Genomic DNA, 72,089 nt, shown 5'->3' on the forward strand with positions numbered 1-72,089 from the left:
CTTTAAGACTGCGAAGGACATTGAAAACAAGGAAAGTCTGAGAAACCAAGACATTGGTCTTTTCAGGCCTTCAGACTAGGAACAAACCATTGGCTCTTCTTGGGTATTGAGCCTGCCAGCTTTTGGCCGGGAACTACGCTTCCATCTCCTGAGTCTCCAGTTTGCCAACTGCAGATCTTGGCCTGCATAATCACATGAGCCAGTTTTTATAATTAATTAATTGCTTGTTTTGGCTGAAACTAAATTGCTAATCACAAAACAAAGCAGAGTGAATTTATACTATGAAGAGTTGCTCATTATCTTATTCTTTCTCCTTTTTGAAAAAAATATTTTTGTTTTTCATTTAAAGTACAATGAAATTTTAATTCACATTTTACTATGACATGATTCAACCTTCACTTTTTGTATCAAGCATCACTTCTATACCATGTCCTCCTTTTTTCTTAACCTTGCTGTTTAAGAAAATCAATATAGTACAATTTATGCTGATGAAATCATCAATACAAACAAGTATAAATAAGGAGGCTGATAATGACTGGCTGTACTTGGTCATAAACTTGTATTTTATTTTATTTTAATTTACTTTATTTTTTATTTAAATTAAAAAATTCTTATTTATTTATTTTTATTTTGAAAGGAAATAAACCTGTACTTCAAATGGTCAGTGTACTTCTGTTACTTTTTTAACATAGTGAAAATGTGAAAGCATTAAATTTTAAGTTTTATGGAGATATCTGAAATTCAGGAATGAATGTGCACACCTCTCACTGTAGAAATATTGTTCTAGAACATACCATGATGATTTCCAGATAAGCACTGAGGATTATGTAAAGATTTTTAAAAGTGCTTCTGAAAATTTAAGAGAGAAATATTGCATATTATGTATTTGTGTTGGGGGGAAAACTAGAGATAGACCAGGCGAAAGGACAACCTAAGTTCAGGTGTGGGAGGGTGAGAGCTCATACCAGGTCAGCAGTGCAGCAAGGTAAATGCAAGCAACACACTTCCAACGACTTGGAAATAAATGTTAATATTAATATTAAGGTTTCACGTCAGGATGACTGAGAGAATGATTGAATATTGTATTGGCTTTCTATTGCTGTTTCAAAACTACCATAAACCTAGAGGCTTAAAACAATCACAGTTTATTACCTCACTGAGTCTGTAGCTGGGAAGTCTGAGCATGGCATGGCTGAGTTCTCTGCTTAGGGCCTCACTGGGCTGAAATCCAGGTACTGACCGTGACTCTGGTTCTCATCTGGGCTCAGGATGATCTTCCAAATTCACCGGTTTGGCAGAATTCCTTTCCTGATGGTTGTAGGATTAAGGTCCCAGGTTTCCTTCTAGCTATTGTCCCAGGATCACTGTCAGCTTCTAACTGCCTCACTTCCTATGTGGGATGGGAAGGCAGTTCACAGCGGGGATCTTTGCTTGGCCACGTTGGTGGCAGCAGTCCCTGACTTTCCCTTTTGTAATCTGCTGGAGAAAATTCTCTGCTTTTGAGGAGGTGCGAAGATTAGATCAGGCCCACCTCAATAATCTTCCGATTTTAAAGTTAACTGATTTGAGACTTCAATTACTTCTGCAAAATGCCTTCACAGCAGCACTTAGACTAGTGTTTGATTGAATAAATAGGAGAAGGTGTCTGTGCACCAGGGGCTGAGAATCCCTTAAGGAAATATGGAATTCAGACAGATGAATATTCGTACTCCAATAGTAGTCAAGCGGGATGCCCAGACTCAAATAATGACAAGAGATTGCACAGGCAAGGTAGATGAATAAAGTCTATGACTGAGTGTTGCAGCAATGTAATGAAGTTTGAGCAATAAAGGACAGAACCACAGCGAGTGAGTGCTGGGAGGCTATCCTGATACAGGTCCGAGCTGCTGTGAGGGAAGGGATGCCCAGCTTGCCAGACCTTCAGGCTTTTTAAAAGAAGCCAGAAACTCAGGTTTTCATGTGTCTCCCAATTTTTAAATGTTGGCAACTGTTTCAAAAGATTTATAACTGTGGACAGGCCAAAATTATATGGGCCAAACAAAACATATATCTGAGGGCAAAATCTGGCCTATAGCCTGCCAGTTTTTGACCTCCACTCTACAGTAATAGGATTGATTTTGTAAAAATTGCTTATTAAATCACTCATTAATGTGCAGTCATACCTCAGGCTGGTATTCAGAGTAACTCAGACTTTTCAGACTAACCGAGCGACCTGAAAATTACACTTTCTGCTTCCCTAAGTTAATTTACAATGTCCTAATTACAGGTATTTTGTAAGACTATTGCTGTAGAAAGCTGAAATTTGAAATCTTGCTATTTTTAGAAATGAAGAGATTTCTAGAAATTTAATTTGATTGGTATTGCTAATAACTGCTAATGAAAGTAGAATGGTAGAATTTGTCATGCAGTTTAATTCAGATTTACGAATAGGTGGGCCCAGAGGAAGAGAAAGAACAAACTCAACCTGAAGCTGGACATTGTGCTTTGTTTCAAAGCTGCCTAACAGGGCTTTGGCACTTGCTGCCTAACATCTGCATTGAGGGACCTTGTGTATTGTCAGCAGCATTCGTGTGGTCAAGGATACATACGTGTGCACACGTGTGAACTTACACACATATGCATGTGATAGAATACACACTGCCATGTTGTAGTGACCAGGAATCCCTTGAGTCAGATTCACTAAATTCACGACCTTTCCATCCTAATTCTGAACTGCATCATTAAACCCTCTAAACTTCACTTTGCTCCTCCATCAAATGGGTCTAATAATATTACTCACCTTGTATGGTTTAAAATGATACGATACATACAAAGCCCTTAAAACAGTGTTAAGCCCATTGCAACACCTTATAAATTAGATAATAGAATTGTGTATAAATCTGTTTATTCATGTAGCTACCTATACATTATTTTTTAGAGAGATATTTATACTAATAGACTATTGTTTTTTTTTAACATTTTTTATTGATTCATAATCATTTTACAGTGTTGTGTCAAATTCCAGTGTTCAGCACAATTTTTCAGTCATTCATGGACATATACACACTCATTGTCACATTTTTTTCTCTGTGATTTATCATAACATTTTGTGTATATTTCCCTGTGCTATACAGTGTAATCTTGTTTATCTGTTCTACAATTTTGAAATCCCAGTCTATCCCTTCCCACCCTCTACCCCGCCCCCCACCCCAGTAACCACAAGTCTGTATTCTCTGTCCATGAGTCTATTTCTGTCCTGTATTTATGCTTTGTTTTTGTTTGTTTGTTTGTTTTTGTTTTTTAGATTCCACATATGAGCGATCTCATATGGTATTTTTTTTTCTCTTTCTGGCTTACTTCACTTAGAATGACATTCTCTAGGAGCATCCATGTTGCTGCAAATGGCATTATGTTGTCGGTTTTTATGGCTGAGTAGTATTCCATTGTATAAATATACCACCTCTTCTTTATCCAGTCACCTGTTGATGGACATTTAGGTTGTTTCCATGTTTTGGCTATTGTAAATAGTGCTGCTATGAACATTGGGGTGCAGGTGTCGTCCTGAAGTAGATTTCCTTCTGGGTACAAGCCCAGGAGTGGGATTCCTGGGTCATATGGTAAGTCTATTCCTAGTCTTTTGAGGAATCTCCACACTGTTTTCCATAGTGGCTGCACCAAACTGCATTCCCACCAGCAGTGTAGGAGGGTTCCCCTTTCTCCACAGCCTCTCCAGCATTTGTCATTTGTGGATTTTTGAATGACGGCCATTCTGACTGGTGTGAGGTGATACCTCATTGTAGTTTTGATTTGCATTTCTCTGATAATTAGTGATACTGAACATTTTTTCATGTGTTTTTTGATCATTTGTATGTCTTCCTTGGAGAATTGCTTGTTTAGGTCTTCTGCCCATTTTTGGATTGGGTTGTTTATTTTTTTCTTATTGAGTCGTATGAGCTGCTTATATATTTTGGAGATCAAGCCTTTGTCAGTTTCACTTGCAAAAATTTTCTCCCATTCCGTAGGTTTTCTTCTTGTTTTATTTCTGGTTTCCTTTGCTCTGCAGAAGCTTGTAAGTTTCATTAGGTCCCATTTGTTTATTCTTGCTTTTATTTCTTCTAGGAGAAAATTTTTGAAATGTATGTCAGATAATGTTTTGCCTATTTTTCCTCTAGGAGGTTTATTGTATCTTGTCTTATGTTTAAGTCTTTAATCCATTTTGAGTTGATTTTTGTATATGGTGTAAGGGTGTGTTCTAGCTTCATTGTTTTACATGCTGCTGTCCAGTTTTCCCAACACCATTTGCTGAAGAGACTGTCTTTATTCCATTGTATATTCTTGCCTCCTTTGTCAAAGATGAGTTGACCAAAAGTTTGTGGGTTCATTTCTGGGCTCTCTATTCTGTTCCATTGGTCTATATGTCTGTTTTGGTACCAATACTAATAGACTATTGTTTAATATAATTAGCAGTGCCAAAGAAAACAATTTTGACTTGAAAATCTTATTTACATGATTTTGGCAGTTTTTTAGGTTAGCATATAAATTATTATGTTAGTTCATTTGATTAATGACTGGACCTAGATGAAGAATATTTGAAGGAAAAAGGGTATTTTCAAGGTCGTTCTGAGTGATATTTATTGGAAAACCAGTGTTGGGGGCATTATTCAATTATGTAGAGTACATAGCAGGAAATTGCATGCAGCCTACGTGGGCAGGATCTCTGCAGACAATGACATCAGTGGACAAAATTCAGCTGCGAGAAAGGTCTTGGTATATCGAAATCACAAATTAAGAACTCCCATTACTGAGTATCACACCCACTGAGTCATTATAGAAGATGTAATTCTTAAGTGTCAATGACTAGGCATTCAGGGTATTTGCTTTCCCAGCCAGAGTCAATAAGGCATCATATTTGCCCTTGAGAGGGAGAAAGTTGTTTGGCACAAAAGTGAAATTAAAGAATATCTAAGACAGATGTCCTGGGTCGTTAGCACAGGTCTCAGACTCTCTCAGGTCAGGGTTTTGTGGTGGTGAAATTGTCAAGTTCAGAAACCTTCTCCTGTTGTGTTTTCCATGACTGCTGTGTGTGATTCCTCTCCATGAATCTGTTCCCCTGCATTGTCTGAGATCTCATTTTCCTGTTGCTGGTACCCATCATCATTTATTCTCATTTCCTGTTTTTAGCTCAGGCCTTTGTCATCTGCTACCTGGATTATTGGAACAATGTTACGATTGATTTTCCTGATTCCAGCCTCTGAACTTTTACATATGACATTCTCTCCGCTGTCAGAAGTACCTTTGAGAAATGCAGTGATTATCACGCCCAGTCTTTTCTCCAGCCACCCTTAATCGCTCCTTATTGTCGATAATATGATCTGAAGTCAAATTGCAGCGTGCTCCTTTTGTCATTTATATTGCATTCCAGCCCTATCAGAATACTGAACATATCCTGGAGCTTTCTAACTCCTTGACTTTCAATGTTCTGCTTTATCCACTTAGGATACACTTGTAATTCCTGATGTACTTGCTTCTGGAAAACCTGCACTCCACGAAACCTGTGTCATGTGAGTGCCACTCCTGATGAATAACCTTGTGATTAATAACTATAATAATAATCCCTCATTTTGTAGAAAGCTACGTGTCACACTCTTGGCTGAATGCTTCACATGAATTGCCTTTATTTGAGCTTCAGAACCCTTCCATAAGGATACATTATTGCTATCCCTATGTTGTCAAAGACGAAACTGAATTTTGGAGAGATTAACAATCTAGCCAATGACATAAGTGTCAGTGCCAGGGCTTTTATCCAGGTGTTTACAGCAAGGTCCTTACTGCTCCTATAGAAATTCATTTGTGAATTTATAAACATGTTTTGCTTCCTCATGTTCTCCTTTATAGAATGTGTTCAGGTCTGTCTCTCCAATTAACTACCTGAAAGATAAAAACTGACCTCTTTATTCCTCCATGCCTAGAAAAATTACGCTCAAAATATTTTAAGTAAATTAAGTGATGGACATCTCCATATAGTCCAATACTTTAAAAAAAATGCAAACTGAAAAACTTCTGCTTTATATGCTATCCTCTTTGATTCTTACTGTGAGATACAACAGATATTATCATCCCACTTAACAGATGGAGAAACTAAGGTTCAGAGATACAGGGTCCTTTATTAGAGATACTTACTGATCATTATGAACTGGTTGAACAAGTATTTGAATACAGATATTCTTGTTTCCTAATGTAATACTCTGTCATCAACCCTGAACTTTATTTTATCGAAATATCAAGGTTATATACATTTGAAATAATCTAGATATCAGAATAGAAATTTCAGCTCTCAGGAGGATATTTGGCAACATTTAAGACTGAAAGGGAGAACAACTTTGCTGTTTGGATCCATAACTCACAAAATAATCCAATCAAGGGACACAAGTTTTTAAAAAAATGACAACTTCCTAAGTTATTTTTTCACTTATTATTTGTTTAGGGAGATAGTTCTTCTCCTTGAGTACCTGAGATGTTGTGTCACTTCCTTCTGGCTTCCAAGGTTCCTGATGAGAAATCCACTGTCTTTTGAATTGTTTATCTTATGTACGTAAGATGACATTTCTTTCCCTCTGCTTTCAAGATCTCTTCTTTGTTTTCGATTTTCAGAAGTTTGATTATGATGTATCTTGGCATGGATTTATTTGGGCTTATCCTTTTTTGGGTTTGCTGAGCTTCTTAAATATGTAGGTTTATGTCTTTTTCCAAATTTGAGAAGTTTTCAGCCTCTAGCTGTTGGAGTACATTTTCAGCCCTGCTCTCTTTCTCCAGTCCTCCAGAGACTCAGAGGCCATGAAATGTAGATCTTTCGTTATAGTGCGACCGGTTTCTGAGGCTTTATTCGTATTTCATCCTTCCTTTCTCTATGTTGTTCAGATTAGGTAATTTTTCTCTTCTGTCTTCAAGTTAACTGATTGTTCCCTATGTCATCTCCCTTCCCCTGTTGGACCCATTCAGATAATTTTTTAATTTCAATTTTTGCATTTTTCATTCCTAAAATTTCCATTTGATTTTTCTTTGGTGACCTTTTCTGTTCCTTTGTTGAGACTTCCTGCTTTTCCATTGCCCTCAGGCGTGTTCATAATTTCTCACTGAAGTGTTTGTATGAGGGCTTCTGTAAAATCCTGGTCGAATGATTCCAGCATCCTGTCATCCCGATGTTGATGTCTGTTGATTATCTTCTAATTTAAATTGAGATATTTTCTGGGCTTTGGCCTAAGTGATTTTTGATGTATCCTGGATATGCTGGACATTATGTCATGAAAATCTGGATCTTATTTAAGCCCTCTATTTTAGTAGTCCTTCTCTGACACCAGACCAACAAGGGTTGAGTGGGATGATCATTCAGGCTCCACAATAGGCCTCTGCAGTGACCATTTTAGCTGGAACCAGGATGGGGACCTCATTACTATTCTTCATGTGGCCTCCACTGACACTCGAGTTGTGTGTATGTGGTGGGGAGCCTCCTTACTTCTAGGTGAGGGTGAAACTGCCAGCTCTCCAGAGGACCGCCTTTTGAAACCATGTTGGTGAGGGATAAATGAACGTCGTCATAGCTCAGCAGAGTTGAAAATCTATGCTTTCAATTTTGCCTCTGCTGACAGTGGTGATCTTGGGGCCATGGTTTTATTCAAGGTAGTCTGAGGGTTCTCTGTATTGGCAGCATGCTTCCTTCCTGGTCCTTTGCCTAGAGAGAGCAGCTTCCTTTAGCTTTTTTCAGACTGCACCCATTGATTTTTCCAGGTTGATGTCTCCTTCAGCACCCAGTCTGGACTATGTGAAGCAAAAGATAGCCCAGAGAAGCCACCACCGTGTCATTCCTAGTGTTTCTGGGTCCTTAGAAGGCCTGCCTTTTTTTTTGTTTTTCCCCCTTCATCTTGATCAGTGATCCCAGCAGGAGTAGCTGTGGAGTAGTTGATAGAAACATTTAAATGGGCTATAAAGTATATGTTGAATGCAAAACTTTGGAGACAGTAAAAAGCTCAGTGGTTTCCAAGGATAATTGGGGAGGGAGGGGTGACTAGGACAAGCACAGAGAAATTTAAGGGCAGTGAAGCTGTGATGCATGATACGATAATGGTGGGTACACATCATTACACATTTGTCGAGACCTACAGTATATACAACACCAAGTGTGAGCTGTCATGTAAATTACAGGCTTTGGGTATGAATGATGCATCTATATAGAGTCATTAGTTGTAACAAACGTACCACTCTGATGCTGGGTGTTGATAGTGGGGGAGGCTGTGTATCTGGGGAAAAGAGGATTTTAGGGGGAATCTCTATGCTTTCTGCTCAGTTTTTCTGTGAACTTAAAACTGCTCTAAAAGTAAAGTTTTTTTTAAAAGCAGAAAATAATCAATACAGCATTTTCAAGAAAAAAAGTGTACATTGTTGAGGAATTTAAGAAAGAGACCAACAGACATTTTTCAAGAAACTTTGCTCTGACATGAGCAGAAAATGAAATGGTAGCCAGAGGAAGAAGTGGGGTCAAAGGAAGCTTTTTTTTTTTTTTTTTTTTTTTTTTAATGATCACGTCTATTGAGAGGGGTGGGTATAGTATAGCTCAGTGTTAGAGCGCATGCTTAGCATGCATGAGGTCCTGGGTTCAATCCCCAGTACATCCATTAAAAAAAAAAAAGATGGCATCTGTTAAAGCAGGATGTAGCAGAGAGGGGAAAATGGAAAGTGTATAAGACGGAACACAACTTCCAAACAGAAATCCTTGAATAACTGAAAGAGGATAAGATCCAGCTGCATGAGAGAGGAGGTTAAGTTTGGAGAAGACTCGAAGAGATACAGATGGTTAGGCAGAGAGTCGTAAGTAGGGTGACATAAGAAAAGAGCCTTGTTGGAGAGGTATCTCTGTCATTTGTCCTGTAAGTTATTGATACTCAATATCATTTTGGTGTCATATTTTCATAACCAGAGGTGCTATTAACTTGCCCTGGGGGTCAGACAAAGTACAAAAACTTTTGACTTTTGACTTTTCCAAAGTCAAAATCTAAATCAGGTTCAGATTTGCTGTGAAAATAGAACAATGTCAAAATAACACAGCTTAATATCCAGGAAATAAGATTTTCTCAGACAATATAAATAGATATTGACTTACTTATAATGCACTGTAAATGACAGAAATCCAATAAACCATGTTTACTTCCTTTGAATTGTCCCTAAGAAAAGAACAGACTTTTCTCTATTTTGCTCATTTAGAGCCATTCACCATATTTAGCGTTTGGTAGACCAACAACAATTAGCTTCTTTTCCTTACTTGACATTTTTAAATTTTGTGAAACATGGGAGTTCATATTTATTAACTACCTAAGCTATTACTTTTCTCAAAAGAATTTTCCCTATTTCCTTTTCCTACTCTACAGTTTTGGTCAAGAGAATGAACCCCATTAAATGCGAGAACAATAGACAACATTATTGGTTATTTTAATGGCAGATAAGTTAGTTAGTGTGAGGGAATGAAATGCCAGTTCAGCTGTGAAGTGGTGTGATGTGATGCTGGAAGCTTCTGAACATATTTTATGCTTGACAGTAATAATATTGAATTAATATGTCCCTGCAAGGCTTAGAAAATCTGGTTCAAATTTAGCCCAATTTATCAAGGTTTGGCAGAGTTATAAGAATTAACAAATCATGCTGTGACTTAAAATTAGCATTATGAATATTTAGGAGCTGTTAAAACTGTGGGCTAAATATATAAAATGTCACTGTCATCATATAAAAACACAGTTTCAAACATAAGAGAGGAAGGTTTATTACATAGTCCAGTATAGTAAAAATACAGCATTTGATTTTGCTTATGAGATCAATGTCTTTAGAAACGTTTACTAAAATAGTAAAAAGTCTTCACATCTGCTGCAAAGTTGTCTGCTCAGGATATCTTTCTGTTCTCCAATCTGATCGTCCTTTTCATTACTCCTACCACATAGAAAATATACAGTGACACTCCATCCTGTTAACAATCAAGAGAGAGCCCTTCCAGAGAGTGTTTCTCCCTTGTCCTCCTGTAGAATCCATGAGGAATAATCTGAAGGTTATATGCAGCTGTTTGAACCATAACTGAATAAAAGTGGAAAATGCAATTCTTTGACAAATGTATATGACATCCATTTGTCCCTTGTAATTCTGTTATCTACACTTTTATGTCAGCAAATTGTAAAACTTTTGTTTTCATTTTACTTCTTTGATCTGAAATTTAAAAGGAAGAAAATTATCTGGGTAAAATCAGAAAAATACAGAAATGGAATAGAGTGATAGATAGATGAATGGTTACATCCAAGAGAGATTGTTAAAAGATTACTTATGATAGATAACTGAGCTTAAAAACCTTGTGGAAAGCTTATAAAATTTTTCACGGGAAAACACTTTTTTGGCACATATACAGGAATGAATACTGGAAAATAACATTACTGGTTAATTTCTAGAGCAGTGGTTCTCAGTAAGAGTGATTTTGCTGCTGAGGGGCATGTGGCAATGCCTGATGACTTTTTTATTACTAGTGGATAATTAACATATAGCATTGTATTTGTTTTAGATGTACAACACAAGATTCAATATTTGTATATATCATAAAATGGTTACCACAGTTAGTCTAGTTAACAACCATCACCATGCATAGTTACAAAAATTTTTTTCTTGTGGTAAGAACTTTTAGGGACCTCTCTCTTAGCAACTTTGAAATATGCGATGCAGTATTACTAACCAGTCACCATGCTGTACTTTTCATCCACGTAGCTTATTTATTTTATAGCTGGAAGCTCCTACCTTTTGATCCCCTTCACCCATTTCGTCACCTGTCACCCTCCCTCTCCCTGGGAACCACCAGTTTGTTCTCTGTATCTGTTTTTCATGGAAAATACTTCTAAGTGAGTGTTGTTCTCGTTAAGTATCTTTGTCTGTTTTTAAAGATGAAAGTGAGGATATTACTTTTTAGCCCCGCCCCCCCAAAAGGTTTCTGATTGTTTGCCCATTTCATGTAAATCCTTTTTTTAAAATTCCAGTCTAGTTTGAATTATCTTGATAATTTACGTTTTCATTTCATATTGTACTCATGGTTTAAACAGTAGTTAAATTCTGACATCATGTTTTCAAGCATGTAAAGAACACATCTATGTATAGTTGAAACTTTGTAATTTGTAGGTGTCATCAATTGATAATGAATCTTTTGAAATTACTCTTCGTTCAGAAACACAATTGAAAAGTCTTTGGTTAAGAAGATCAGACCTAAAGAAAATAATGTAAGAAAAAATAAGAATAATATACTATTAGAAACTTAGTTTTAAAAAAGATAAAATGAATTAATACTAATTGCACTAAAAATTAGATAATTTCTCTGGAATTATCAAAACATGGTGCATAAATCTGGTGTTAACGAGTGTATTGTCACGGGTGTAAAAACAAAACAAGAACAAAACAATGTTTTATTATCATTGTAGGTAACAAGTGAAACAGTTCTGCCTCATTTTTAATGAAAAGTACACATCTCATATTGTTGGGAAGTTGCTCAGAATTGATGCCGTAAATCTTCTGACCAGCAAAAGCCTTAGGAGAACACCTGGTGGGGAAGCTCTGATAACTTAGAATAGAGAAGGAGAAACCTCTTTGGATTCCCAGTCCTCGTACAAGAAAGAAGAATGAAAACCACAGAATTGTTTTCCAGACTCCTGTAATTTCTGGAGTGATGAAGAGCTGGGGACAAAGAGGTGGGGACTTGGATAGTCATAGGAAGACCTTTCTCTCTAACTACCCTGGACTGAGGCTTGCCCTATCATGAGAGTGGAGAAGAAAAATCCAGCCAAATTGCAGAGTGAATTTTGTAAATAAATAAAGGTACCAGTCTTAGCACCAGAACTCCACTGTTACCTAGTCTTTTTCACAAGTGTGTCCCCTTGCCTGAGGTCTGAATGCTGAAGAGGAGGTCTAAGTGATGGCACTGTCCTTGTTCTGTAGACAGAATAAAAAGGTATGGGGGGAGGGGACTCAGATGCAATAATTGTACTGTGACCTTGATTAAAGTAGAGAACAGATTGTGTCTTGCTCAGAGAGGAGTGATTATTTATTTACCCTGACATGTGTTGTATGAACACCTTGTCAGACACTCTGGGGCTGTCAGCTGCTATAGATCTTAGGGGAATCAGAGAGGTTCCTGATATTGTCCTTCAGAGAGCTTGAGCCCAAAACAGATTTACTGTTAATGAATCATTACTTGTGGTCAGTTGTCCTTGAGTCTATCCTTGGAAGATGAGTGTTGTTGAGGTTTTTTTTACATGTATAAGCCTGTATTTGCCAAAGGTTAACTTGTGCCTTTATTTAGTTTGTATGCAAGTTTGAATAATTAATTTTGCAACCCAATGCTACTTTAGTTTTAAAGGTGCTTGCTGTAATTAGAGGACATGTCATAAGCACAGAAGTGATATATTCGAACATACATGAACACAGGATTTGAACATCAGGCGAAAACAGAGGGCGCAAAGAACAGAGTGGAAAAATGGGAGGACTCGTTAAGGATGCTAAATTTAATTGTTGGAGCAGGCGGTTTTCAACACAATATGTTTATTTTATCTTTAATATCTTTCTCTTACTTTTCTATGGCAGATAGATGGATCAGGAAACTTGCTACCAAATGGCCTAAAATGATATCTAAAGTTTTCCTGTCAGTGGATTCATGCTATGAATCATCTGAAATGCTCTCATTTATTAGCCTTATATGGGAGGGGTCTATTTTGTTATATGATCTCAGTAAGGCTGAGGATCAGATGTATTCCAGATAAAGAAGGATAATTACACATCTATTAATTGTGAAACCTAGCCCCCAAATGTCCTTTTTGCAAATGGGTTAGGCATAAAAGAGTATATAGGAGTGCCATTTGCAAGAAATCAAAATAGGAAGCCCCAGACCTTCCTTCCTCCTATTGAAACACTGACTCAACAACAGTGTACAGGCCAATTCCCTTATAAGAAATCTAGAAACCAGCTGAAGGCTCCTGCACCTCAGATCAGCATAAAGTCAGCAGCACCAAAGCTGGTAGGAAAATCATGGCACCTTTTTCCCATAGTACCCTGGTACAGAGCTGTGTTACTGGCCATACAAAAGAACAAAATCAGACCCCTGTCTTACACCATATATAAAACTTAGCCCAAAATGGATTAGAGACTTAAGTGTAGGAGCTGGAACTATAAAACCCCTAGAAGAAGACTCCTAGGAGAAGTGAAGAGCTTCATGATACTGGTCTTAGCAATGACTTCTTGAATATGACACCAAAAGCATAGGCAACAAAAGCAAATAAAGACAAGTGGGGCTACATTAAACTAAAAAATCTTCTGCACAGCAAAGGAAATGATCAATAGAGTGAAAAGGCAACTCACAGAATGAGAGAAAGTATTTGAAAACCAGGTATCTGACAAGAAGTTGATCTCTGAAATATATAAGGAACTCCTACAACTCAATAGCAGAGAAACAAGTAACTCAATTAAAAAATCAGAGAGGACTTACAAACATTTCTCCAAAAAAGACATAGAAATAGCTGGCAGTTACATGAGCTGAGGGAAGATGCTCAGCATCACTAATCATCAGGGAGACACAGATCAAAACCACAATGAGAAACTTCATACCTGCTAGGATGGTCATTATCAAAATGATATAAAATAACGAGTGTTTAGATGAGGATGTGAGAATTTAGCACCTTTACATAATGTTGGTGGGAATGTAAAATGGTGCAGCCACTATGGAAAACAATATGGAGAGTCCCCCCAAAATTCAAAATAGAACTTCCATATGACCAGCAATCTTACCTCTGGGTACTTATCCAAAAGAATTGAGAATGGAATCTCAGAGAGATTTGTGCTTCCAAGTTCACTGCAGTATTATTCAGAGGCCAAGTTGTGGAAACAACCTATGTTTTTCCTTGGTTGGATGAATGGATAAAGAAAATGTGGTATATACATAAAATGGAATACTATTCAGCCTTAAAAAAGAAGGAAACCCTGTCATATACAGCAGCATGGATGAAACTTAAGAACATTATGCTAAGTGAAATATGCTTGTCACAGGACAAATATTGCATGACCTCACTTATATGAGGTATCTAAAGCAGTCAAACTCATTGAAAGGAAGCATAGAATGGGGTTTGCCAGGGGCTTGGGGGACACAGAAATGAAAAGTTGCTATTCAAAGGGTGTAAATTTTAAGTCATGCAAAGTAAAAAATTCTAGACATCTTATTTAGAACTTTATACTTACTGCTAAGAATACTTTACTGTTCATTTAAACATTCAAGAGGGTTGATCTCATGTTACGTGTTTTAACACACCCACTAAAGATAATGATGGAAAACTAGCACGTTTTTTAAATTTCTATGATTTCATGTCTATTTTAACTTCTAAATAAACTCTCAATCATTTGATAGGTATGCCCATTTCCACCCCAAGATGTCATACCAAACATAGCATAGTAAACGAGGTGATTTTAGAGCTGGGGAGAAAGGGAATAGGCAGAAGTGGTCGGTGAGGTTCACACATGTTCTTAAGTTAGACACAGTGCTAATTTTTCAGGTCTTCTTAAAGTTCAAGTAGGATGGAGTCAAAGTAAAGGGATAGTGAAACACATTTCCACCCTAAATGCACAAGGTAGAGTTTTAAATGTACATAAATGTATAGTCTGTTAACAATTTATTCCATTTTAAAATGTCATTTCAAATCTAGTTTCCTAAACTTTTGATTATGTTTTAAAAATGATACTATAAAGATTACAAAGCCATACACTCCAAGGTCTGAAATTGCCTTAAGGATACCTTCTAGTCTAACTCCGCGTTTCAAGTCACCATGTTTTAACCACTCTGCAAACCACTTGCAGACACCGCTGGCCAGTTACTCCACCAGATACCTAAACTATCCCTCACTGGCATTCGCTCCATCTTCCTGCACTCACTACAACTTTTTCTCATCGACATATGTGAGAGAGCATTATCGCTGTCCTTCTTGTGTGAGCTGCGAAGGCAGCGTTGTGGGTGGCTCGCTATTAGAAGTTTGGTGGTTGAGGGCTCCCGCAGTAACTTGCTGCCAGGCTTTGGGGTGGTGTCAGCTGGCAGTGTTTCCTCCTACAGTAAAAGTTTGTTGTTGACGAACCTCTTACTGCTTTAGTGTCCGATTCTACCCAGCAATCTGTGTTTTTTTGTAGCCTTTCCTGATAAATCCTACCTTTGAATCTTTTTATAATTGCTGCTGCTTTGTTTTTTCATGTTGAGAGGTGAGAGTCGTGCCAGTTCATTTAAGGAAGGTGTAGCCTTCCTTTACACAGTGTTTACAAAGAGACCACCCCTTTTAAAAAGACTTACTTGTCCTTCCTTGAATTCCTTCAAATAGTATATGCTACATATTTACATTTTACTCTCTGGCTTCCTCTGGAAAAGGAATACGGTTGTGCAACTGCACGGCTTGAGAATTCAGCATTAGATTCCTCTGTGGAAGTGTGCAGATGCACAGAGATCAAATACAGTAGAATTATGTAGGAAATGAATGATCTGTAAATTCATTTGAAATGCTCATGGGCACCCCCTTCCAAACTGGGGTACTTTTAGTGATGTGCTGCATTGATTTTCTTGTATGTCACATTACATTGGGTTTGTGTGTCTCATTATGCAGTGTTATCACTTTATGGTGTGGTGGCTTTCATGGTGATGCTGTGAGCATAATGTAATGTGCTGTGCCCTGGCCGTGAAATGCCATTAAACTGTGACACTCTAGAGAGTGCGTGAGTTATGCCGCCATCTCACCACTAGCGGCTTCAGGAGGCAGAGAGAACCTGCGGGAGGCGTTATGCCTTGTAGGGATAGCTGAATTTGTTTATCTCCCTCATTTGGGTCATGTAAAGTTACACATTGGGAGACTTAACTAGTATTGCTAAGACCACAACCATTTGAAGTCTATGGTAGGAAATCTTGAAAATTTGTTGTTGTTGCCCTTTTTCATTTTTATAATTATGGAGCAATAGTAAAAGAAAGTCTCTGTATCATCTGACCCAATACTTTCTTCATGTTTGCATAGAAGGGAGAAAATAGTTCTCTCTAAACTTTGCCTGGAAGGATTGGGAGAATGTTATAGGGAAAATTCAGAGGTTTGTGACTGTTACTGATACTGGGTTTTGCTTTTCAATCGCTTGTTTTATCCTCAATCTCCTAGTCCACAGAGACCTTCAACGTAGTACAACCTTGGGTTTCCTTCCTTTTGATGCAGCACTGCGATGATTTGCTGCAGGAAGGACTTTCATGTCACGGTATCACTGAGTTAGAAGAAGACATTCAGCCTTTTCTGCTCATCCACAGTCTTAGCATCATTAAAACCAATTTTTGTTGAAAGCCAGTCAAGATGCAGTCCATTGCAAAAATTCTCTGACGGCTACTATTTACATCGAAGTTAAGGGTGGCTGTGGTTTTTTAGAGACTGGATGGATAACTTAAACCCAGTATCACAGTATTCAAAGTTACATTCCATCTACAAGACATTACATTTTTGTAAACATGGTCTACTTTACCTCTCACGATAAGTATATACCTTATTATTGTATTTTATAGACACGGAAACTACCACTGATCCACATTTACTCCTTCCCCCCAGGACCAAATCCTTATTGCTGCTGTTCCTTCATCCTGTCAAAAATTATTAGGGAGGTTTTTCTTCCTAATTATTTATTTGTATATGTATTTTAATTGCAACATTACAAAAGCATTCACCATGACATCACAAACACTGTCCTGATGCATTTGTATAAAACAGGCCAAGGAGGGTAAGTGTTGCCGTGAGCGGAGTTACCATCAGCTGCAAACAGGGCGCAAAGCCCTGAGAGCTTTGTGTGTTTCCGAGACGAGTGACGTCACCGGTCCTCACTTGAAATCCTCTTTGGACTTAAATGTGATGAAGGAGGCATGTGGAGAACAGGACAGGTTCAGAGGGAAGACGTGCTCTCGGCAAGGCCGTCTCTCCTCATCAGACAAGTCTCATCTTTCATTTTGCTCCCAGTTTTCTCTAACACGTTGCCTATTTTTCCTGCCTGCAGAAATGTAATGCTGCTTCATGATTTTCTCTCCTGTTGATGATCAGGTTAAATAACTCCCCTTTATACTTACATATAATTCCGTAAATAATATATTTCATCAATTAATTAAAGTACCACTTCCCTGCCTTTGATGAGGAATGTAGGCTCTAATGTAGCCAAGCCCTCCTGTAAAACTTGACCTTGACTTCAACATTATTCACCTGCAAGAGGGTACTTCCCATTTAATTTGATACTATGTTTTGTCAATGAATAAGTGCATCCTACTTTCTCATGTTGAGCTCGTGTATTTATAATATTTACTGTGACATTAATAACTTTGAAATATTCATATAAAACATCCAGATTACTGGCATGGCAATATGTTGTAGGAGTATTACCAATTAAGAGTTCCTGCTTAGTAAATTGGCTTAATTGGTTCTCATTTATCTCCATAGGATATAGAATTCTTACATGAAAACATAGATGTTGTAAATCCGGTTACAATTTTTTAGTAAAATATTTAAAAAGTATTTTCAATGGCTGTGATTAGTTTTGTTCTCCTGTAAACCATCATGTGTAACTCTGTGTGTGTGTGTGTGTGTGTGTGAGTGTGTATGAAATCAGACAGTAAGACTGTAATACAGGACTATTACGTCCAACTAGTTTGGATCCACGACCCATGGCATCTCTTCATGTCCTAGGTTTATTTATAATTCTTAACACCTTAACTAGCCAAGCTTTTACCTCCACTTTAGGAATACTCTTTATATTTTTGGCACACTCCTCTGTACTGGTCTTCTACCGCTGCACACCAGATTGCCTGCCACAAACAGTGGGTTAGCACAGTATACATTTGTTATTTCACAGTTCCTGTGGGTCAGGTCTGGATAAGGCTTAGCTGAGTTCTCTGCGCAGGGTCTGCCCAAGAGGAAAGCCAGGGCTTGGCTGGGCTGTCTTCTCATTTGGAGGCTTGGCTGGAAAGGATCCTCTTCCAGAATCACTCAGGCCATTGACAGAATGTATTTCCTTTTGGCTGTATGACCGAGGGCCTTAGTTTCTTTACCGGTTGTTGGCTTGGAGACCACCCTCAGGTCCTGCCATGTGGCCCTCTCTGTAGGCAGGTCACAACACGGCTGTTTGTTTCTTCAAGGCCAGCAAAAGAATCCCTGTCTCCAGGCTGCTAGGGTGGAGCCTCACACAGCATGACATACCCACAGGAGTGACATACTCTGTTGGTTAGAAGCCTGTCACAGTTTCCACCTCCACGCAGGGGGAAGTGATTATAGAAGACATGCTTTACTGAGGTTCGTGTTAGAGTTTGTACATGGCAAAACACTAGCCCACTGCATCGAGGAAATACACCAAATAGCTATTTTATCAACATTTTTCTGTGTTTTATGTGGGAGACAGGTTGTTCTTAGGTTGGTGTTGCTCGCTGCTTTATTAAGGGCACTTTCTGAAAGGAATCATGTTAGCTGGAAATTTTGAGGCTTGAGAATAGTAATGTTTTTCTTTCTTTTTTTTTTTGGTCTTTTTTTTTTAATTGGTGCCGTCCACTAGAACATTTTCAATATTCTTTAGACTTTCTGAATTTTAATTGCATAGGATTTGCATGGCTTATATTACCCCATATGAAATAGTGATAATGACAGTAATGATACTAATTGCTCTTATTTGCTCTATGTGTCCTTCTGAATATTGTCATTTAGTCTTTATAGCATGACTGAAATGGAAGCATCACGATGTCCATTTTCAGAGATGAGAAAATGAGGATTGGAGAGTTTTGTGCATGTGCCTAAAGTAAAAAGCTCATAATTAGCAAAATGAATTTTTTAAACTGAGGTCTGGCTAGAACCAAAGCCCTCAGACTCATTAGAGGTGTTTTGACGTGCTACGATACTATATGAACGTTCCTAAGAAGATAATTATCTTTCTTTTGTATTTAAAGAAAGTTTTCTGAACATACTGAGAATCTATTTTTTGTTTTGGTTTGTGTTTTTTTGGTTTTTTGTTTTTTATTTCTTTTTTGATTTGGGAACATAATGAGTATGTACAACTCTGGAATTCTAAAACCACGCCTGCTCACTCTTGCACTTCTAACATTTTGTGTTGGAAAATGCTTTGTTTTGAGGGCCTGTTCTGTGCGTTGTAAGATGTTAACAGCATCCTGGCCTCTCCTCAGTTGTGACAAGCCAAAATGTTTCCAAACATTGCCAAGTGTTCGGGGGGAGAGGGGGCGGGTGGGAAGTGGGAGGTATCAAAATTACCTTGGGTTGAGAACCACTGTTGTACAGAGAATTCAAGCTTCTTTAAAGCTCCAGACTTTAGCTCTGAGACCTTTTCCCTAGGAATATTTTTAAGATTATATTTTTCTTAATATGACATGAAATCTGCCATTTTCCCCTCCATTTACACCTTTTCAAAACCACTGTCTGTGCTAACTTGTCATTTAACTAATCACATATTTTATTTGTCAGATACTGAAAGGAAGCTTTCAAAAGAACCTCCTTGGACAGACTTGGAACACACTCTAATTTCCTGCCATTCCACCCGTGCTGCCAGATTTGTCCAGGAACTGATTTTTAAGCCTTCCCGTGCTGGCTGTAACAGCTCCTGCTGTTCAAGTTCTGTATCTGACCCAGTCTCAAAAGCCATTTTTGTTTTATCAGCAAAATTGTGTACTCTCCCATGCTTGCTTTGCAAAGCAGTGTTAGTCCCAACCATGTTTTCTGCTTAATTACGTCCTCTCTTTCTGTTGACATTTATCTTGAACTTGATTTGCTGTTTGACTGTTGCGGGGGTTCGTATTATCTAGACTAAAGTGACTGAGTTGGTCTCCCGGAGAATAAGCACATAGATACTTTCATCATTAGCTTGGACCTTAATTTTATACCCTATCTAACCCAGGAAATACTTCTTATATTTGTGAGTAGATGCCTTTATGGAGTTTAAGGCTTAAAATAAAATTTGAAATGAAAAAATTAAAGACAGAAGAAAAAAAATAGGTTTAAAGGAGAGCAGTGCAATTCACAAGCTTAGAACTTTCTCAGTGGTCTCTTTCCAAAGCATACATAGAATGGTAAGTGAGATTTGCTTGGGGTTTTTTTTGTTTGTTTGTATATTTGTTGGTTTTTGTTTTTGTTTTTTTCCATTCAGAGATATGAGCATTTGATTCTATTCTTTGTTTACTTAATCTGGACATTTCCTCAACCAAAACAACATACAGTTCCTTTACCAATGTGCGCAACCATTGTTTCTTTCTGGATGTAATCCCCATATGGGCTATATCTATAGCCTTTCTTGCCCCTGTGCCTCTCTTACTGTCTTTCTGCTTAGCTCTGAGTAGCTGAGCCTATCAGGTTTTGTAGAAAGAGAGCATGCTACAGAATTTTCTCTTTTCTCTGGGACAGTTTGTCCAACTGAAATGAGTCACTGGGTGATTATCTTTTAGTTTCACATTTACTCAACATCTCTTTGTGCATTTATTCCTCCCGCTTGTGCACCTACCCTGGATATCATTTCAGTGGTTGCAAACGGATATGAAAGGATGCATTCATTAGTCAGGGTTCCTCTTGCCAGGAACCAAAGTTGAATCTGGCTGATGGAGCAGAAATGGTGTCTATTAAAAGAATGTTGTGTAGCTCACAAATTTTTCGACATGACAGAACCAAGCTTCAAGCAAAATTTCCAGGAGTAACACCAAGATCTTCCCTGCAGAGTTCACTCGATGAGACATCCCTGATGCTGCTACCACCCGTGGAGCAATGTTGGAAGGGTCTGTGACTGCTGCTGCCTGACTGAGGGTGGGTCTACGCCAGGGACTTCCGATTGCTGCCGCCCTCATAAATTGATGCTCCAGCCACTACTGCCCTTGGGAGCAAAATTAACTTCGGATGGACCTACATCCTAAAATTGCTCCCTTTTGAATTCAAGTTCTTGAGAAGTTTTCTAGATTCTACCTTAGGAGGTCAACTCATAAATCTGGAAATTAATCAAACATAGCAAAGATGTTTAAAAAATACCAAATAGGGGAAATAAAAGACATCCATGATCTCATCTTGTTTTCAGCCATTCATCTGGAAGTTTAGGAGATCTCTCCCAATACTGAACATTTCTCCAAAGTCCTGCATGTAGGTTCTAGACTTTCACAGAATTTTCTTTATTAACTGGATACTACATCTGAAATTTTCAAATTAGGACCATTCTGTGAGGGCATGCATACTTGAGTGTGGCAGCATCTTATCAATGATGATATTTATATGCAGAAAACTACTTTTCATACATACTTTCTTATTTCATCTTTACTACAACTCTTTGTAGCAAAGATAGATAATGGTATCTATCTATATATGAGTTTTCTATATCAGCATTGTCTGATAGCATTTCTTGGCAGTTTTAAGATTCATTCAAGTTCATGATGCAGTTGACAACATGGTTTTCACATCTATATTACTTCATTGTTGACACCTTTTTCCCAGTGACACTCTTGTTCTGTGGCTCTGTTCTCCAACTGTCACTGTACTGTGACATTCTCCAAACAACTATATATATATATTTGTAACGGGTGTATAATGTTTCTTTAAAAGATGAAGTGAAAGACAATGAAAATACTAGTTTCAGTGTTAATTCATCTCTCATGTATAGTGCACTGAGCAGAAGTGCAGCCATCTGAATTTATTGTTTGGTATAGAAAATGGAGAGCATTTGCATTTGGTTACCTCTGATTGCCACCATTTTTTTTCTCCTGACACAGAATCATCCATTGCTTGTGGCCGGCCTATTTCAGGTTCTGTAGTATATATAGAAACTTCTGCGGTGACTTTCCTTACCCCAAAAAGTACAAGAGAAGCAGCAGAAAATTACTGTCATGATCTGTCTCCAGTATGGTTTACGCGATAGCTCATAAGAGGTCCTGCAGCCTGTGAGACCGTTCACTTCCCACCTATCAGTTGGGAGGGACTGTAGTGGTTACTTATCCTTTCAGTAATGCAGGAGCTCCTTGTCTTAAGAAAATTAATCAGGTTTCCACCCTTTGTCAAACCCACCTTGTTTTTAAACAAAGTTATTACTACAGATTACAGTATGATAGTTCCAATTTCCATGTCATATTGTATTCCTTAAATTAGATTCACTTGGACTTTGGGATCAGATGGATTAAATTATGATTTAAATGCCAAATTTAATTTGGCTCCAAAAAGATGTCTTATCTGAAGGAGAAGCTCATTATGTTTATTATGTTGACCTTTTCGCTATATGCCTGTTATTTTTATTTTTGTTTATTTCTTAACTGTAATTCCAGACTCAGAGTGTCTTGACACTATCAAGAAATTTTGAAGGGCATGATTACGCTTGTGTGTGTGTGTGTTTATTTCCGTGATGACATTGTATATTATTTTATGATCATATAGCTTTTGCTTCTTTAACTTTCCTGAATTCCCTGGTCGTCTTACTGAGCCTACCCAGGAGAGCTTTTCCTCAGTATCTAGCTTCATTCAGTTACCTTATTTACCATGATGATGCATTGTCTTTTTTATGCAGATGATATACTGATTTATCTCTTTCAGTGAACTTTTCTGCAGCAATTTCAAAGCTGTCAGGCTGGCAGACTGAGATTAAAGACTGGAAGGCCCAGCATTTCCACAACAAAGTACATACAAACACAATGGCCAGCTAGAGATCTTCCCTTCATTTAACAGTCTTTTGGTTGTGACTCCTTTTTATGGGAGCAGACTCTTCTGTAGAAGAAGTGCAAAACCAAGGTCATGGAGGAATGGACTCTAGAGGTGATCTAGGGGGATATTACTCACTGGTTGCTTAAATGTTTCATTTAACTTCTAAGGAACATTGATCAACCATGACCATTGTTCTCTGGGACTGATTTATAAGTACAGGAATAGCCTGAGAGCATCACATTACTAGATTAAACATCAGGGAATGAGTGGGAAAAATGTTAAGAGAGAGAAGAAAAATCAGAATATCCTGGGGCCAGAAATACCTCCTTTACCATTTTCTAAATACTGGAGTTAGTAGGGCTTGACTTTTGACTTTTTAGAAGTTACCGTTCTATCCCTTCCCTCAGGTCAAGTTCATTCCTGTTGCTTTAGATGTTACTAATATTTTCCAATGCCTATACTTAAATCTCCAGCTCCGATGTATTTTCTAAGATGCATATTTACATAATGACTTATTTGAATATTACATGGAAATGTCATAGTTATCTCTCATGTTTATCATCATAAACTAGCTTGCCTTTAGTCAAGTGTTTTCCATGTCCAGTAATAGCCATATCTATCCAACTGATTGCTCAAGCAAGACACCTAGAAATTGTCCTTGACAGTTCCACACTTAATTCACTAGGAAGCTGGGTTGATTCTGCTTGTAACATATTTCCCTGAATCATCTGCTTTTCTGTGTTTCTATGCTGGGCCCTCCATTTTGATGGACCACCATCTCTTACCTGGTGTATTGGTTTCCCATTTCATGTTTGCCTGGCTTTCATGCATTTGCTACGTAATAACCAGATAATTTGGAAAAGCTAGAGCACATCTATTACTTCACTGCTTAGAACCATGTCATCACCTTTTTTATTACACTTAAGACAAAAGCTGGACTTTTTTCTAGAATCCTGCATGGATTCTGTTTCTGGCTCTTTCAAGTTATAATTTGCATGAACTCCAGGATGTAATCTCTTTGCCCCTCAGTTTGCTCATCTTTAAAGTGAGAGTGTTAGTGGTGAAAATACTTTTCTCAACGAGTTCTTGAGAAAATTAAGTAAGTTAACTATGTGTAAGCAATTAGAATAGTGCCTTGAGCAGAGTAAGTACCCGGTAAGCGTTTGCTATCGTCCTTGACTTGACCTTCCAAACCTGGCATAACTTGGCCTCTGCTTTTCTCTTCAGTCTCTCCCTGTACCACTCCACTGAGATCCAGCCGTGCTGCCTTGTGTTTAGTAATTGAATTATTTATTCAGTTATCTCACGAGTCAGCTTCTTCTCCATTTTCCTGCCAGTAGGCCTCAGCTTCAGTGCCATCTTGAACATCATATTACAGAAGCCAGATACTTTCTTTTGCTCTAGCTGCTATAACTCTGTGACGCAGACCACCCTTGGGCCAAAACTAGGAGAGCGAAAAAGGGGCAGGGGTGGTTGGAAAGACCCCCTCACGTTCTCTCGCCATCGGTGGCCCTCATTCCTCCTGTTCCTGTGTCCAGAAACCTCAGAGCTTTTGTTGCCTGTGCGGCCCAGCTGGGGGTCTCCTCCTCAGATGCGTGTCAGGACAGAAAGTAGAAAAGTAAAATAAAACAAAACTCCCCCAGGACTCACCCCACACAGGGAGCTTCTTCAAATTTTGACTTCACTTCCCAATAAACTTGACTTTGCTTCCTTTTCAGAGTCTGTTTACCCAGCACTTTGAAGTGTAGGGGGCTTATTGCATCTTAGCTGACGCTGGAAGTTCATGCAACTCATTCTTAAATTCAAAGACTGAATTATTTTACCACGAATTACTTCATAATTGTACCAAAATTTGCCATGTTAGCATATTTGATTCCAAAGTATTATAAAGTTTCACGTGTTTAAAACTTCCATATTTACAGAAAGAATCTTATCTGTGATAACTTGAACCACATATATCCACAAAAATGTTAGAAGAAAATGGACACAACTGTCAACTTCATGGAGTTTCAGAACCTCCACCCTGGCCTTGCATATCTTGCACAACATGAAGGTATCATATGGAGTAAGTGTGAACCCTCGTGGGATTCTGTGTATTAAATATGAACAAAGCATTTCTTTCTAATATTTAAAGATAAAAATGAATGAAGATAACAATAATGGCATTTGTCTCCTTCAATCCAGTGAGTCATCTTGCACATCCCTCAAAATGTACCTGTCTGTGGATATCACTGGTTAATAGCGTGCACGTGAAGTCAGAAAGAACTGGGTTCACATACCAACGTAGCATTTACTAGCTATGTGAGCAGGGAATAATTCCCTACTCTGAATGTCACTTACTTCATCTGTACTATGAAGGTGGTGATAATGATTACGTGAGATAAAATATATCCATTATGTTACACAAAACTTCTCACAAGTGACCTCTATGTATGTACGTACACACACATTTAATACAAAATATATGTGCAGATAATAGATATACTATATATATGCACAATCACATATCTTTTATGTGTTATAAAAGATATTATTTACCAAATTCATTAAATCTTGATGAACTATAACTACTACACATTGAAGGTAAGATTGATTGACTGTCGAGTGACCATCACTGGCAGATTGTATCACATCGGCGCGGCGTCACTGCCACTCCCTTTAGCTTTTGCAGCCTGGAATTGTATTACCCTAAAACCTCTTGACTGTTAAATACCAACAAAGAGAGGCCCTGAGGAAGGCTTCAGTCAGGGAGCTTAGTTCGTCAGTGGTAATTTCTTTCGACTTCCCAGTTTCTCCTGCCTACTCTGGTGCCTCGGACACCTGGGATCATCAGATGCAGCTCCCTGTAATCCCTGATTTCCTGAAAGAAGTAGCTGGCCTTCACTTCCCCTCTTTTCTCTTCCAATTGTTGTACAGCCTTTGATTACCTATGTTAAGTCTGTTTCTAACAATTACAACAAAAATCGATTAGGGTGGTTTTGGATTTGCCAGTCTTCCTCTGATACATGCTCAGAAGACGTAACACACGTGAAGATTCTGTCAGTTAAGAGGAAACATCACATGACTGTTAGGGACTTTTTCTCTCTTCATACTTTCTTTTCTTCTGGGGGAGAAATCTCATTTCTCATCTGAATTCCTATGCATTTTTCTTTTGTGTTATCTTTCTGCAGCATAATGAAACAATGTGAAAAATATAATGCATAAAAGTAAAGATGGAGTACAAGGTCCTGTAATTTGTACTGTGTAGTTACATCAGCCTCTTGCGATTACAAGCTTGTGTCTAAGAAAAGAGATTATTTTCTTTGAATAAGTGTTTGTAGACTTGTTGTTGTTGTTGATTTCTTTGTAATGCTCTGCTGAACAGGGTGTTTTTAAAGTAGGGATGTTACTGCAATGATAGTACTTGTCAAGAGACTCTCAATTAAAAAAGATGGAACTTTTTGTATTCATACGACAGCAGAGTATGTATGAGACAACCCTGACTATCTGACTAACCTGCTGTAGATCTCGTCACTGAGGGGTGCTAATGAAATGGAAAATGAAGCTTATTCTGATTAAACTACCAAAATTTTTATGGCAGAGAATGCCACAATAAAAACACCCAGAATCTCACTTGGAACTCATGGGGCAGAATATACTATAATTGAAAGGTTTTAATGCAAAGAATTTTAATGAGGAAGATGAATAATGAAAAAATATAATTTAATGTAAGAATTAAGGTCTCTCGGGAAAAGCAATGCTAAGTACAAGATTAACCTCATGACTTTTATTGCAAACCAGGGTCACTTTTCCTCGAGGAAACCACGAAGGCAGCCGTAGGCTACAGTGAGACAAGCTATCTGATTCCCAAAGAAGCTGGAGACTAGGGGCAATGATAATAACATTTCTAATGTTTATTGCCTGGGGAAAGATTTTCAAAGATGGCATGAAGCCAATAATAAATTACTTCTTAAACAGATCCCTGAACCTTTGCTCTCAGTGGCTTCCCTTTGGTGTCTTGTCAGATTTCTCCAGTCTGAGAGCCCGTTTATGTTGAGATTGGTGCATCCATAATTCCCTGTAGGCCTGACGGAGTAAATTCTTCCTTCTACATTCCATTCAGGAATTTTTCAGTTACAAAAGCAATACTATTAGCAATGCCCAGGCCAGAAACTAGTCATGGCTGTTACATTGCCTGTTTATTTCTACCTAGAAATGTGTCATTGAGAAAAACAAAAGGAGACAGAATAAACTACTACAGAAATGCAGCTATTATTTCTTCCTACTATTTCTAACATATGGAGCAAATACATAAATTGTATAACACAGAACACATATTAAATAAAATCCTTATACATACCAGTTATTCCAGGGTATACTTGGGTAAGTCCTCTTAAAACTCATTCATTCAAGTCTAATTAATATGTGATCATAAAATTTTGTCCTTTAATTTTAATGTGTGCCCCAAGTCAAACCAAATTAGAAATATTAGTTTGTCACAAAATAGAATCTAAATTCACACAGAATCTTTTTGTATGCACATCCTTTAATAACCCAAATTCATATTATGCAAAGAAGTTGGCAACTTACGATTCTTAATAGATACGAAGTTAGTCACCCAAGCCTGTTAAGACTATATCAGTTGTCAACACAACGTGATACATAACAAACAAACCAAAAAACACACCTTTACCCAGTGATCAAGAGGAAGTAGAGCTGTGTTTAGAAATGAGCAACAACAACAACAGCAAAAGATGCATCAATTGGAATATTGCACCAAAAAAAAAAAATCAGACTCTTCATTTGAGCTACATGGGGATATCTCTTATTGCAGGTGTTTTTCATGATCTCCATTGTCTCTTCTGTAAATGGAATTTGATTAGATGGGACAAGAAAGAAAAGTATATAATAGTAATACCTTTCAGGTTACGAAGAAAACATTTTCTATCAGAAAGTCTACGTTATTAAATTATTTACCAAGAGTAACAGGAGAACAGAGGTATCTTTAGCTATTCAAAGATGTATAAAATTTGTGTCCCAGTAATCCTTTCTTAGGAAGTTAGCCGAGACGATACTCTAGCAAAATGAGACGATAAAAGTACCAAGAGCAACTCAGATGACGAAGGAGATTTTTGAAGTTAGGTTAGGTCCTCAACAAAATCTCACTGTCCAACTTAGAGCAGTATAGTAGTCCTGAGGGCAAGACAGTAATGAAAGGAAAACTCTCTAGTATAAATCTAAAATTCATGAGACATCCCGTAAAAATAAAATAGTAAATTATTTAATTTGACATAAATAACATTAAATAAGTAAATAAGCGACTACAAACTCCAGGAGAAAACAAGCAAGAGACTCTAAAATTGTTACAGTAGAAATTGAAAGCAAACTAAACTTTAAGCTTCATTTTGAGCAACTCATTGAATGTCGTTATGAGACCTAATTTATCTTGACCATGTCACATGATACTGTGATTGGAGATAATAGAAGTGACGTTGAAAGAATAATGATCGTGTTATCCCAGAGTGTAAGCCCAAGTGTCATAAATGGAAGGGTGACACTTGGGCTTATAATGACCAATATTTATATAATTTAATTTCCTGAACATAATGCTTGTTGATTTTTATCTTTTGGAGTCAACAATGGATATATCATAGAATACTTATTTAAGGTGTGAGAACGTAAATACTAGAAGTCTTGCCAGTATAAACATACACATATATTTCACAGAGACTGGAGGGAAGAAAAGGGGGAAGACAGATAAAAAGGAGAGTCAGAAACAGCAAAGAGAATGTGGCAATGGATGTGTGTATGTTCATGTATAACTGAAAAATGGTGCTTTACACTGGAATTTGACACAACATTGTAAAATGACTATAACTCAATAAAAAATGTTAAAAAATAAATAAAATAAAATAAAATAATAAAACAAAATAAAGTTAGAAAGTTCATTTTCTCTTCCAGGAACAAGAAATAGAAGGTTAAGTACGATTTTTAAATTTCCATCGTTGCATAGCAAGGGAACTAAAAATTTTGATATAATAAAATTAGAAGGAGAAGAGGTAAGAGGAATTAATAATGTTATAAATCCACATATATTAACAAAATGGAATGAAAAAAAGGTGTGAGTGCTTCGAAATTAGTTTGAGTAAATTAAGACTCATGTTCTTTATTAAAGTTCTCAGTGCCATTAGATTTTTAAAAACCATGTGTGCATATATTACTTTAGTCAAATTATAAAACAATTTGAAAAGAAAACTTCCATGTGAAGAGAGATATACAGAGTAGCAAAATGCTTAAGAATGGAAAGTATAATAAATTGATCAGTGCTATTCTCTAGTTCCCTTATTATTTAACTCCCTATCAAATTCCCCAAAGTGGCTTCTCCAAAGAACAATTACTTAACTTCAGTTTCCCAAACTTTAATCCTGAATTCGTAGGAGAAGTTCCTCCTTGTCTGCTATTTAAAGAAGAAAGTAAATGCTATCCAGAAAAAAACTGCTTAAATTCCTTTTTTCTTACCTTGGAATGCCTGTTACTCTCATTTTCTGCTCTGATAAGTATGTGTCTGTTCCTCTCCAAGACTGATTCCTACAGAACTACCTTTAGTTTCATCTCAAACATCCAAACTCCTTCTAAATGTAATCCCCTCTACTTGGCCTCTAACTTTACTTGGCTGGCCTGGGCTCACTGCATGCGCCTCTGCGTGCTCCAGCCTTGATCACCAGATTCACATTTCCCAGAGGGCCAGTACTCTTGCTTTCTTCTGTCACGCTCAGTCTTATAATAAGGTTAGTGTACATTTACTGCCTGTATTTTCTTACCTGTTGAACTCAATTGCTAAACTTTCAAAATCTGACATTTGTCTCTATTGATATAAAGAAACTACTTCTGTATAGGTTAATAATGGCCCAACAAATATCACATGAAAATAATTTTTCTCAGTTTTTATCCTCATTTACTCCCTCAATTTATCAGTTCCGATCACTCAATCATGAGTGAAATTCTTTTTTATGCTGTACCATCATTTGTCCTTGTGCCTTTATGAACATGGCTTCACTGTTATCATGGTTCTTCTCAATCCTCTCAAACCTTAAATGATATCAATCAATAAGTCTCTTCTCCAAATATATTTTTCCTACATTCCTACATTTTCTGCATTCTCTCTTTTTGTGGTTTCATACGTTCCACAGATACTCCAGCAGAGCTGTATCTTTACTAATGCCTTTGTAGTTATAGTGCTGCATTTGACACCCAAACCGTACTTTAATTCAGCTTATCTATTACATTTTATCCATCTGTTACATATCCTGCATATCATTACAAGTCACCACCAGAGCAGTCTCTCTCTCTGGACACGTTTTCCATCAGGTGAGCTTAAAACCTCACAGAGTCATTCTTGACTCCTGGGTTCTCCTCATTGCAAACGTGCCTCCATTTGATTAGTCCCATCCTACTCATCAGTTTCCTGGGCATTTATCCTCTGTTTCTCATTCCCACTGCCTCCATTGTCAACTTCCAGACTTTAACTTTTACTTCAATTCTCCACACATATTCATCACTCAATCCTGGTTTTTAAAGCAATCCAGACCCATTGAAGATATATTTCAATAGCTTCAGCCTCACAGTCTGACAAGGCTTGGATAGAAGTCATGAAGTTGATGACTTATGACAGGCACTGGAGCTGGAAGCCAGCCTCACTGCTGGGCTGTTCTGCACTGACATATTTTCTCCTTCTCTAGCGAGGGGACAAGTCCCAGGCACCCCAAAGGCCACAAACCTCAGCACTCCCCTTGCCCTGGGCCTGGCTAAATCCTCCAGATTTGTTTTCAGATTTGGCTCACCACCCTCTACTGTCTTCCCAACTGCTGATCAAGAACAGCATCCGCCTGCTGGATTTGAGATCCCGTACTGAACCACAGCTCCTGTCTGGGGCACTTCTCTATTCAGCTTCCTCAGGATTATGGTCTACTTCTCACCGATTCCCATCCTCCTGCAAAAGCCCAGCTGTAGTCGGACAGTGTGTTAAAGGACTGCCACTAAACAGGCTTCTGATTTTAATCTGCAGTAGGAGTTCCCCAGTGCTGTCCCGTGATCACATTAACTGTACCACTCCGTACCACCAGTGCCCAAACTGATGCACGATATTGCTGCATTTTTTCAATACTTTTCAGTAGTACTCTTCTGGGAGACCAGTCTTTATAGCGGATTTATTTCCTTTTGCTCCCACCTTACCTTAGTGATATATAATCCAAGGTAGATTTACAACATTCTTCTCTCCCCGTGTCCCAACTGCTGTGATCCCATAGGCCAAACATAAATAATATCACCATCCTGTTTCAAATCCTCAGTAACTCTTTACTCTCCCTACAAAGCAATAGTTATTTAATAATATTTACTACTTATAATTACACTTCCAAATCTCCTTGTATATCATTATGAGATTAGTTTTCTTATGATTAGGGAGTATTCATTTGTATGAATTATTATTTGCTTTATTAATTCCCCAATTCAACCATATTAATTTAAAAATGCTAAACTCATCTTATATTCTCTTTCTCAAAGGGCTTCAGTGGCTCCCTGAAAAATAGAATTCAAAGCCCAGTTGATTCAAACTACCTTAACTGTATTACTGTCATTACACACAACCCACATTTTAGGTAAACTAGATTTCTCATCTTACTACAGTAAATCTACACATCTACTTACGACGTTTCTTCCATAAGAGTTGCCTTCCTGCCCTGATATGTATGAAAACCTCTAGTTTCCAGTTCAAACCTACATCCAAGAGGAAATTATACCAGATATTTGACTATGGAAATAAGAAAATCATTCACTTTCTAAAGATTTTACTTCCCTGCTTTCTAGTACTGCATCTTGGTACCTCAGAAAGTGATAACATAATTAATATGAAGTTACTACTTGTTATGCTTCACAAATGGTAAATTATTAAAGAATATTACTAGATTAATTCTGAGTATATGTCAGCTTTTGTCATTTAATATAATGAGCACACAATAGAATTTAATTGTGCTTAGCATTCTTCAGTGTAGTCGAAGTGGTTATTATGGCAATAAAAAACATCATATTGATATTGGTTAAACATTAATAATTTTTTATGATTCTTTAAGAACATACATTTAGATATGGTAAATCCACTCCTCTGGTCTTCTTCACCAATGTATTTAAATGGAAATATTCAGCATAAAGATAATAAATACATATAAATATGGACATTATAAAAAGTTGACGATCTATGTAGCTAATTATCTTGATGTTCTCAATAGCACAAAGACAAGCAACTCAGAGATTATTTCATGCTTTTACTGATAAAGAATAATGATCTTAAGATAATGATCTTATTTTAAATTATGGGCAGTCATCATTAAGGTATGGGGCAGATCTTTGAATCATGAACCAGTTACGTACCTGCCTATGTCATGTGCCATTTGAACTCTCTGAAAATAAACATAAGCACCTTTATATAAAAAAGTGATGTAAATTTGATGTAAATTTAGTTTCAAATTAAAAGGTAAGAATATAAAATATATTTAAGAATCACAAATGCAGTGAATCCATGAATATGTAAAGGAAAGAGGAAGAAAAAATGAATCCACAGAGCTATAAAGAAAAAAGTTTTTTATCATTCAATAAACAGAAGTAGAACACAAAGATAGACTAGTTAACAGGACAGATGATTCCTGCCTTCATAACACTGTTTTACTAGGGGAGGCAAATAAGTTATTAAATAAACAAGATAGTATTAGGCGCTGATAACTGATAGGAAGAAAATACAGTAGCTAGTATGAGAGTAAATGAGCCAAAGAGGGAGTTACTTCTCATTGAGGGGTCAGAACGATCTCTCCAAAGTGACATTGGAGCTGAGAGTAAAATGCCAAGAAGTAGTCAATTATGAGAAGACTCTAGGCCATGGCAAGTGCAGAGGCCCACAGGTGGGGACGAAAGTTGTTTTTTACAGGAGATAGAAAGAAAGCTAATGTAGTTTAATAAAAATAAATGAGAGCATGGTATGAAATTAAATCAGAAAGGGATGAGTTCATGTAGTCTTGTGGGCCATGCTAGGATGTTTCTATTTGGTTCTAATATTTTATTAAGACGTTGTCTTCCTTAAGCTGAGAGTGCTGTCTGATTGGCCTTTGACTAACAAAGTCTTTTTCTGCATAATTTAAAACAATTGTGTCCTGAAAAATACAAACACCTTGTTCTTACTCTTGCTCATTGTATCTTATGGGGGGGAATATATATAAAACTTTATTTTATTGTAATCTTTGCATTCCACAGAGCCCAACCTGTCTAAAATTTTAATTATACCTACATTTACAATATTTGCTTTAGAAAACAGGTGAGAATGTTTTCATAGAAGGCTAATGGTATTGAACAAACCATTGTGTTTGCTAAATTAACTGTGTCATACTCATAACTACTTAGGTAAATCATGTTCAGGAACGAAATGGAATGTGTCAGGTTGAGACACAGAGATTTTCATTTTCCTCTGAGACGTGACCTCTAGTACCGTTGGTAGAAAGAGAGAATGGAATTGCATCTGCCCGTGCCAATCAGTGTGAATATAACTTAATTTGTTGATCTGGACTTTTTCTCCTCAGCTGCTGAACCTTACAAACATAAACACTAGGGAATTAGATTTACAGTGTATAAAATGTCTGCTGCACCATTGCTTTTCATAATAAGAGAGAATAAAATGAAACAGTCACCTTGCATAAGACTGCCATTCCTAGGCACTTGTCTTTAAGCTGTTACACACATGGCCAAACGTTTGTCTCCCTTGAGGATTTCCAGTGGCACAGCAAACGAGACTGAATACATTATTTGTACAAAACATGTTGATCACAACAAAAAGACAACTCTTTTATTATAAAAGTCGTATTTACCTGCAAAAATAACAGTTTTAGTCTTTGTTATGTCACTGAGAAATGTAAGGATCTTCTAAGCTGAACAAAGACAGACATAGATGAATGGTATTTTTCAACTGGAGTTTAGTGTACATTGAACAACTTCCTAATACATTGTTTATTTAAGTGTCTTATCATACGCAATACCGTCGGTCACTATTTTACATAGACCAAATTCTGCATATTCGATGAGTTACCTAGGATCGAGACTTTTGGATTTTCAATGGTCTAGAATTTTCCTTTCTTTTTATGTTTTATTATAAAAATAATTTTAAAATGTTATCTAACTGTTTTGTGCAAATTTTAATGCAGCTATTTGAAATCACAAGTTATTAGGGCATTAAATGATCCTTGGGTAGTTATTTTACTTCATTGTTTAAAGACATTCATGTTGGTCATCATAATTTAGCCTATGATAAGAAAAGAAAACAGTTCAGGCCTAAAACAACACCGGTTCGTTTATCTTTCCCCCTAGACAGCTGAACAGGTGGAGTAGGGTGCTGTGCCCTCCATCATCTTCACTCAGGGACCCAGGCCAGGGGAGGTGCCATCTTCCTTCCATAATTCCATGATTGCCCGGAAGGAGAAAGGGATCATGGGGTTCCTACCCTGGTTCTCGAAGGTCCTGTCCCAAAGTGACAGATGCCATTTCTGCCTCTTACTCTTTGGCCAAAGCAAGTCATGTGGCCACAGCTAACTTCATGGAGCTGAGAACTTGCAAAATTATCCTGTGCCCAGATGTAAAACCAGAAATACTTGGTGAACAATGCTGATAACTACAATTTCTGCTTCCTCCTTATTGCATCTCAGATACGTATGCATCCTATTGTCCAAAAACTTTATCTTCAGCCTACATTTCCAGCCTCATCTTCATCCTGCTCCCACACCCTGTGTGCATCCATGTCAACATTCCCCATTGTTCTCTCCACATGTCGTGGCTCTGTATGTCCTCATGACTGTGTATTATGTCTTTTATTATTTCTTCCTTTCCTTCTTTTCCCTGTTGGTCTCAGAATCATTCATCAAGACATATATCAAGTTTCAGCTCATCTGAGAATCCTTCTTAACCTTCTTAGGTCAACTCAGTTGCTTTATTTGAGGAACCACAGAACATGTAAAAATTTACTTATTTAGTTATTATTTAATTAAGTTTTTTCATGTAGAGCTTTAGTTCTATAATATCAATGTAATTATTAATATTTAATATAGAGCAAAAATGATGGTGAAATCGATTTCTTAATTTATAAATGCTTTTACTGGACAGCATACCTCATCTTTCTATGACCTGTATACAAATTACACATAACTCCACTTGCCCATGACTTGTGAAGGGCTGGCAATATCCTACCCACAGGCCAAATCTAAGTGCTTCCTGTTTAAGATAAAGTTTTATAGGAACACAGACACATTTGTTTATGCATATCTATGGCTATATCTCAAATGACAGTGATCACGTCTTGCTCATAATAGAGTGATTTGTATAATTGTTAATTTTCTTTATGTATTGATTTGGTGTAATATACCAAATATGGATTTTTAGATCTCATAGTCTAGGGTTCAAATCCAATTCTTTCCCGTATTGCCCATTCCCACATGAACTTGGGCAAGTCGCTTTATTCTCATTGTGGTCAATTTCTTCATTTGTATAATTAGAGTTATGATACTTTCAAGATTGCAATGAGAAACACATATATATGATGATGTACAGCACATAGAAAATAATAAATGATCATTGTAATTAGAATTATGTTAAATGTGTATAAGTTAGGGGACATGTCATAATCATTTCCTTATTTTGCAATGCAAATATAATGTTTTGTTATATCCTGCATTCAGTAAACATTTGCAAATTGAGTGATATTTGTCACTGTTCCTTTATGATTCAGTCATATCATGAACTTGTCTTGAAATTTGTTCTTGGAGTGATTGTGGGAAAGCTTATCTATCTATCTATCTATCTATCTGTCATCTTAATTTAGGGCAAAGCACAATGGCTTGACATGTAAAAAATGGTTCAGTCTGAAATAGCAGTCATGTGAATTTGAGTCATAAACTTCATAAATTTAATGTGTTGCCTCTTGCCCTAAAGCTCTCAAATAATGAGAATATTATTAAAAGATGACTATCAAAGAGAACATAGATAAGAGTCCATTATTTCCCAAATGGGTGTTTTTTCTTAGTGACATTGGGTTCGGAAATTGATCTTTATCAACTCAATCCATGTGACTAAGTATGAATTTCCTCATATACAGAAATAAGAAAAAAACGGGGCTGACACTAACACGCATATGGCAATGAGCATGAGGCCAGTTCAGCTCAGTTTCTGAGTTCAAATTAACCATTTTGACTACTGGCTGGAGGGCAGCAAACACAGAAATAAAATATGACCACAGAGGTCCTGATCTTTTGTTACGTTAATAATGTTGAGCTTCCTTAAAGGACTGGCTACCTAATGCCTTAGTAAATAAAAAGGTATTTCAGCTTTGATAAGCGGATTCAAAAGGCAAGAAAGAAACAGGGGCAGATTAGTTTATCCCAGAAATGACTAACTAGAAATGAAACTTGTGCAGCACGACTTAGCTGATGAGAGTGAAAAAATGGGTTTTACTAGAATATTACAAGGTAATAATACATTGCTAATTGACTCACAGAAGTTCCAATAAAGAAACAATAAGATTAACAAATTTAAATATCTATGCAATAGATAAGATACTCTAAATGAGAAGATATTTTTTAAAAATAAAAACCTGAATTATGTTTAAGTAATAAAAGTTAAATTCTTTACCAAATGTCTCATTAATAGAATGTCATATTGAGTTTTTCTATTCCTAAATACAAGTTTCAAATGTCAGACTGGAAATTTTTAACTTCTCTTTCACCATAATACTTGCATGGAATTGCTTTTTAACATTTCAGTGCAAAAGCATTGATTTTGTACTTAGTTGTTGTTTTTTTTTTTTTCTTTCCCTCTTGATAGCTTTTCCTTTGTTAGACTGTAAGTCTACAATTTGCAAAATCAATAAAAAACACAGCTTTCCCCCAGAAAGAAAAGTCCTCCAGAGGATTACCTGAGAGTGTCTCGGGCAAGATTCCTGTGACCTTGAACTATTTGTAAAGTACCAGTGGTGACTTTTCAGAGTGTCACATCAAAATTGGTTTTCCGTCTCCAAGGAAGGTTCAGCATGTAATGTCAGTAACAGCTGGGGTAAAGGCAACAATTATATGTCAGCTCTGCTTTCCTTTCAAAGAGAGCATTTTCCCAGGCTGACACATTGCTGGGGAGGAAAAGGACACATACAAAAGTTTGTTTTCATTTTCAATTATTTTTGGAGATATGGAGCTTGTGACAAGCCAATAATGGTAAACAAAAATGACAAGAATTGACGCGGGTGACCAGCAGATGTGGACGCTACTGTGGTTAGCACACATTGGGGCTGGCCTCTTTCAATTTTATGAGTTTGGAGAAGAGGAAGGAAAGAAATCCAGAAAGCCATACCCATTTAATAAGATTTTGCTAGCTATAAAAATACACACTCAACCATGCCTTTGAAACTCCCACCATTTAAGGACTATAGAAATAATTGCTCAGCATGAAATCATTGCAAAACAGTTTAAGATTGACTTAACCAAGCATCCATGCCCTTTCTGAAGTCTAAGGCTGTGCCATTGTTCACACATTAGAGGAACTTATTTGCTCTGTTTGAGAACTAGCCATAAAGAGATCACTGTAAAAGGAAAATGTTGAAACTCAGCTACGACTAATTAATGTTTAATCTACACTTTATAAAATGGAAAAAAAAGAAAACTGTTTCATTTATTGAAAACAGTTGTGTGGGCTTGCTGGCAGAAGAAACTGCTATGTTATGTTATGAAATAATCAAGAGGAAAACCCTCTAATGCGCTTTTCATAACACTTAAAGGAGGTATTCTAATATCACAGAAACCTTGGGGGAAGGTTGCAGACAAAAAGCAACATAATTAAATTTCAGCTAAAGGCCTGCCAGAAAGGGATTAAATCAATGGTCCTGTTATTCTTGGTAGACTTCACAGTGGGGGCTGAACCAGCAGGGTAAACACCAATCACGAGACGTTGTCTTGGTTGAGGTTTTGCTCCATCAGGATTTTCAACTACTTATTTTCAAAATGTACTATAGATTTTTAAATGGAGGAGTAAAATGCTCGTGCTTCACTGATGAAAATTTCAATGACGTTTTAGCTGAATGCCATTTAGTTGAATGTTTGCTGTCTTCTAGATGGGAAAAATAAGCTGCTGGAGAGGAGGAGAAAATATTTAAATTCTAGTCATCCTTGGTTTGTGATTTATTTCAGGCTGTCATTTATACTGGGCTGAATCCAGGTTTATTTGTTTGCTTGGTTTGAACATTTTCCATTTTAGCACTTTTCCCAAAGTATTAATTTGACCTTTCCAAATAATTAGGGAGGAATAGGTGAGCATTAAGCCTGAGGAGGTACCCAGGAGGAGACTTAGATAAGTACAAGCAAAAAAAAATTATTAGCAAAGTTGTGTGTTGGCAGACCATTAGGGCAGATGTGTCAGAGCTTTCTTTTCCTTCCGTACTTTGGAAAGCAAGCAAACAAACAAATGCTATGAATCTGGAGGACGTTATGCTTAGAGAAATATGCCAGTCATAGATGGACAAGTACCACATGACTCCACTTCACAGGAAGTATCTGAAATGATCAGCCTCTTAGCAGCAAAGAGAAGAATGATGGTAACCAAAGGCTGAGGAAAGGGGGTACAAGGGATTCTTGTTCAATCAATACAGAATTTCAGTTGTGCAGGATGGGTAAATTCTAGAGATCTGCTGTACAACGTCGTGGCTAGAGAGAGCAATACCTTTAAAATTTGTTAAAAAGGTGGATCTCATGTTAACTGTTCTTATCATAATTTAAAAAAAAAAGTAGGAAAAGAAAAGAACCAAGTCCTCCCTGACAGTTCTGAATGAAAGAAAACAGTCCGATTGTTTGGATGGGCTGTCAGCAACTGGGCAGAAAGCCCGGAAGGAGCTGCAGTATTCTGGGTGGGCAGACAGGGAAGGATTAAGAGGACGCAAGAATGAAAAAAGGGCTCCTGCTTATTTGGAGAGAGCATTCAAAGAGAAAACTAGCTGGGAGCCTTTTCTTTGCTTGCCTAAAGCCACGGAGCTCTGAAAGTTCTGCCGTTTCAGCTGCAGACAGGAATTCATGGAAATTTCGAGCCAGACATTTTTCCTGAGGGCATTTACAAAACATCTCCAGCAGTGGCCACATTTAAAGATACTCAGGCAAAAGGAAAGAGAAGTCGATGTCTCTGCTGACTGCAAATGCTGCAGACGAAGTCTGTGTGTGTTCAGAATTTCGCTGGGGAGTATTTTAGCTATTGAGACTGAGGACACTTGCAGTAATTTATTAGCTCTGAGCCGAGAAGAAGTCTGGACGTTAAGGGAGGAGATTAAATCAATGTGGGATATAGAAGCAGATGGGAGTGGCCCAGAACCAGAAGATGAAAATAGAAGAGGACTGGCCTGGGCCCCAAATCCCTCATCAAATGTAACTAAAGATGTCACCAATATCCTGGCAGGGTGGGACTGGCATTTATTATCAGACACATAAAATAGCAACATATGTGCAGTTTGCATTGTTAAAATCATATATATGTATATACACACACACATAACACTAAGATATATATAAGTATTTTACATGTTTTATATTCTTACATATGTACATATAAACATATCCTTAAAGGTTTTAATTTGTCCATGAATTATTTTATTCTGTTTATAGTACAATCCTCTAATTAAATAACTGGTTCCGATATTTTTTATGGGATGTTTCTGGAATCTTTTCTGTAATCACAGTCCCTGTAGGCCAAAAGTACATAACCCAGGTAAACCTAGCTTCTTAGAAGCTGCCCGCAGTGACTGCCCTTGAACAGAAGTCTGGTTTCCCCCTGTCTGTAGACACTGCTCTCTGTGTTCTGTGTGACATTCAGAGCCCACCCAAGTCCTTGGCTGTAAACTCTGTGCATGTGCCAACAACAATCCTCCGGGAACGATTCCCTTTACTTCACCTAAATTAAGTGAACTCTAAAGAAATATGGGAAAGTTTAGAAAATGACACTAGTACTAGCCTTTTTCCTTTTCTTTTCTCTTTGGAGTAGAAAACAAAAGATTTTGGTGTGTACCCTACAACAGGAAGGAAGATGAGTTACTAAGAGGATGCCTAACGCACACAGGCTCGAGGCTGAAATATTGGTACTGCTTTAGAGAGTTTATTGGAAGTGAGGCACACAACAAAAAAGAAAAACTTTGAAAGTATGGTGGACCAGAAAAGTCTGGCTAAAACAGTTTTCTCCTTCCAAGTTTCTGCTGTCACCTGTGGAGAGACACGTAACCCACGTGTCACAGCCAGTCTGTGACTGAATGATGGGGGCGGCTGTAGTAAAAAGTCAAGATGGAGTGATAGGACTTGAGAGAGAATTCAGAAGTACATTTTTCTATGAGTCAAATAATAGAGACTAGCCAGGGCTTGATTTGATTTGAGATATTTCACGCTAAAAAGACATGTTAAATATCACAGTTTTTGTGTGAAGGAATCTGTAATGTATATGATCACTAGACTCTATGAATAACAAAATAAATAGCTTCTGCTATAAAATATATTGGCCTGTGAAATTAATGCTGTTTTTGCTTGCTACATATTCCCCTAGAGTCTGCTAATTGAATGCATTCATACTGATTCTGTAATATAGAGGGATTACTTTTGTGGGAAAAAAAAACTAGACAATCTTTATAACCCTGATTAATTTAGCTTAAAGTATTCCTCATGTTTAAGTAAATATCCTTAAGATAATACTAAGATCAAAAGTTTTCTTTGTAAATTTACTTGACGAAAACCAAATCATGTAATGAATGGCTATATGAATGTATGTATCTAAGCAAAACTAAATGACATGATTTGCGGAATTTCAATTCAAAACCTGTGATTGAAAATTTTCTGAAATCATCATCCTTATGCATTTACAGTTTGATTTTTACCCCTTGCAAAGAGTGACAATGACTTATATGATGTAGCTCTAATTTACTCAACTATTGTGAAAAGGATTGCTTATTATTAGTAATTAGTGATAACCTTAACATTAGTTATAGCAACAATAGATAGCATTCAATGAAAACTTAGTACACACTAGCTAGTATTCTAGGTGCTTCCTATATATTAATTAATTCTCATAATAGACCTATAATATAGGTTAGTATAATTCTTTCCATTGTGCAGGTGAAGAAATAGAGGTACGAGAAGTTCAAAAAACTTACCAATGATATACAAGTAACAGCAGGTCTGGGATTTGAACTCCAGGCTGCAGGGTTCTAGAATCCTTGATCTCAAACACTGCTTTCTTTCAAAGCCTTTAAAGAAAAAATAGTAAAAGACGTTCTTTCCTGTGAAAGTTATTTTACAAGTTCAATAATTATTTATTAGCTCAAATGCATTATAGAATCCTTATTTTTCATCAGATATCAACATAAACATGTGAAACATGTGAAAACCCGTAAGTCTGAATCTGATATTAAGGGTATGCAATTTGGAGGTAAAGATGAAAACTCAGCAGGCTTATGTAATCAAACCCCTCCCTCAATAGTCCCAATAAATATATAAATTAAATAACAATGACAATGATAGTAATCATGTATATCTGACTGTAGAAGATGATCATTGATAGAGAACTTCTAGAACTAGCTTTAAGCAAAACTTAAACGTGGATGATGTTTTTATGGGGAATGGCAGCCTTTCACTCTACTTTTTCCTCTGAGCTCTGGTGTGCGCCCACCTGCGGCTTTTCTATTACTTGGATTCTTCCAAGGGATGTCCTCTAAGCCTGAATTCTTTGGCCACATCCCAAATTTCAGAATGACCTTTCTCTTGACCTCTGGCACACTTAACGTCAAATCTCTTTTTCTTGATTTTACCAAGATGTTTCACATAAAAAGTGGAAACTTGTCAACTCTATAGATGGAATTACAGATGGCTTGAATAACTTCTTATGACTTTTCTCCACCTACTAAAAGGAATATTACAAAGCAGAAGTAATACACATTCCCCACCCCTGTCATTAACTATTATCTGCTATTGATCTGTGGGTCATGGTGTGAAAAATCTTTCTTGTCTGGAAAGTAGATGATAGGAATTCTAATTTTGACTTCAATTCTACTTGTGTTTGGAATTGTATGCTAGTAACAAAAAAATTGTGAATTTTAATGTCTTTGTCCAGTGCATGGGGTGACAACTAAAATCTCTTACATTTCCTGTCGAGGTCCAAAGTTCCAATGTTTCTGCTTATAGACTAACACCCACTGTAAACACCTTTTTACTCTCCCTCTTACCTCAAGACAATCCCATAGGTTGGAATGGACTTGCTCTATACTTTGTGTTCTCGTACCTTCTTTTGCTTTCTCTTCAAATCCTGATGAAGTTCTGAGACACTTGGGATTCCACGTTGTCCAGCCCCTTGATTTCCCTGAATGATCTGAATCACCTCATCCTTTGGGCCTTGTTTGCAGTTCTCATGTGTCTCTGGACAACATTCGCTTTGTCTGAGAGCTGTTTTTGTATCTGAACATTTCTGGAATTTGATTGTGAGGTCCTGAGACAGAAGATATTCCATATTAATGTTTTCAGTCACCCATAATATGTAGCATTTGTCTTTTTTAATGACCTAGAAATGCTTAAAAAAAAAAAACTGATGTATAGAATAATGAGAACTGTCAGAAATGAGTAGCATGGCTCCTGTAAGTATAAATGACACACAACATATAAGCAGTGTTAAAAGTTTGGACCATTTGTTCACAGAAAATAGGTAAGAGAATAAACTTAAGTTTTCGGAAGACATAGAATTGAGCATGAAAGAGGAGGAACAGGACTGAGTAAAGAATAAAAATTCTGTTCTAAAGGATTCTTGTTCTAGAGGATGATGTTAGTCAATATTAAGCTTAAAAAAATGAGAAAAGGAGATGTAATCATTTCTAATTGCATGATTCACTAGGTGCATTTCTGATTGAAAGCAAAAAGAAAAGAAGTTAATAATACAGGAAAAATGGGAGCAACAGATGGAGGTGATTTCTTGCTGAATTAGTCACTAGAGATGGAGGGTGAAATACAAACTGATTAAAAATATATACAGAGGCGAAATTTGTGGATAAATTAAAAGAAAAATAACTTACCCCAGAAACACAATTCAGGAAGGAGACCATAATTACACAGAGAGGGGTATGTGGTGGTTTATGAGTAATAAACATATTCAAGATGGTCCTAAAAGTTATATTTTTATTAATTCAAATTGTGGGGGCAAATGGTTATGTCAGTTTTGGAAGTGGAACAAATTATGATGTCCTTAGAGAATAGCTAGATTTTTGAAACTATAGGCACTAAAACCAAATTAAGCAAGTGTTGATTTTTTAGCTTTACTGAGGTATAATTCATACAAAAAACCTGCACACATTTGGTGTATACATCTTGATGAGGTTGGACGTGTACATGTACCATCACCACAGTCTCACAAGCAAGGCACTAAGCATATCCATCTCTTCCAAAAACGTCCTTGTGTGATTTTGTGTTTTATACATTTCTTTTAAATCATACTTAACATGAAATATAGCCCCTTAACATACTTCAGAGTGCACAATACCTTATCTGTACAGCAGATCTCTAGAATTATTCATCTGGCATACCAGAAACTCTATACCCATGGAAAAATAATTTTTCATTTCTTCCTTCTAACCGCTGGCAACAACCATTCTATTCTCTGCATTTATGAGATTGACTATTTTATATACCTCATATAAAGGGAAACATGCCATATTTGTTCTGTGACTGGTTTATTTCATCTGGGTTTATCTATATTTTAGCAATGGCAATATTTCATTGGTTGTGTTGTGTCATATATATATATATGACACACACACACACACACATATATATATATATATATATATATATATATACACACACACACACACGTATATCCAATCATCTGTAAACAGACATTAGGTTGTTTCCATATATTGGCTATTATGAATAATTTTGCAGTGAATGTAAGGATGTCTCTTGGAAATCCCGTTTTCAGCTCTTTTGGATATATATATTAAGAAGTGGGAATGCTGGAGCATATGATAGTTGTATTTTTACTTTTTTGAGGAACCATTATATTGTTTTACATAGTAGCTGTACCATCCTACATTCTCAGCAGCAGTGTATAAGGGTTCCAATTTTCCCATATCCTAGTCAACACTCATTATCCTTTTTTTTTAATAAATGCATCCCAACAGATATCAGGTGATACCTCATTGTAGTTTTGATCTGCATTTCCTTGATGATTAGTAATGTTGAGCATCTTATACACTTGTTGGCTATTTGTATGTCTTCTTAGGAGAAATGTCTATTCAAGTCTTTTGTCCACTTAAAAATCCATTTATTTGCTCTTTTTACTATAGAGTTGCAGGAGATTCATATATGTATATATTTACCCTTATATCAGGCAAATGGTTTGAAGTATTCTCTCACATTCTATAGGATGCCTTTTCACTCTTTTGATTGCTTCCTTTGCTGTGCAGAGGTTTTTAGTTTGATGAAGTACTGCTTGTCTGTGTTTGGTTTTGCTGTCTATGCTTCTGGTGTTCAGTCCAAGAAGGCATCACTAAGACCAGTGTCAAAAAGTTTTCCTGTTATGTTTTCTTCTAGGACTTTTGCAGTTTAGGTCTTATATTTAAATTTTTGATCCATTTTTAGTTGATATTTATGTATGGTGTAAGATAGCGATCCATTTCATTCTTTTGCATATAGATACTTAGTTTTCCCAGTATTCTTTGTTTAAGAGATTATCTTTTCCTCATCAATGTTCTTAGTATTCTTGTCAAAGATTAGTTGACTGAATATGTGTGGATGTCTTTCTGGGCTCTGTATTCTGTTCCTTAGGTCTATATGTTTGCCTTTAGGCCAAATGGATCTAACAAACATACACAGGACATTCTATTCAATAGCAGAAGAAAACACGTGTTTCTCAAGTGAACATGGAACCTTCTCTAGGATAGGTCACATGTTTTAGTCCACAAAACAACTCATAACAACTTTAAAAATGTCAAGTATCTTCTGACCACAGTGGTATAAAACTTGAAATTAATAATAAGAGGAAAATTTTAAAATTTACAAATACGTGAAAATTAAATAACGCACTGCTGAACTACCTATTGCTTAAAAAAGAAATCAAAATAAATCACATATATGTCAAGTTAAAATGACAACACAACATACCAAAACTTACGGAATCCAGCAAAAACAGTACTGAGTGGAAATTTTATAGCAATAAACACCTATGTTAAGAAAGAAGAAAAATATCAAATAAGCAACATACTTTTACACCTCAAGAATCTAAAAAAAGTGAAGAACAAAGTCCAAAGTTATCACAAGAAAGGAAGTAATAAAGATTAGAGCAGAAATAAATGAAAAGGAGACTAGTAAATCAATAGAAAAGATCAAAGAAAGTAAACATTGATTTTTGTGAAAAGGTTAACAGGATTGATAAGTCTGTAGTAGACTAAGAAAAAAAAGATGGACAAATAAATATATGAAATTAAAGTGAAAGAGAAAACTTTACACTAGTGTTACCAAAAATATAAAGGAATTATAAAAGAATACTATGAACATTTTTACGCCACCAAGTTGGATAACCTAGATTAAATGGAAAAAATTCTAGAAACATACAAGCTACCAAAACTGAATTATAAAGATTGAGAAGAAATCATGAAGAAATAGAAAATCTGAATAGGACTTTAACTAGTAAAAAGATTAAATGAATAATCAAAAACCTCCCAATCAGAAAAAGTCCAGATGGCTTCACAGGTGAATTCTACAAAACATTTACAGAATAATAAATGCAAATCCTCAATCTATTCCAAAAAAATTGAAGAAGAGGGTGCACTTCCAAACTTATTTTGTGAGGCCAACATTACCCTGATACCTAAATCAGACCAAGACACTACAAAAGAAGAAAACTATAGGCCAATATCTCTAATAAACATAGATGCAAAAACACTCAACAAAATTTTAGAAAGCTAAATTTAAAAGCACATTGAAAGGATTGTACGTCATGATCAAATGGAGTTTTCCCCTGGATGCAAGGATGATGTTTCACCATATGAAAATCAGTCAATAATGTGATGCACCACAGAATTAACAGAATGACGAACAAAAATCATGTTATCATCTCAATTGAAGAAAAAACATTTGAGAAAATTTCACACTCATTCATGATAAACCTGCTCAACAAGTTAGATGCAGAAGAAGTGTATTTCAACATAGTAAAAGCCATATATGACAAGTCCATGAATATTAATTTTCCTCTAAAATCAGGAAGAAAACAGATGCCCACTCTCACCACTTCTATTCAGCATAGTACTAGATGTCCTCGTCAGAGCAGTTAGATAGGAAAAAGAAATTTTAAAAAATCTAAATTAGAAAGCAAAAAGTAATTGCCTTGATTTGCAGATTTCACGATCTGGCACATTGAAAACCCTGAAGATGCCACAAAAAAAAGTGTTAGAACTAATAAATGAATTCAGTGAAGTTTCGGGATATAAAATCAACATACAGGTATGTGGTTTTATCAAGTTGCTGAGGTGAAAAAAAGTCTGAGTGAAGTGTAAGTGAAGGTGTGTTTTCTGGATTTCCCAAAAGGAAAGCATAATATTCGAAACTTTAATGTTAAATACAAAGCAGAAAATATGAATCTCCTGAGTGATAAGATGCAAAAAAACCATGTTTTGATCGCATTATTGAAATTGATTTTATTGCTGTTGAGACAGGATGGAAGGGGGCAGGGCACAGCCATTCAAGGACTGCTACAGCAATTAACATCAAAATGGTGAAAGATTCAACCCCTAGTCGGCCTTGAGGCTCAAGATGATGAGAGATTTAACTTCTAGTAGATCTTGAGCTTCATTATACTCCCATTGTAACATATTAACATGGTGAATAGCACGCCCACAGGCACCATGGCAGTCCCAAGGCTAGCCACAAAAGGTCAAAGAGTGGGAAATGGCCAACTTCCTGGGAATCCCAGCTCCTTCCCCAGGCCACTTGGTCTGGTCCTCCCACTTATTAGCATATGAAGCCACCAAGCCTGTAAAAACTAGCAACATGGTACCTCACAGCTGCCCCCACCCCTTTCCGTTAGGAGTCAGTGCACACTCTGTCTATGGAGTGTGTACGTACTTTTAATCTGAGCACCCAACCCCCACACCTTGTGGCCCTTCTCTTCTTTCGATGTATCTCTCTGAATAAATCTACCTTTATTCAACTGTGGCCCGCTCTTGAATTCTTTCCTGCGCGAAGCCAGGAACCCACACTTGGCGGGGCACATCCCAAGGGCTCAAACGAAGCCTGGGACACGGCCCTCCTCACACCCCACATCTGCTTTCCTGCATCACTATGATGATAAGAGTTTTATCCTTATGACAACAATTCCTGTTGTGTGAAAACTAGCCCTTATTTAAAAGAATGCAAGAGGTGATACCCAGGACACTGAAGATGAGGTTCAAATCTTGTAGTTTTCACTTTTTTAATTTTACCCCTTTTGTGATCTTGGGACAAACTGTTTCATCCTCTTAGGCTCAGTTTTCTCATCTGAGAGAACAAAAAAATCAAAAAACCGAAAACAGGTGACTGTTGTTATGACATGGTCCTTGGGATGTGACTGGCCAAGACAGGGAAAGAGATAAAGGAAAATGTAAGAAAATCAGTTCACTGCCGATCCTATGTGTCCTGAGGCTGCTTGGAACAAAGACTGTAGACTTGGAAGCCTAGGAAATCCGAGGAGCTGTCAGTACAGGCAGAGAGAAGATGCAAGACAAGGGTCACCAGCCTTGCCCAGGCCTAGCGCCCTGCCTGTCAGAGAACGCTTCAGGGAGTGCTGAAGCCTGCACATCCCAAGGTTTCACACGTCAAACTGAGGAAAAGGAAGTGCTAAATTTGTAAGTGAGCTAAAGGCAGTTTGGATGCTTTGGCCTGAAGTATCTGGGGATTTCTAATAGACCACCTACCTGCTAACAGTTTGTGATATTTTAAAAAATTATTTAAGTTTTGATTAGTTATTACATTCTCATATAGTTCACAGTTCAAAAAGTGTAAGTATTCTGTATATCATGCTAAACCCTGTAGAGTCTCTGAGTTTACCTCCAGCAAATAGTTAGCATTAATAGTTCTCTGTGTTTCTTTTCCACGTATTTCATGCGTTTACAAGGAAACATGATTCTATACAACCTTCTCTCCATCCACCCACTTTTTTTTTAATTGTGTTAGCTTAACTTTCAGTTCGTCTTGTTGTTCTATATTTTTGCTTTTTGCTCATTCTCCAATTAATATCTATCTATCTAGATATAGACACAGATACAGATATAGATATAGATATAGATAGATATTCCTGAAAATACTTTTGATTATCATTTTCACCTTCTCAGTGTTAAGACTGTGTGCTGCAAACACTTGATGTCATTTTCTGTTCCCTTTCCTTTTTTTTTTCATGTAATATATTTGCATAGAGTCTGTATTGATTCCTTTTTCATTGCACATCACTGAAAGAGGTGATTTCCCCACCCCTCCAGGCCCTCAGTGGGTACTTGCAAGTGATTTATTTTGGGATTTGTCTGGACATGTTTCAGTCTAGTTGGAATTTGAGTCTTATTGTTTATTTTTCTTGGATATATTTTTTGTCTGAATTTGATAGTGCTTTTCTTTTTCATGATTAAATAAAATAAACAGCCAATTGTGAAAAACCACAATGCAAAAACTCTCTTCTTGACTATTGCCATGGAGACAGTATACATTCTGTTAAAAAATGGCTTTTTTTTTTTGGACAAATTCTCATTTACTTCTACCTCCTTTGTTTCTCAAAACCAGTCACCTCAGTGGTAATCTAGTGTTTTGCAAATAAGTGTGTGCTTCTCATCTTCTAAGAGTGGTGCTTCCTTTTTGTTTGGAATTCATCAGAACTGAATCTTCTCTACTGGTACAGTAGCTCCACTTTTTCCTGTTTGCCTACTTCATCTATATCTTTCCTGGTAGCCACTCCATCTGTTTTGTTGTCTAGTTTCCCATCTGCCTCCTTGTTTCACTGAAAATTAATTTTTTTTCATTTACTATTTTTTCAATGACCTCCAAGATGAGATAGCAGAAAACTGAATTTTCACCTTCATGTTCAAACTGAAAACAGTTCTTTCTAATTCCTTAATTAAGTTTACCAAGTTAAGTTATTATGTTCCTGTGTTTTAGAACATTCTATGAATAAGATTTAGCAATGTACCTTAAAATCAATTGCATGGACTATTTTGTATAAGCAATCTATGTGGATGAATGAATCTATGTGAATATCATTTCAATATCCTCATCTTTATTCCATATGTTATCACAAAATAATATGATGATATGAATATTCTTCCAACCTTCAAGGATGACATCATTGCAATGCTGTATGATAACGGTCCAGGTATTTTGATGTGATCAATAAAATATGCAGGTGTGAAACCTACTCCTTAAGATATTCTTCAATATATAATAAGCCAGGAAAAAAAAAAAAACAAGATTTCAGGTGAGCTACATTTTATACTCTCTTTCAAAAAAGTAAAAAGTTGGAATTGACTGAAAGGATCAAAACAGGTCACTAGTATGCATCATTTTCAGATTTCTGGTCAGTTTGTCCTTTACAAATGTTTGCAATGTATTGCTGTATCTTTGATGTGCTTAGTTTTTTTCCCACATAGTGATTAGCATGCATTTTCAACATGTATTATTTAAAATGATTTGTATAATGGGAATCATTTCTTGGCAAACATTATTGCTGTTGAAAAATGAACAAGTGAATGGATGGATATATAAAAGTGGCAAAAAGAGAAAAACTTCTGAAGCGATAGCAAAAGTTGTGCATAGACTCTAAAGATGATAAATAGAATGAGGCACATGGTAGACATGAAATTGAATTGGGATTGAGATAGAAAAACATGAGTCTAATCTTTGCAGTGCTCAGAGAACTGAAGGAAGGCATAGATCTTCAATGGAATCTCTAGGGAATTTTGTATCTTGGCTATGCAGAACTCAAGGGGGTCCCACAGGAGTCCTCCAGAAATCATGAAGGAGACAGAGGGGGTTGGACAGGCAGAGCTTTTCACCAGAGATGCTACCAGAACACAACTTCTGCCAGTTCTTCTTTGTTGTGTGGCTGCTGGTTCTCCTCAGTCAGTTGATGCTCTCTCTTAATCCCCTGTGATTCTGAGTGCCTGAGATCTTAGGTCCTTTGTTCTTAAAACCACAAGGTCAAAATAATCTTTCCAACTTCCAACTGCATGTAAAATATTAACCTTAGCAATTGTGCTCCAAATAGTCACTTACATTAAGCATATCATATTAAATCTCTTCTATTCCTTATCTCAGAGTATTTCAATTGAAATTAAGAAATAGTCCACAAATGCTATCTGTGCAGTACTTTCAGATATCAAATACATCAAGTTTAGGCATGAACCCACCTGCCCAGCCTTCTATTTCCAACTTGTATGTAAACAAGCACTCATTTGGTACCTATGTGTGGAAGCCATACTTTCCCAAGTGGTTCAAGCCACTGTGAAAATCAATGGCTCTGTCTTTAACCACAGAGTTGTTAGCCTGAAGCCATACTTCGTTTCCTTCTTGGGTTCTATCTTTAGCTCAACCAGTCCTCTGGTTCCCTCCTAGGGTCCTCCATGCCCAGACTTGGGCTGGTTCTCTCTTGGGATGATGGGTGAGTGAGAATGGCCCTCATCTCATCATGTGCTTCAACTCATTGCTCCCAGAGGGCCCACTGTGAGGGTTCTATATCCATCCCAGAACACTAGCTGCTGCTGTGTCTTTTGAAGCAAATAGCAGATTTTATTGTTTTAATTAAACTCATTGCAGATTTTGTTTTTCTGCTCCACTGACATTGTGGCCTCTGGCCTTGATTCCTCTCCCATTAATACTACTGGTCCTAATGTCACTTTGCTGCTTTGCTGCCACCAGGGTCCAGCAGCGGACACCACCAATGGAAAGAGAGCTCAAACTGTGCAGTTAGTGCTGCAGCCTCCTGAAAATCAGCTGTTTCCAAAGGACATAAAATTAATTCTCCATTGGTTTGTCCCTGAGGCTTCTGAAGCTTTTCTTAATTAACTCTAAATGGTTGCCAGAAAGTAGCTATGTCTTAGATCAGTCCTTTTCTCATATTGAGTTCCTCACCTCCTGAGTGATCCTCTCTGTCTTTAATACAGACAGACCTCCCCAGGTGGTCAGGATAAGCTCAGCCCTTGTTAGACAGCACCACCAGCTACTCAGCCGTCTCCACACATATGCAGTTTAGTAGCCATCATTGATAGTCCTGTCTCAGTGGTGGAGAGATGGTGGAGGTAGCTAGAATCTTGAGATCTTGAATTGTTTTCCATGTATTTAAGCTGCCACAGGTTTAGAGGGAGGTATGTAAAAACGGATGCTTCCATTTGAATTCACACTCTCTTTAAACACTGGAGGCTTTCCACACTTGTCTATTGGACTTCTGACCTTCGCACATGGGTCTGAAACAAATATAGGAAACAAGGACTTCATTTACCCTTAATTTAACTCTTTTTCTAAGGTTTTCATCCTAATCTTAGCAATAAATGTTTATGTCCAGAGCAAGAGAGAGAATCCAAGGACTTAACCTTGTGCCCTTGCATTTGACATGCAAATGCCAATACTCAGGACCAAAACTGGTATTGTGAGTGAGGTAGGGAGGGGCTAATGTGTTCTCTTCTGTAAGTGGATAGTAATTTTGGGTCATGGAACCCTTTAACATTGAATATAGCTTTAGCTTTGATCCCCAGGGAAATGCCTTCCTGCTGTCTAACAGCAACTTTGCCTTTTAGTTTGGAAAGCCGGAAAATTCAAGAAGCCCACTCACAGACTTCTCTAATTGTGAATTTGTGCCCTGGTGGCTAGAATGTGCTACTAACGATGAGATATATCCGCTCTCTGATTCAGTTTCTCTCATCAGCTTTGCCCCGAAACTCTGTCCACCTAGATGGAGTTGATAGGGTCCCACTAAAGCCATTATTTAAATGGAAGGTATAATTAGAGTTGTATGGTAGAATCAACAATATTTTAATAAACTTTAAGGGACGTATTGAATTTCCATGACAGAAACATCCAGGACACAGAAACGCAACTCTGTCTGTTTGAAAGCCACAGAATCCTGAAGATAAGAAAAACATATGCCACAGGAAGACATCTTTGCTATAGAACTCTAGTTGAAGGCATGCTGGGTACAGAAGATCAAGAATTGAATCCAGTTGTTATGATTTGAGTTCTTTTAAAATTCCTTTTTTAGTGTCTTTTTTTATCACATATAACATGTGGGTAATAATTCTCAGCCCACAGAATTGGTGTAATGACCAAACAAAATAATACAGCTGGCATACAAGAGGCCACTCCATGAGTGGGTGAATGAACGTGGTATAGGAGCATGGACTGTGTGCTCTTACTCCGTATGCACTCAGTAAAGGTTTATAACACAGTCACTATAAAGTACATGAGATAGACCCTCATGATACTTAAAGGTCTTCAAGTCACAATCATAGAGTCACCTAGTAATGGCGGGGAGGAGGGTCAGAGACACAGGTCAATTATTTATCACGTGTGTATATGTGTGTTTGTGAGAGAGACTTTTATGCAAGATTCCCTAAACCCCTTGGGGTGAATAATTAGAATATGTAAGAGAAATATGGACTACACGGGGCGTTTAAAGAGTCTTCCTGGTTGTCCCGTCAGACACCATACTGAGCATAAAAGTTATCAGAAACCTGCTGGTATCCAGTTAAGCAAAGTAGTTGATACATGAGACACTGATTTCATAATATCCACTGCTCAGGAATTCCTAAGTCTCCTTTTACAAGTGAAACAGACCCCCTGAAAGATCATCCCTCCAATTTCTCCCAAAACGCATTCACTGATGCCAGTAAAAGTCAGTCTTCTCAGAGTATTTCTACAAAAGAAGAGTCTGCTTGTCCTGAGAAGAATCTAAATCAGCATTTCCCCAACTCGGTTCCCTCGGACACTAGTCACTATGAGAATTTAATAAAATACACACTGAAAGTCAAACTGTGGCACTTTGGGACATCTAGATTTTAAAATTAGATAGCACCTCTTAGACTGTCTCATATGTTAGTTTGTATTGTAATAGATGCAGTGTCATTTCATAAAACTTACTTGAGTGGGAGGAGATTTCTGCCATGACAGGCCACCGTCTTACCTTCCACCAAATGTTTTAAATGAATGTACAGTGTCTTTTGTTTACAATTAGAGGAAATACGACAGAGTGATTAAGAGTCCAAACCATCCTCATGGGACAGCCATGAAAATCCAAGGAGATAAAGTTTGCAGAGCACTTAGAATAGTGCCTAGAACACAGTACGTGCTATGTTAGCTATAGTCTTACATGTAAAGAGAAGTGACATGAGGAAAATCTTTGTAAAATAGTTGTTAGGCACAATTTTCCCCTTCACTGGTGCTTGTTAGTCGTACTTAAATCTTTATTGAGAGTTTTAGAATTGCCCATTTCATTACATCTCAATTTGGAAAAAGAAATATAAAAGGGAAGGGCAACAACTTCTAGTTATGTCTTAGAGAAATGATGGATTTATGGCGTATTTAGGCAGACGAGAGTATGTTCTCATGGATGGGATTTGAGCATCTATATTTCCATGGGCAAGTTCTACATGGAGACATGACTTTGACAATATTATTGTAACTATTTTAAAGGTGAGCGATTTGACAAAAAAGGAAAAGAGAAGTTAGGTAATCTGTCTAAGCTCATACTTCAAAAGTTTGGCAAAGCTGAGATCTGAAAATGGGCATCTTTGGTCTGGAATCCACTCTCTAACCATTATATACATTATATTTTTAGCTTAACCTTGTAGCAACATCTCAATAACTGGTTTTAAGTGTTCGGGTTGGCAATGAAACACTCATTGGCACAGAAGAAATAATGCCCTGAAGGCTCTGAAATCTGGAAATCTTTTTGTTTTACTCTCCTTATATATCTTTCTTCCCCCTAAATAACAATAATTCTCTGCAGCTGGTCATGAAAATTCAAGTCTAGTCTTTAAAGTGATATTTGATTTTGACACACATGTTTTGCAGCAAAATTTTGTAATAGAGTAATGGGAATTTAGATTATAAACTGCTGTTACATTTCGTTGACACTGTGGTTGTTTCCGCACCGTGTGGGCGTGAGGAGGGCGCTGCGGTATTCTAGGGTGTTCTGAGTATTTCCTAAAACTAGAGAGATGTGGCTGGTGAGAGCTCTTTTTTGAGGCGCTGAAAAGATTTCAATGGGAAGATACGCCAGGCCTCAGATATTAAAGAAATGCCTGAAATTTCATTCATCCATTTGACTGCTGTTCCTTACACTGAATGTGAGCTGAAATAAGAAGCCACATGACACATGTATTCTTTGGGACACGAGTGAGCTCTCAAACTGCTTGCCGCTCACAGGTGGGAACGTGGAAGTGGACTTCTACTTTGTTTAGTTCTCCTGATTTTTTTTTGGAGGAGGGTAATTAGGTTTATTTATTTATTTTTAGAGGAAGTACTGGGGATTGAACCCAGGTCCTTGCTGTAAGCTAAGCATGAGCTCTCACTTCAGCTATGCCCTCCTCCCAGCTCTCCTGGTTTCTCAGTGAGAACAGAGGGCTGACTAGGCGGGAGGAGGGGACCCACAGTGCTTCATTTAACGTGTCCCGTGGTGACAATACCCCTGCTGAATGGCCTGTGTTTCAGTCTCTTTCCTGGTGATCCCTAACGTTGTATCTCCATCCCTCAGCTATTCACTGAGCTCATGTACCTGACTGCCTGTTTATTATCTCCACACTGATGCCTTGTAGACATCTCTGACGTAGCTTCTCCAAAACAGAATAACTGATTTCTCGCCACACTCCCAAAGACTTCTCCTTCCCCCGTCTTTTCAAGTCCGTGAATGGTGTCGCCACCTGCTGAGCTGCATAGGCCAGAATCACAGGACAGACCCTTCGTGTGTCCCTTTCTTAAAGGTAACATCTCAATGATTAGCAAATACTAATCTATTAGCAGTACCACCTCCACAATCTAGCAGAAACCCATTCGTCTCTCGCCATTTCTACTATGACTGTCTGACTCCAGATCGCCACCGTCCAACCTCAGTCACATCCGACTTAGCCTCTTGCTTCTGCTTTATTACTTGACAGTTATCCACACAATAGCCAAGATGCTATGCAGCTTCTGGAGATAACAAGTCAGAATAAGTAAAAGGCCACAGGGGCTGATCCGTATACTATTCTGAACATTAATACATAGGAGTAACGGGAACTATTGGAAAAGTGTTCTAAAAGGGGAAGGCAGAATTTTTCTGGAATGATGCTTCTCTCAGGCGGGGAGCACAATCAACCTAGTTATAAGGGTTCAAGATTTTTTTTACCATTTCTAATGTAGCTTTCCTGGAAAACTTTTTTTTTTAATGTTTTTATTGTTCTTGCTTTCTTTTTTGTTGTTTTGGGGGGAGGTAATTAGGTTTATTTATTTCTTTAATTTTAATAGAGATACTGGGGATTGAACTCAGGACCTCATGCATGCAAGAACTCTACCACTGAGCAATATGCTCCCCCAACCCCCTGCACAGTGTTTTGTTTTTTTTTTAAACCACTGGAAGAAAAGGAGAATCATCTATTTGAGTGTGTTTATCCCACGACGCACCCTAACTACAGGGTAGTGGATCTGAACTGGCAATGTAGTCAATGTTAGTGTGACGAAAGGCCCAGGGCTCACCTGTCCTGTACGCTGTCACTTGACAGTGGGAAAATAAATGGATCAGAACAAAGAACTGGATCCAGTACTCTCTGGAGGGCCATGGGTCACACTTGAGCATCTCTATTCCATAAGTTGCTAAAATGCCATGCCATCCTCACTGTCCACCCTGCGGCAAGGGAGGAGATGCTCTGGCAGAGGTCAAGGGCAAAGCGAAGCTCTCCAGTCCACAGAGACACGAGAAAGGGTGGCATTTGATCTTTGTGTAGATGAGATAAATTATTACGGACGGAACCTGGCAGGTGTGATACTGTTTTCTTTATGCAGTGCTTTTCTTTGAACTCATTAACCTGTGTGGGAAAATGGAACTGCAGTTCTTTCCAGATTGTGGGGCTCTTTGCGAAGTGCAGAGTGGGAGCTCATTGCTAGTGGAAAGGCAGCCGTGAGCCTGAGGCTTTCTGTGCTCTGCTCCTCCTACCTCCACTGGAGAGAGAAGCACAGAAGGTTATGTGTAATCTGGGTTTGTAAACCGGGATGTGAGATCACAGAGGCTTTGGAGAAAATACAAATCCCTCTGGTGGATGAAGCTTATTCTCTAAATAAATGTCCGTTTACTTGAGAATTCAGCAAAGCAATGATGGCTGTGGTGTTCAGGTTTAGGGACTTTAGATTCTGGGTTTTACTTGGATCTATGACTAGGAGCGGTGTTTATTTTTATTTTTCTCCTTTAAAAAATGAAGTATACCTTCTGAGTACTTGCATTCCAATCTGGAGGTTTTGAATGGAGGTAAGGGGTTAACTGCCGGTGTTCACATTCAGTTTCCAGTGTCATAGTATCTGAATCAACTACACACCTGAATGATCACTACTCTCTGTCAACAGAGGGAAAGAAAAAAAAGAAGTAGCAGGGAGCAGAGTGAACAAAATTATAGGAAAGGGGGAAAAATGGACTTCATTGCCACATGTCGAGAAAACATTGGTTAAGTTACAGTATTTATCACTCAGGGTGTATGATTCCAAAAGCACATTTGTGTGCTGTGATCAGCTAAGTGAACTGAGCCATTCTTCATCAGATTAAAAATGAAGGTATAGAAAGCACAGGCTGGACTTCTGGGCAAGATGGCGGAGTAGAAGGACGCTCGTAAGTCACCCTCTCCCACAAATACACCAAGACCCATATCTACAGACCCACTCAGCCAACCAGAGCACCTGCGGAACTCCAACAGATCATCGCCCTCTTCAAAAGATAAAGACGCCAAAAATCTGGTAGGAGAAAAGGAAAAAAGAAAGAACAAAAGGCAAAGCAGCGCGGGAGGGGTCCCGCGGGGAGGGAGCGGCAAAGGAGGACTGGCGCTCGCTCGCTGGGTCTCCCCTCTCCAATTGAGAGGCCAGCGGGACGGAGGGGGAGCCTCCGAGGCTCGGATCTGTACAGAGCAGCCCTTGTCTGACAGAACTAAGTTAAACGGGCACAGAGCGTCCCCCCGACACCCAGCCTGAGACGCGGGCCGGCAGCGGCGGGCAGGGCCAGGCTGCACAAGCCGGGCGGAGGACGGGGGCGGCTGCACGGAGGCAGCTCCGGGGGACTGCAAGGGGCTGGGCGCCGGGGCTGTGGGTGTACAGGACGGAACAACCTGGGCCCTCCATAAAACAGCAAGGTTGATGTGCTCTTGGGGGAAGGGTGCATACCCCCATCTCTGAAAACCCACGGAAACTTTTCAGGGGAAGAGGGGCGGGGCCCAGGCAGAGCCGCCATATTCTCCGGCGCTGAGCACCCAGGCGGGGGCAGAGGCGAAACCTGCGTCCGCACCGAAGGGCTTGGCAGCCTCAAGGGCCAGACTGAGACGGGCCTACAGCCCTGGGCAGATAGGATCCTTCCATCCTGGTCCCTCAGAGAACTTGCTCCACAGAGACAAACAAGCAGCTGGGTCTTGGCTCGGAGCAGGGACGAGGCTGCCCCTCGGTCTTCCCCGAGCCCACCCGCGGAGCGCGGCCAGGGCGGAGCGCGGCCAGGGCGGAGCGCCGGCCAGGGCGGAGCGCCGGCCAGGGCGGAGCGCCGGCGCATAGCGCGCAGCCGCACAGAACAGCGGAGCTACCTGCGGCGCAGGCAGGGGGAGAGCGGCCCCCCGCCTGTCGGGCAGGAACACAGCCCCTGACCGAGGTGCTGGGAGGGGACACGACCCGCCCTCCTGCCTGGCCAGTCTGCAACATCTGACTGCGGCATCCGGAGGGGCAGTGACCTGCCCGCCCGCAGCAGAGGAGAGCTGCATCTGACCCCGTGTTAGGAGGAGGCGCGATCTGCTTGCCGACAGGTGCTGGGAGCAGCACAGAAGAGGGCGCCAACGGAGGGCCTATGAAAACAAGCTGAGCTTCCAAAACAGGACGAAGACAGAAGGACATCACATTAAAAGCAAACACACTCCAGGAGAACACCGACAACCCCCTTTTTTTTTTTTTTTTTTGGTTTTTGTTTTGTTTTTTTTTTTTGCTTTTTGTTTTTGTTTTGTTTTGTTTTAATCTGTTTTTACCTGTTCTATTTTCAATTACTCTTTTAATTTTTACTTCTTAATTCATTTCTATTTCTCTTGGGTTTTGATGTCCTGTTATTGATTAGACACAGGCTTCAAACACATATATTCATCTCCCCACCCCCCCCTTTTTTTTTAAAGGTTTTAAAAGGACGTCTCCACCCGATTAATACTCTGCTTCAACCCGCTCTTCTATTATTCATTATACATTGTTTTCAAACCCTCTTTCTCCCTTCTTTTAAAAATCTTTCTCTCTCTTATTCTTTTCTCTTTTTTTCTTTTTTCTTTTTTTTTCCTAAGTTCTATTCCTAAATAGGCATTAGATAGATAAAATCCTTAAGATCCAAAATAGACAACTGATACTCCATAAACCACAGTGCCAGAGAGGTATGAGCAAGATGAAGAAGCAGAGAAACCTTTCCCAATTAAAAGAACAAGAGGAATCCCCTGAAAGAAAGCTCAATGAAATAGACATCGATAGCATACTAGATCAAGATTTCAAAAAAGGAGTGATCAAATTGTTGAAGGAATTAAAAGAGATAATGCTTAGAGAAATAAAATATGTCAAAAATGAAATTGAAGCTATAAAGAAGAGCCAAGCAAAATGGGAAAACTCAATGACAGAGATGAGGAATGATGTAACACCTGTGCAAAGCCAGCTAGTTAATGCAGAGGAACGAATTAGTGATCTAGAAGACAGGGCAACAGAAAGCACCCATTCAGAAGAACTACAAGATAAGCAAATAAAAAATAATGATAATAGCATAAGGGACCTATGGGATAATATAAAGAGTCCCAATCTTCACATAATAGGGGTCCCAGAAGGGGAAGAAGGATCAAAGGGGATTGAAAAGGTTTTTGAAGAAATCATGACTGAAAACTTCCCAAACTTAAAGAAGGAATCAGATATACAAGTACAGGAAGCTCAGAGGGTCCCAAACAGGAAGAACCCAAATAGACTCACACCAAGACATATCATAATCAAGATGGCCAGAGTCAAGGATAAAGAAATGATTCTAAAGGCAGCAAGAGAAAAGCAAAGAGTGAACTACAAGGGAACCCCCATAAGGCTCTCAGCTGATTTCTCTACACAAACACTACAGGCCAGAAGGGAGTGGCAAGATATATTCAAAGCCCTGAATGAAAAAAAGATGCAGCCTAGGATACTTTATCCAGCAAGGCTATCCTTTAGGATAGAAGGAGAAATAAAGAGTTTCACAGACAAAAAAAAGCTGCAGGAGTTTAGCAACACTAAACCCATGCTAAAAGAAATATTGAAAGGGCTATTCTAAATAGAAAAGCAGCAGGATGCTACAGAAATGAGAAACGTACAACTGGAAAGGTGATAACTCATGAATTACAAATAAAGAAAACACGAAATTATAAAAGAAGACATACAAATCACTGAGAGTGGGAGAGGGAGGCAGGGAAATATAGAATATTTTTTTCTTTCTTTTTTAAATTTTTTTAACAGTAGGATGGGTTTGAGATCATGTTATTATCAGTTTATTAAAAACGGGTATAGGTTAATAGATTTACAAAAAAGGGTAACCACAAGTCAAAAATTTACAAGGGAGTCACAAAAATTAAATAAAATCCATGATAATACAAAGGAAAATTACCAAACCACAAAAGGAAGAAGAAAGGAACAAAGAGGATATACCAATTCAACTGCAAAGATAAGTTCAAAATGGCAATAAACACACATCTATCATTAATTACTGTAAATGTTATTGGACTAAATGCTCCAGTCAAAAGACATAGAGTGGCAGAGTGGATAATAAAGCAAGAACCTTCAATATGCTGCATACAAGAGACCCACTTTAGGGAGAAGGACACATATAGATTGAGAGTGAAAGGATGGAAAAGGATATTCCATGCAAATGGAAAAGCCAAAAAAGCAGGTGTTGCAGTACTGATTTCAGACAAAATAGACTTTAAAACAAAGGCCATAAAGAAAGATAAAGAAGGACATTTTATAATGATTAAAGGAGTGATACAAGATGAAGATATTACACTCGTTAATATATATGCACCCAATATAGGAGCACCTAAGTACATACAAGAATTACTAACAGAGATAAAGGGGGATATTGATGGGAATACAATCATAGTTGGAGATTTTAACACTGCATTAACATCACTAGACAGATCTTCCAGACAGAAAATAAACAAGGCAACAGAGAAATTAAATACTACAATAGAAAAACTAGATTTGGTGGATATTTTCAGAGCTTTACACCCCCAAAAAATAGAATATACATTCTTTTCAAGTGCACATGGAACATTTTCCAGGATCGATCATATACTTGGACACAAAAGAAACCTCAACAAATTTAAGAAGATAGAAATTATCTCAAGCATCTTTACGGACCACAATGCCATGAAACTGGAAATCAACAACAGAGAAACAAAGGAGAAAAAAAAGAAAAGCATGGAGATTAAATAATATGTTATTGAAAAAACAATGGATCAATGAGGAAATCAAAGCTGAAATTAAAAAATACCTTGAGACAAATGATAATGAAAGCACAACCACTCAAAACCTATGGGACACAGCAAAGGCAGTGCTAAGAGGGAAGTTTATAGCGACACAGGCCTTCCTCAAAAAAGAAGAACAATCTCAAATAAACAAGTTAACCCACCACCTGAATGAATTAGAAAAAGAAGAACAAAAAGCCCGAAAAAGCAGCAGAAGGAAGGAAATAATAAAGATCAGAGAGGAATTAAATACAATAGAGATTAACAAGACCACAGAAAAAATCAACCGAACCAAAAGCTGGTTTTTTGAAAAAGTAAATAAAATCGACAAACCTCTGGCCAAACTCACAAAGAAGAAAAAAGAGAGAGCACAAATTAGCAAAATAAGAAAGGAAAATGGAGAAATTACAACAGACAAAATAGAAATACAGAATATCATATGAGAATATTATGAAAAACTATATGAAACCAAACTGGATAACCTAGAGGAGATGGACAAGTTTCTGGAAACATACTGTCCACCAAAACTGAATCAAGAAGAAACTGAACACTTGAACAATCCGATCACTAGAAAGGAAATAGAAATAGCAATTGAAAACCTCCCTACAAATAAAAGTCCAGGACCGGACGGCTTCACCGGGGAATTCTACCAAACATACAAAGAAGAACTCATACCAGTCCTTCTCAAACTCTTCCAGACGATTGAAAAGGAGGGAATACTCCCAAACTCATTCTATGAAGCCACCATCACCCTGATACCAAAACCAGGCAAAGACACTACAAAAAAAGAGAATTATAGACCAATATCACTGATGAACATAGACGCCAAAATCCTCACCAAAATTTTAGCAAATAGAATCCAACAACACAAAAAAATTATACATCATGACCAAGTGGGGTTCATCCCAGGGACACAAGGCTGGTTCAACATACGCAAATCAATCAATGTAATACATCACATCGACAAGAGAAAGGACAAAAACCACATGATCATCTCTATCGATGCAGAAAAAGCATTTGATAAAATTCAACACCCATTTATGATAAAAACTCTCGCCAAAGTGGGTATAGAGGGAACATATCTCAACATAATAAAAGCTATATATGACAAACCTATAGCCAGCATCGTTCTCAACGGTGAAAAACTCAAAAGCTTCCCACTAAAATCTGGGACAAGACAAGGATGCCCACTATCACCACTCCTATTCAATATAGTCCTGGAAGTCCTAGCCACAGCAATCAGGCAAGAGAAAGAAATAAAAGGGATCCAAATTGGAAAAGAAGAGGTAAAAGTGTCATTATATGCTGATGACATGTTACTATATATAGAAAACCCTAAAAGGTCCACAAAAAAGCTACTAGAGCTGATCGAAGAATTCAGCAAGGTAGCAGGTTACAAAATTAATGTTCAAAAATCAGTTGCCTTTCTTTACACTAACGATAAATCAACAGAAAAAGAAAGTAAAGAAACAATCCCCTTTAAAATAGCACCCAAAGTAATAAAATATCTGGGAATAAATCTAACCAAGGAGGCGAAAGAATTATACAAAGAAAACTATAAACCATTGCTGAAGGAAATTAAAGAAGACTTTAAAAAATGGAAAGATATTCCATGCTCTTGGATTGGAAGAATCAATATTGTTAAAATGGTCACACTGCCCAAGGCAATCTACAGATTTAATGCAATCCCTATCCAATTACCCAGGACATATTTCACAGAACTAGAACAAATCATAATAAAATTTATATGGAACCATCAAAGACCTAGAATTGCTAAAGCATTACTGAAGAGAAAGAAAGAGGCTGGAGGAATAACTCTCCCAGACTTCAGACAATACTATAGAGCTACAGTCATCAAGACAGCATGGTACTGGTACCAAAACAGACATATAGACCAATGGAACAGAATAGAGAGCCCAGAAATGAACCCAGAGACTTTTGGTCAACTCATCTTCGACAAAGGAGGCAAGAATATACAATGGAATAAAGACAGTCTCTTCAGCAAATGGTGTTGGGAAAACTGGACAGCAGCATGTAAAACAATGAAGCTAGAACACTCCCTCACACCATATACAAAAATCAACTCAAAATGGATTAAAGACTTAAACATAAGACAAGATACAATAAACCTCCTAGAGGAAAACATAGGCAAAACATTATCTGACATACATTTCAAAAATTTTCTCCTAGAAGAAATAAAAGCAAGAATAAACAAATGGGACCTAATGAAACTTACAAGCTTCTGCAGAGCAAAGGAAACCAGAAATAAAACAAGAAGAAAACCTACGGACTGGGAGAAAATTTTTGCAAGTGAAACCGACAAAGGCTTGATCTCCAAAATATATAAGCAGCTCATACGACTCAATAAGAAAAAAATAAACAACCCAATCCAAAAATGGGCACAAGACCTAAACAAGCAATTCTCCAAGGAAGACATACAAATGATCAAAAAACACATGAAAAAATGTTCAGTATCACTAATTATCAGAGAAATGCAAATCAAAACTACAATGAGGTATCACCTGACACCAGTCAGAATGGCCGTCATTCAAAAATCCACAAATGACAAATGCTGGAGAGGCTGTGGAGAAAGGGGAACCCTCCTACACTGCTGGTGGGAATGCAGTTTGGTGCAGCCACTATGGAAAACAGTGTGGCGATTCCTCAAAAGACTAGGAATAGACTTACCATATGACCCAGGAATCCCACTCCTGGGCTTGTACCCAGAAGGAAATCTACTTCAGGATGACACCTGCACCCCAATGTTCATAGCAGCACTATTTACAATAGCCAAAACATGGAAACAACCTAAATGTCCATCAACAGGTGACTGGATAAAGAAGAGGTGGTATATTTATACAATGGAATACTACTCAGCCATAAAAACCGACAACATAATGCCATTTGCAGCAACATGGATGCTCCTAGAGAATGTCATTCTAAGTGAAGTAAGCCAGAAAGAGAAAGAAAAATACCATATGAGATCGCTCATAGGTGGAATCTAAAAAACAAAAACAAACAAACAAACAAAAACAAAGCATAAATACAGGACAGAAATAGACTCATGGACAAAGAATACAGACTTGTGGTTACCGGGGGGGGGGGGCGGGGTAGAGAGTGGGAAGGGATAGACTGGGATTTCAAAATTGTAGAACAGATAAACAAGATTACACTGTATAGCACAGGGAAATATACACAAAATGTTATGATAAATCACAGAGAAAAAAATGTGACAATGAGTGTGTATATGTCCATGAATGATTGAAAAATTGTGCTGAACACTGGAATTTGACACAACACTGTAAAATGATTATGAATCAATAAAAATGTAAAAAAAAAAAAGCACAGGCTGACATCCTGTTATGCAGGATTATATTTTTTTTTAAATCAAAGATTAGCAGTGTGCGTTCTATTATCTAGCATGCTCAAGTTCTCCCAATCCATTGCCTTTGCAAGGCAGAATGACAAAATTCTAATTTCCAGGGCAGCCAGGGAATGAATAAAGAGCAGAGATGACTCAGCCTGGAGAAAATATGGCTGTTGGAGTATTACCGTAAAACAAGCCTCACTGCTCCATCTGTCAACACGAATAGCCAGAATGAGTGGAAAAGGCCCGGTGGAGAAGAGGAGTCTAAATGAATGTGGAGTTCTCGATCTTTCCACTGGTTATTAAGGAAAGAAAAAGGAGACCTTTGTGAAGAAGAAAGATGATTTTTATATATTTACATTTATAGGACTGATTTAATGTTCATCTGTAAATTGAAACATGTGACGGCAGGAACAAATGGCAGCCTTTGGAAACCACGTGGTCAGGATGTTAGGGGACAGGTATGGACTACGCTGTACCTGGTCAAGTCTCTGATGGGTAATTTGTTGATTACCAAAAAGAAATCTCTTCCTTGATATGCAGTCTATTTATTCATGAACTGTTTTTTTTTAATATAGGTATGGGTTTTCTAAATGTTAAGCCCATGAAAACAAAACACTAGGAGAATTCTGGAATGAAGTACACAGCCTACTCTTTTTCATGCTTCAGAGAGGAAGATAGCCATGATGTGAGTATTTGTGACTGGGATTGCCTGCTACTGATGATAAATGATCAGGTGAGTGGTCTTTGTACTTAATAAACAAAGATTGGAGCCTTGAAAGACATGACAGAGTATAAGCTTTGAAATTCTTTATTGTAGTAAAGGTGTGTTTAGAAACAATTCTTAAAACAGGAATTCTAAGTGCATAGTACATTGATTAGCAATTGAGCACAAGGTACAGACACGGATCTGTCAACTTTTTTTAAGCAACATCGAGCAATTTTTAGCAACATTCAGCAATATTGAAAGCAGCATATTCCATGTATGAGTTCTGCCCTACATTCTAAGGAATGTAATGGATTTGAAAGGCAGAATTTGGATCAGTTATTTATTTTACTACATCAGCTATTTCTTTATAGAGCCAGTTACCTTCAAAATGGTTTGAAGTGACAAGGATAGCAGACGCTGTCATTAGAGGTCACAGGCCCTCACCAGTGGGTGGCTACATGCGTGATTTACTTTCCACCAACAGGGTAGCTAAGAATTTGCACACTGAGGTCGTCCTAAATGACAGTTCTTACCACTTGTCTTTATTCAAATCAATAATGTGTCCTTTCTAGTTCATGGGAAAGCTCTGGTACCAAGAAGCAGAAGTACTGCATGCAGAAAATGGAAGCTCTTCCACAGGGCATGTGATCTGGGGGGAGTCCACCTGGGCAGTGACCTTCGCTCTAATCTTGCATGGTATGAGTTTTGGGTTCTCCCATCATCACATTACCGTAACCCCTCTTTTTAGTGGAAGAAGACAGGACAATTTCACTGACATTGCGTGTTTCACTTGAAGTCGTCATATATCTTCAGATTATAGCTATAATCGTACCCCCAGAACTGCTAAAATAAACTTCTTTGTCACATTTTCATGCAGGAAGTTTACATTTGATGATATGCATTTTAGGCTATGCATATTTTTCAAGAAGTTATGTCTTACACTCAGAGTGCATATATTTGCATTTATACTTTTTTCATGAGTTGGAAGAATTAATACTGTTAAAATGACCATTCCAAAGCTTTACATTTTACTGACCCCCTACATTTTATATTTTTGAGGACATATTTTGCAACTTTTTATTTTATATATCCCTTGACTAATTATTTCATTTTAAATTTATATAACTACTTTTTTTTTTTCCTTTGGCCTTTTGTGCTTGCATTGTAAGTGATGGATCCACTACATTTATTAGTTAATTTATCTTTCCCAGTGAGACTTTTATTTTTTGTTTTTTTATTATTAATTGTTATCTTTTCTTTTTAGTTTAGAGAAGTCTCCTTAACATTTCTGTAAGGCCAGTTGGTGGTGGTGAACTCCTTTAGTTTTTGCTTATCTGTAAAACTCTTACTGTCTCTCAGTTCTGAATAATAACCTTGCTGGGGAGAGAATTTTGGATTGGCAGTATTTTTCTTTCAGCACTTTGAATATATTAGAACATGTATTTATCTTTTTAATGTCAACCAGTAACATTTTATAAATTTTTGCTAAAGGTATTATACGTTTGAATAGGTTTATTTTCTAGCTTCTATTCCTTAAAGTGGATTTTCTTTCACTATTTCATTTTTTAAATTGGTTATTATTGCTGAAAGTTTCTAATATTTAAAAATGTAGTCTGGTCTCATTAAACTGATCGATTTTATTTAACTAGTTCTCTTGAGTTTTGAATGTCGACTATCATATCATTTAATAGTGATTCTGTCATCCTGTTTTTGTATTTATTTTTATTGTTTTATTCCATTGGCTAGGATATTTAGAATAGCACTGTATGGTAGTATTATATTATCAAATACTGTTTTTTATTTCTTCCTTGAATGCAATGGAATGCAGCAAAAGTTTCACAAGAAATTTTTTTTTTTTATCTAATGCCATTTGTCAGGTTAATGGCTACCATATCTTATCCTACTCTGCTAAGTTTTATTATGAATGTTACAGTTTTATAAAACATTTCACATATATTAGGATGACTTTTTAATTTACTAATGGCATACATTAGGTTCTCCAATTTTCTGGAATGAAATAACTTACATTTCTAGGATTTGACTACTTGATTAGAATGCATTTTTTAAAAACACTGAATTAAATATACAGTTGACCCTCGAACAAAGTGGGAGTTAGGGGCACTGACCCCCACCCAGTGGAAAAGTTGTGAACTGCTATCTCTGCATCAAAAATAAAGGAATTGATAAGTGACTCACCCAAGGGCCAGAAGCTGAAATAGTACTTCCTTTGATTTCGCATATTGTGATCTCTAATAGGACACAAACTTTTCCCCACACTTAGTTAATTCAAGGGTCTGTAAAATGGAAATACAGCTACCGTATTTATTGAAAGCAATCCGCCTATGCAGCTACCCACGCAGTTCAAATCCGTGTTGCTAAAGGCCAACTGTAGTTACATTTTTAGTTAGAACTGTTACTCTCTTCAATGTTGGAAACTTTCTGAAACAAGCTGAGACTCCTACTTTTTTCATTTTCAAGAAGAAAATGCATAGAATTGAAGAAAAGTTTTGTTATTGATTGTTACTCCTGTTCCATGAAAATTGGGAAGCATGTGCCTAAAGCCTTTGCCTCTATACTTTCTGTATTTTGGGGAAGGAAGTAGTTGATTTACAACTGAGCTTATTTACTATGTGTTGGACTAGTAAGGGGTGTGTGTGTGTGTGTGTGTCAAGATTAACTTTTCCTATTGTACCTGCACTTTTCTAGTCACTTGCCCATTTAATTTAAACTTTAGACTTACACATACGTTGCGATAAAAATGTTCCCCATATAATTTTAGTCATTTTCCCCCTCAGGTGGTAAGGTCCTCTTTTTAATTGTCACTGTTTTTTCCCTTCTTTGTCTGTTTTGCTGTCTATATTTACTGAGATTTTTGAGCTATCTAAGACTGGTTTTTTTGGTTGATCGGTGGTTTCTGGGAGTTTTTAATTTATTTGCTGACATTTGGTTTTTTATCTTGTATGTTTTATTTCATGTAGTTCCTGCATTATGTATATTTTTTCATTTTATTTGAATTTGCTGTAGTATTTTTCCGCTTTTCAAGCCAAATATCAACTTAATTATTTTTAGTATTTCTTGTTTTATAACAAAAACATTTAAGGCTATAATTTTCATTTAACTACAGCTAAAGCTGTATTTGACCACATTTTATATAAGCTGTTTTTGCTATGAGTTAATTCTAAATATTTTGTAGGTTTCTTTATGTCATTGTTCTTAGAACTATGCATTAATGAATAATGATTTTGGTAGTGTTTGTTTCCAAATACTTGAGGAGTTAACATTTTCATTTATTTGTTACCAAAGAGGTTAAACATGCACCAGATAAGTTTTAAAATGTACATAAAGAAATACTGTGAAAATGTGTCTTTTTTCCTCCTGCCTAACTAGTAGCCACGTTGTATGGATGCATGGGTGCACTGGCTGTTCTTGGGTGCCTTCTAGATGTTTCTCTGCACTTCTAAGCATTATATATGTATTCTTTTTCCACACAAATAGAGACATGATATGAGATTGAATTTTCATTTTAACAGTACAATTAGAAATGTCATATTCTGTATAAAACTGTAAGGTATTCTATTGTATGAATGTGGCAAAACTTACTTAACTTGTCCCGTATTTGTACGCACCTAAGTAGTCTTATTATAACATACAGTGGCTGTCCTTATGCATACAGTACTTTAGGATGTAGGATAAATGCCCAGGCAAATGAATTACTGAGTTACAGAGTATGTGCATTGATTTTAATAGTTGTCAGATTATCTTGCAGAGGAGTTATACAGTTAAAAATGTATATTCCTGTATACAGTGTCTGTTTTTAAGAACTCTTTGTATTTTTTTAATTGTGGACTGCCTTTTGTTTCTTTTGGTGGTCTTTTTCTTTGTCCTTTTGATTTACAAGAATATTTATATATAAGAAATTTTTCCTGCTGTCTGGGGTGTGAACTGAAAATATTTTCCCAAACATTAGTCCTTGACTTTATAAAGTTTTCTGTAATGAATCAGTGTTTTATTTGGTGTCCTTTGTGTTTTGTTTTATACTTAGAGATGACTTGCCCACTATAAAGTTTTAAACCAATCTACCTCTCATGCTTTCTTTTCATACTTTTCCTTTTTTTTTTTTTTTTTTTTTTGCTGGTTGTTTCAATCATTGATCCATCTGTATTTATTTTAGTGGAAGATGTGAAGTAAATTTCCAAATTATTATTTTTTCCTTCAGATGACTAACCAATTTTCCCATTTGTTGAAAAACGCATTTTTCACATTGATTTGGAAATTGCTTTATTATATTCTGAATATTTGCTTCACTTTCAATCTTCAAACCCTTTAGTTTTAGGACAACCCTACCTTCTACTTCCATGATAGGCTTTTTGACTGTCCTTCAAAACCAGGAAAACCTCAGGACTCTAGACATAAATCCTTTCTTATCTCCCCTGTTATGGACAAAATACCTTTCATTCTTTCCTCATCAACCTAGAGAAAAACAGATTTGATTAATTGCTTTATCTAACTCTTCTGCCGCAGGCAGATGGAACAGATACAGGAATAAACACAAGTAGAATAATTGTACTTAAAGACACATGTTCCTCATAAAAAATGGTATCTTGTAAATTATGTGTTAAAAATGGTTGTAAAGTAAGATGGTTTAAACTGTATGACATTTAATCAAATATAATGGTGTGAACCCTCTCCCTTTCTCTGAGGCAGTCAGGCCGTAATATTTAACCTGTGAACTACTATATAAGACCCAGGAGTCTGCAGACAAGATTCCATGGAGTCTGCAGGCATGACCGGGTGCCCAGCTGGCACTTCTACAGCCATTAGAGCAGCTATATATACATCTGCCTTATTCAGTGGAATTCTTAAAAGATGTTATTTGAAGGAAATTTCTGGTGCTAAAAAGCTTCGAAGATACTAAAGTGGATGATGTTTTTCCTTGGATGAAGACTACCATTTGCATACATTTTTAAAATATTTTAATTGAGTTTCAGATTATGCTCTAATCCATTGAGAAGCCATCTGTAATCATTCTATGGTTCATCACGTGATAGTTCCTCCAGAATATCTTAATAGTCTCTGTAAACCTCTTTACTGGTCAGAGGTCTCCAGAGAAACAGAATCAACAGGATATGATACATAGTTATAGTAGGGAATTGGCTCATGCAGTTATGGAGGCTGACAGGTCCCTAGACTTGGAATCAGTAAGTTGGAGACCCAGGAGAGCTAATGGGGTGGTTGCAGACTGAAGGCTGGTGGGCTCAAGACACAGGAAGAGCCAGTGTTTCACCCAGCATGAAGTGTGACCAAATATCCAGGCACCCAGTGGCCCAGTCAAGTTGGCACAGAAAATAACCGTCATAACCTCCATCAGTGAACGTATCACATTTTGCGTTTGGAACATCTAGAACTCAATAAAGACAAACCAAGTCTCTGGGCCCATGTGTTTTTAGTAGTAAGCACTGTGTTTGATCATTAATAAGCTTCAAAGAGTCCTGAATAAACAAATCAATTAGTTAACATTGATAAAACTATACATGTTGAATCAAGGATAATAAAAATTTTGGCAAGAGTTTGGCTTTCATTTTTGTGGAAATTCAAATGAATTCTTCTAGTTGGAGATATATTAGACTGTGTTTTTACATGGAAAAGTTTTTGTTTAGAATAAATAACTTAGTTGACTTCTCTATTAAAGCTGGTCCTTGACTCCCTAAAATAATGAGTTATTCAGCTACAACTCAAGTTACAAAGTATCCAGACAGATCTGTAAAATTTCTCTAAGAGAAATAAGTCATATATACACACACATACATATAAAATTAAACATGGTTTTGTGATTTTAGATAATGTCTGCTGCTCTTTTAGTAACTTCCATAATTCATTTTGTTAGTCTTTCTGTTTCTCCTTTTTTCCCAGACATGGGCTCCAGAAGGTGAACTGGCATGCAGTTAAAGAGGATACCTCTTTTTGAGAGTATCAAAAAGCCTTGGATCTCAAAAGGATAATTGCAGAATCAGAGGAATTACATAGCCTGTCTTCCGCTCAATATTGTCTCATTCATCCACTTCTTTCTGTGTTATGAGACTTAGGGTCAGTGATGTTAAGAATGAAAAAGTTGAAAGGTAATGTCTATATACAAACAATCTACATTCCCCCCCAAAACAGAGAGAAGCAGTGCCAAGCTGATTAATACGGATCCCTTACGTTTCGTAAATATGTGTAACGTAGTCTTCACTGGGGGCTTTTTCTTAGATTTAACACGAGGCTACCTCCTTCTCTATAAACTTTTGTTGTTGTGTTGGGAAATTAATTTGGTCTTAAATTTTCTTCTGTGAATAATAAAACTGTCCTTGGAGACTTGATTCATAGGCAAATTCTCCTTGGAAAAACATTACTTGAATTTGAAACATTTGTGAAACCACTGCTCTTTGGGACTACTGGTTTCTGACCTCTGAATCCTCGTAAATACCCCAAGCCACAGATGTCCCTAACCATCACCTGGACAGGCCACTCAGTGGCTCTCTTAATTTATCCGTCTTACTGCTTGCAGAACGTGTGCTTCGGGAACGTATCCTGAAAATACGCTTCTAGGGTTGGGGTCTTCGTACGTTGTTAGTTCAGTCTTCAGGAGCTCCTGATCTGGGTTCCCAACCACTGTGCTCACTTCTTTTCTTATGGGAGACTTTTCCCTGTTTTCAGCTTCCCTGGGTCTAAGCATTCACATCGGACTACTCACATAACGGATGTCCCTTTTATGTTTCATAAGAAGGGGTAGGGACCAAAACAGTTAGATGCTGACATAAACTGTAGTGCCTGGTTTCAATAAATTTATATTGGAGCTACCTAAGAAAAAGGCTTTCAGCTTACACGCAATGTAAGAGAAATCTAGCAAGTCAAAGGAAACAGTTTGTTAAAACAATATCTCTAATAATACTGATTTTTAAGGGACGAATAGGGAAAAATGAGAATAGTTTGTAGAAAGATACTATCATATACATTGACCTAGAATTCTATATTAATTAAATTATTTTGGTGCACCTTGTTCACCGTCCTTCTCCCTAAAGACCAGAAGAAAAGCCTGTTAATTAAACAAACCAAGTTTATTAGACATGTGAAAGTAAGAAGAAAACCACATTGATAGTCTTAAGACAGACTCTATGTAAAGAAATCATGGAAGTGCATTTATAGATGTTTGAGAACCTGCGATAGGTGATTTTAAGAGGGGGTGTATTTCAAGGTGTAGAACTGGTTGGGATTGGGCAAAGTTTATAGTACAATAGTTTTGGATTTGCAGGCGCATCAAAGAGGTGAGAATCTTGAAGTGATTTGGATGAGCAAATTTATTCTTGATAAGTAAGCAGTTTTGTTACTTCCTGGTCTTATCTCCCAGGAGCAGGTAATTCCTGGCTCAAAAAGATAAGCTATTGTTGCTTGATCTCACACAGGAAGTCTTAGGAAAGTGTACTGTTACTGTTTAACACAGGCACGAGGATATGCTGGTTTAAGTTCTAG

Source organism: Vicugna pacos, chromosome 14 (genome assembly GCF_048564905.1).
Source record: "Vicugna pacos chromosome 14, VicPac4, whole genome shotgun sequence".
Taxonomy (NCBI): domain Eukaryota; kingdom Metazoa; phylum Chordata; class Mammalia; order Artiodactyla; family Camelidae; genus Vicugna; species Vicugna pacos.